We start from the raw sequence: 72,089 nt of genomic DNA, 5'->3' as shown, positions 1-72,089 counted from the left end.
TGTGAGTGAGACAGATGTTTTCATAGCGAACACAACAAGCACATATGAAGCGAATATTTTTAGCATAACCAGAACATGGTCGCAAGCATGACTTAGACACCAACATGTAGAAACTTGAATGAAATGAACAAGCAAGGTAGATGCAAGGACTCACACAAGCTCACGGAGTGAACTAGAGTGTGTGCATTCATCAAGTGAAACTCTCAAGGGAGGCTCCGAAATTGGGTGCAGGCCAAAATTTTGGAGGGTGGTTGTAGATGCTACAACAAACCCATACTTCCTTTGTACAAGTACAATTAGGCTCCCACGGGGTGAGGGACTTGTAGGATGAGCCCTTTTTATATAATTTCTTGGATCTTCTACTTGATTTCGTCTTCTAGAAGAGAGTTGTGGTATATTGGCTCATTGGGTAGAGGTGCACCAGGCATCAGATTGAATGAATTCTTAAACTGATACTGCAGAGGTACCCCCATGGGTGAGGAGAAGATGTATTTGTAGTCTTCCATGAACTTATCCACTTACCTCTACTGCATAGAGGATCCTTGCATGGATGCCATGGATATGGCCATAGTCTTCTCCTTAATTTGAGATTGAATAAAGAAGAAGATAAATTTCCTAGTCTTGGAATTGATCTCATTGCATTACTTAGCAAAGATCAAAGAAATGGTAGTAGGTGGGGCTACCTCTGGTATCTTATGTAGTTTCCCACCCAAAGTAATAATAACACTATGAGGTTTGGGCTCATACACAACATGACACTTCCACAAGTATGGTTGACCTAATAGAACATCACAAACTTCAAGTGGAGCAACATCACACAATACCTTGTTTATGGAAAGCTTGATGTTGTAAGACTGGTGACACTATTGGATGATGCAAAGATCTTGCCTGTGATAGCCCCACCCATGGTTCTCTCATAAAAATGCACTATAAATATTCTTACAAATATGTGAAATTTAAAAAGGGGACTGAGTCAAAGGGACACAAATTCCAGAGTTGAGGAGGAGGATTGCTTGCTTGGAATGTTGAGATTCTTGTGCAGAAAAATTTGAATTGTTTTGACAACCATTAAAGGCTCATTGGTGCATGAATTTAAGGGAATGTTTCTAAAACTAAATGAGTTGAAAATGAAGGTACATAGACCCATGCACTTGGGATTCACAAGGAAAAAGGGACAAGAAATTAATAGGGAACTACATAGTGCAAGAAAAGGAGGACAAAGTAGTAAATGTCATCTTAGGAAAAGAGGTGAAGGAAGAAAATGAAGGCTCATTCGAGTCCATGTAGGAAGTAGGAGAGAAGACACCCATTCAATTCCCTGCAGGAAGCAGGAGAGAAGACACCCATTCGAGCACTAGAAAAATAGAGAGAGAACTCTGGTTTGGTAATAAGGAAGCGCGGAAGAGAATAGAAGAGAAGGGGATTGGTTCTTAGGTTCCCTAGAGGTTATAGGTTGAGTTGTTGGTCTCTAGATCCCTGTAACAACTTAGGTTCCTTGGAGGTTGTGGGTTGAGATAGAATCCATGGAGCCTTGTAACATCTTGGGTCCCTGGAGGTTGTGGGTTGAGACAGAGTTTTTGGATCCCTATAACAGCTTGGGTCCTTGGAGGCTATGGGTTGGGATAGAATCTCTAGAGCCCTGTAACAACTTGGGTCCCCTAGAGGTTGTGGGTTGAGATAATAGTCTCTATAACCCTGAACAACTTAGGAAGAGGTCAATCATGGAGAATCTATAAAGGAAGACTTGACTGAAGACCCTTGGTTACTACATTACTATTACATTGTATTATGGACTCCTTGGAAGGGAGTGAAACACTGTTTATGCACTGGGGTGAGGCAGAGAGCCTCTAGACTCCCTGTTATGAAAACGATGGTCACAGCCAACTAGAGGGATTGAGGAAGGCATCCTCTAGAATTCCATGTTTCAATTGGAAACTAGTTTTTGATTCGCGTAAGCAAGCACTCCCCTCGAACTCAGGAAATGCGCTCGAGGGTGCCAACTACAAGTAAGTGTGGCTGAAACTATCTATGATTGGGTGGAGAGTCCTAGTCCCAGACTCAGTTACCCTATAGGTTTAAAAGATAAGTAATCTTTTTTACATGTTTACATGTTGATGAATTTATGATACATTCTAGTTGAAATGGCTTGGATTTTTGGGTCTATAGCATCATTTTTAATGTGATGAGCATATGGATACGTCTTTATGCAGAGATAAACCTTATGGTTATGATAAATAATTGTATACATAAATGCATGTGTCATACCTTTGAAATGGACAATGTTATTAAACAAGTTGAACCAGTGTATATGTCTGCATTGAAATTAATATGTCGAGTTTGATGCATATTGGTGTTTTTTCCAACATATAATAAGCATTAGAATGCGTCTTGTCTTTACATGATAACAAGGACCATGCGATGGCCACCAGCTAACTAATAATTTGTATGATGTTCCCTAACATTGTCAACAAAACATATGAAAAATGATACAAGTACGTTAAGAAATATGATAGGTAAAAGATCCATAAGGTTTTGGATTTAAAACCTGCAAACTTTGGGCTTAAGAACCCCTTCTATTAAGCTAAAATATTACATGTGAGACTGCCTTCTTAAGCAGGGTTTGAGTATACATATGAATGTCTGTTCTCTTAGTCATAACCTTATGAATCTATACAGGAGGCATTTCTACAGTATTAAATGAGTTATTCACTCTTTTAAGGGAAAGTAAAGTCTAAAACCCCTGCATCAAGGCTTATCCAACCATGAATTATCAATAGGTTGGATGCCTTCCACTAGCTTCCTCATGTCGCTAGTTAGGTGTTGGATGGTTTTGCACAGTGCCATAGAGCCGACTGCAGGCCATCTTTGAAGTTGGGAACTCTTAACATGTCATAGGAGAGGTGAAACTCTTTAGAAGGTCATTGTAGGCCCATAATAGGGTGTGGCTATAGGAGTGCCTATGTCGACATGTCGTTAAATCCCATGCTTCAATACAAGGAACATGAAATGGTTAGGAACTCGTTGGATAGGCCTTTACCCAAGCTCATTAGGGGTAGCACCATGGAATGCGTTAGCAAGCCACTTTCACCATCTATGTTGCTGAGTAACGATGCCATTTTTAATGGTTATTGAACTCTTGTGGCATAGATTTAGTCGGATTAACCAGTGAGGAGCGATTGATGAAGAGTTGATGCAAGATCTCGCAATGTCTTTTGGAATCCAGATCAAACTCATGGCTCATAAGTTGACAGGGTTTTCCTAGTTGAGCCATGACAATACCCATTTGTGAGCTTGATGTGGTGCAAGGAGACAAGGCCTCAAAATTATAATGCGATGTGGCTATCCTTATCCTTACTCTCATCAAAACCGTAGTTGCGTAGGCATTTCATTAGCATGACTTAATTTGTCCCCAATGCGATTGGTTGTGAGTGTGCCAACATGACCTGGAGGTGCAACCCGAAAGGTTCACCATGGGAAATTGTGTTGAGCAATAGAGGGACGAGGTGTTGGAATAATGCGACAAGATGATGTGCACCCAACAATTATTCCATTATCTGGAGGGGTGGCTCACTACCCACATAATCTTAGAAACATTTTCCCAAAAGGAAGGAAGGGAGAGCATGAGAAAGCATTGGGAAAAGCCTTACGGGATGATGTAATACGGGAGTGTGGTAGGACCCACACAATCATGGTGATGCTATTGGTCAGGGACTAGCCCAGTTGATCAATCAACCCGACATGTTCAACCCAGAAGTTTAAAGGGAAGAGTCAATTGTAAGTGTTGGGACACCACAGAGTGAGGTGACGTGTCCCTATAGGACCCATCAAACAGGTTAAGAGCCACGCAAGGGGACTAGGCTGTGAGTGTTGGGAAAGATCATCAAGATGACATGGTGTCATAGCCACGTGGGTCAATTGGAAGAGATGGTAGGTGAGAAGCGGGAGGCCCACAAATTCCAAGCAGACCTGGAGGTGAAAACGTTTCTTATAAAAGTATGCACTATGATAACATGGTCAGGATGACATGAGCAGGTAACACAACATTCAGTAAATGGGCTTCGAGCCAATGAGGAGGTGGTAGAGGGGCCCATTATCTAAGGAAACCAGGTATAGAGACCTTGGCAGTAACTAAGGTGTGCACTTTAGTAATCATCCGAAGAAGGTAAGTGGGCTAGCATGACTAGTGGCACCCACTTGGGAGGCATAAGAGTGTTATGATTAAAGGCGTGGGGTTGGTACAAAGAGAGGAGGTCCCTGCATTCAGTAAGGGCCGATAAAACGTATACAAGTTGGGAAGCCTAAGTAGGGTTTGGAGAGGAAAAAAGAAATAAAAATAATATATGCTTTACCCCATTCCTCTAACAATAATTAAGGGGTTGGGTATGTTACATCACTCTTGGTGGAGCCACCCAATGGTGTATAGCTACGAGTGTGGTGTTGTTAGTAGGCTTGACTAACAGTAATTGAGGGGTTGGGTATGTTACATTGCCCTTGGTGGAGCCACCCAATGGTGTATAACTGTGAGGGTAGTGTTGTTGGTAGGCTTGGCCGCTTAATGACCTCTGCTAAGATGAGGTTCTTTTAACTCCCACTATCAACAATGAAGTATAGTGAAGCACCCTTCACCCACATTTATGAGTGAAAGAAATGCTCACCTTTCTTCAAATCTTTGGACTCACTTTGTTGGACCTTGATGTTGGCAACGAAGGCACTAGGTTTTGTGTCAATGATCTATTTCCCCTTGTATCAATCTAGTTCAGAGTTGGAACGTGCTTATTCTTCTAAAACCTTTAAGTTTTCCACCAGTGACTTCTTTGCGCGACATTAATTTGTGTTATGAGAGGGGCTCTTGTGAAACTTGCACCACATTCCCTTGTCTTTCTTTGTCTTCCCATTAACATTCTTTACTTGTAGATTCAATTGGTTGTCCTGGGGTTGTCCATCCTAGCCTTGTCCTTCGTTTTTCAATTTAAGGACACCCTTGCCCCGCTTCTACTATGAAAGATTTGCATATCCAAAGTTTTATTTCTTCCAGTTAAATTTTTTCTTAATTTTATAATATATTAGTATGTTGCGCCAAGTAAGGAGATGCCTAGGAACTCCATTTATGTCTATATGTATCTATACAAACAACCACAATATTTAAGCACCAAATCTCACTCAGATTCCTTGATACCTAGCTTGGTGCGCAAGGTATCAAAAATGTTTGTGAACTATGGCACAGTGTGGTCCCTTTCTTGTCATACTATTGCCCATCTCATGTATTGGTCTTCCTAACTTTCAAGAGGGTAATATTGTTCCTTAACAACATCCCTAAAAGAGTTCCAAGTGGGGACAACTAAAAATAGTGTAGATTCCTCCATGGTCTTTTTCTCAAAGTAAGTTTCCCACTAGTCCTTGATATGAAGCCAGATCTTAAAGACTACAAAACTAATTTTTACTCAATTATAAAATATTATAGACCAAAAAATTAACCATTTACCTAGAAATTTAAACTAAATTTAAAATTAGATAGGAAGAATTTTTTTATCATTTTAATTATTTAATTATTTTATGTGAAAAGTAAGTTTTTATTTTCAATGTTCAAAAATTTAAATTTAAATCAATTTCATCACATTTTAAATAGTTTTATTATTTATAATATTAAATTTAAATTTATTTTTTAAAATAATAATTAAATATATAATACTTAATTAAATTTATTTTAGTGAGTTGTAAAAATTTTATTTCTACCCTCTTTTATCCCTAATATTTTTCAAAAATAATATATTAAATCTATATGGAATGTGATGTTTTGAAAGAAATCAAAGACATTTACTGCAATATATTAACATAATTGTTAGAAAATTAGTATTAGCTCAGTGAGAAAAAATTCAATTGAAAAAAATTAACGTCAAAATTTATTTCATTCGTTCATTCATATTGAATGTGTTGTTACCCTTTGTTGTTATACTTAATTTGAGTTTCAAAAAGACGATTTCTTCTTTATTTAAAAAAAATCCAATACAATTTAACTAAAATTTAAAACGCGGGGTTAAAACCAATGATAATAAAATTTAAAATAAAACCCAAAAAAATTAATAATTTGGTTCTTAAATCTTGCAAAGAAGTAGAAAGTTTAAATGTTCGAAAATGTTCTTTGACGACAAAGAGGACAAGTAGGGTTGAAAACCAGCAGGGTGTTATGCAGGCGGAATGGAAAATATGGTTGCACGGCAATTTCAACGATGGTGAAGAATCAGAGGAATTAGAGGCGCCTTCGCCTTCCTGTGCAAACTCTTTGTAACAGATAGGGCAGACCCGATCGTCCACTGCCAGTGGAATCGATGGCATTATTCCTACTCGTTGTGTAATATCTTCCAAGCTACCGTGACGATAGGGCAGAAAATGGAATACAGGGTCAGTCTCAGGCAATGGTCCTTGAAGCCTTTGGGTGCTCAGCTGCACAATATTATGTCGACCATTATCGTCCACGTAGAAGTTCAGTGAAATTCCCAGCTGTCTGAGAACAGGCCTAAGGCGCTCCTCACCATAAACGAACCTCCCCAAAATTATCAGATTCTGCACTTCAGGTAACCTGGCTGGATTGAACCGAAGCCCTAAGAATAAATCGCGCAGAAACGAAGCCCAATCTTCAAAGGTAGCTTCTCTTCTTGCCACGCGTACGTTAAATTCATGGCATAACACTGCCACGTGCTCCTCAGACTTGCCAATTTTGCGTGCTATATGCAGAGTCACCCACCGTTCTACTCGCTGTCTTTGCTGCCATGAGCGACGTCACTCTAACGTGGCGCTCTCATAAATTTCGCCTATACTCATCTTCCTCTTCCTCGTTTGTGCAGGTCTTACATGATTTTTCGTAATTGGGAAATCTGTTTGGTTCGAAATGGTCAACAAATGGTTTTCTACATGTGATTTACGACGAAACTTGTCTTATAAAAACTCAACTATTATTAATAATCTTATGAGAGTGATAGAGATGTATTATATTGATTTCCATGAAAGCTTGAACATAGGATAACATGTCGGTTTAAAAACAACTCAACTTATCTAATAGTCCTATGAAAGTGATTGAGATGTGCATTTATAGGATAACATGTCGCTCAACTGATCTAATAGTCATATGAAAGTGATTGAGATGTGCATTAATAACATAACATGTCAATTTAAAATCACGACGTAGCAAACAACTGATCTAATAGTCTTATGAAAGTGATTGATATGTGCATTTAGGCATTTAAGTATTTAGATTACTTGAATATCACCCATAGCTTAATATATCTAGATGTAAATAGATCACTTGAATATCACCCATAGCTTAAAATTAGATCTAGATGTAAATAGATTACTGGAATATCACCCATAGTTTAGTACTAGATCTAGATGTAAATAGATTACTTGAATATCACCCATAGTTTAGTACTAGATCTAGATGTAATTAGATTACTTGAATATCACCCATAGTTTAGTACTAGATCTAGATGTAATTAGATCACACCCATAACTTAATACTAGATCTAGATGTAAATAGATCACTTGAATATCACCCATAGCTTAATACTAGATCTAGATGTAAATAGATTACTTGAATATCACCCATAGCTTAATACTAGATCTAGATGTAAATAGATTACTTAAATACCACTCATAGCTTAATACTAGATCTAGATCTAAATATATTACTTGAATATCACCCATAGCTTAATACTAGATCTATATGTAAATAGATTACTTGAATATCACTCATAGCTTAATCAGGGAAAATTTTAAGAACCCCCTAAATTTATAAATATAATAAATGGGCGAATGTCCATGGTATATAGGAAAAATGGAAGGCGATTTTATCAATAATATAATATGTATATATAATTTTTTGGCGAATCTCTCACCAGGCATGGCGAATATTTTACTCAATTATAAAATCTTGTAAGATCTTGGCGAGTCTTTCACTAAATAATAAAACTTTGTAAAGTCCTAGTGAATCTTAGCATAGGCTACATGGTGGTTTAATTCCCCCATTTAAATAGGCTACATTCCAGGTGAATACCATGGGTCAATACCATGTGCCATTTTTCTTTTTATTAATTCTAATATTAGGGTTAATAATGGTTTTTTTGCATGGTATTAATAACAATCTAGTCTATGGTATTTGTCCCATAGTATTTTGGCCATAGGTTTCACCTAAATATAACCCATTTTTTGAGTGTTCGTAAATATAAGGTGACTTATGGAGTAAATATAAAAAAATGTTTTATTTGTTTACCATACCTCTCGTTTATTTATATTTTTATTAATTTACCATACCTCTTTTACAAATATGGTATTTGGCCCATAGGATTCACTTAAATAAAACCTCTTTCTTGAGCCTTCATAAATAGAATGAGGGTTATGGACTAAATATAAAAAGAGGTTTTATTTATTTACGATACTTCTAGTTTATTTATATTTTTATTTATTTACCATATCTCTTGAGTAAGTATAAAAAGACGTTTTATTTATTTACCATACCTCCACTTTACTTATATTTTTATTTGTTTACACCCTTACATGTATATAAGGTGACTTATGGAGTAAATATAAAAAATGTTTTATTTATTTACCATACCTCTCATTTAGTTATATTTTTATTAATTTACCATACCTCTTTTATAAATATGGTATTTGGCCCATAGGATTCACTTAAATAAAACCTATTCTTGAAAATGGGCGAATGGATTCACTCAAATAAAACCTATTCTTGAAAATGGGCAAATGGAAGGTTGTAAGTACTAATTTCAAGGGCTAAATTTACCTTTTTTACCCTCTCCCTTAAAATAAGGTGGGCTATTTGAGGTGATTTGTAAAAATTTACTATGATACAAAATATTCGCCCACTAAAAATTTAAAACCCCTTAATTTTGCCAAAGGGCGAACATTAGCCCCTAAAATTATCCTTGAGCTTAATACTAGATCCAAATGTGTTGGATATAAACACAAGTGAAAATTCATTTGGGGTATGAGAATTTGGAGTATATAGCTTAATACTAGATCCAGATGTGTTGGATCTAAACACAAGTGAAAACCCATTTGGGGTCTGAGCATTTGGAGTATTTAGATTAAACACAAGTGAAAACTCATTTGGGGTCTGAGCATTTGGAGTATTTAGATTACTTGAATCTCACTCATAGCTTAATACTAGATCTAGATGTAAAAACAAGCGAAAACTCATTTGGGGCATGAGCATTTGGAACGTTGAATTTTCATGCTATAATGATTCTTACTGAATTTGGATGCATTTTGGCTATCACCTATGAGTCACTGCATGCCATGTCTAATATCTAAATGCAATCAATTACTGTCAAATGGATCTGTCATATGGGAATCTTGAGTGTTAAGTAGTGTTTAACATAATGTTTACTCCAGATTCCATATATGTTGCTCATTAGTTCCACACCATTGATTCAACTCAACAACTACATCCACATGTTGGGTCCCTATAATACTAGTGATTACCCCATTACTATTGTAGTTATACCCCTTATTTATATTGTTGTGCCCCTATTACCCCCATATTGTTATTTCTGTGCCCCATAGAATCCCTCTATTGTTATTTTTGTGGCTTTATATTATTATTGTTAGGTCGGCTGGATTATATTGTGACTCCCTAGACTCCTATATATAGAAAGGAGGTTTTGTCATTTGTATCATGCAAGAATTGTTCATTTATGTAATGTAAAGGAGGTTGCCCCCTCGAAGAGGCTGAATTCTAAGGCGTGGATCTCTCTTTTCTATCTTTTTGTGAGCTGGTTTCATAACATTTGGTATCAGAGCTTTGGATTCTAGGGTTTCGCTGCTCCAAACAGGTCATCGTGGCATTTTCGCTATAACTTTTTTTCTGTGACGTTTCAGAAGTCTCAAAAAAAACCCATTTGAGAAGAATTGGCGCTGAACCTTGGGTCCAAATTTCAGAGCTTTTCTCGCCATATTTTCGGAGATATGATCTGAGGAAGTTGGTCTTTTTGCAGACTCCTGAATTACATTCAAAACAGGTGACCTGGGGAAAATCGTCATAACTCTCTCTCTGAGGATCGGATTGAAATTTCGTAAAAAGGTACAGAAAGAGAACGGACTTTAGTTTCTTGTGTGTGTGTTTCAGATTCAAAGGTTGAAACAGTGACTCGTGGCACGTCGTACAAGTTCGCTCTACTGAACTAGTCTAAAAGCAAGTCACTGTGGGAGATTTCACATAACTCTTCCTTGGAGAATCCAATTTGGCTCAGACTTGTGGAATTGGAAAGAGGACGTAGAAGGCTACTACAGGTAGCAATTTCAGAATTGGATGATCCGAAATTACAGAGATACATCAGATTCAATATCAGGCTTCTATAAAGTGAAAAAAGGTGTGTAGTTTTTTTTTTAATTTTTGTGTAAGCTTGTTTCAACGGATTCAAAGGGCATAGTAAAACTTTATTATCGGTAACTGATGCCCCGAGGAAAGAAAATGCAAACACCTAGTAAGGAACCTGAAAGCTCTAGCATGACTCATGAAGAAGAGGAAGAAATGCTACATGATATATCAAAATTACAAGAACAAGTGCAACAAATGTCACGCTCACAAAAGCTAACAGAAGCTAAGATAAGTGGCGTGGAATCTAAGGTAAATGGCGTGGAATCTAAGATAAAGGGAATGGAAGCTAAGATGGATGGCATGGAAGCTAAGATTGACGCTAAATTTGATGGCATGGATGATAAGATGGATGAATTGAAGAAGTTGCTACAAGAAAGGGTCACTAATGGTGAAAAGGTAGTAAAGGAAACTCATGATGAGAACAAAAGAAATGTTAATCATGATTCCATAGACTCTAATGTTGGATCGAAGACTCACCATGTTCCAAAAATCGATATGAGGAAGTTTGATGGCAAGGATCCCGCCACATGGATATTACAGATGGAGCAATTCTTCGATCTCAATAATGTGCAAAACACACAAAAGGTACGTATGGCAACTTTATATTTGGAACCAAATCAGTTTGTATGGTATCAATGGCTTTGTTCTCGTAAACAATTTATCACTTGGGCAATTTTTACGGAAGAATTGATAGCACATTATGAGGATACAAAAAGCAACACTTTTTTTAGCCAATTGATAAGTCTCAAACAAAAGGGTTCAATAATGGAGCACATTGAGGAGTTCCAAAAATTGAACATAAGGGTAAAAGATATTCCAGAGGAGCATAGGATTGATGTGTTCATAGGGTCTTTAAAGGATAATATCCAACATGATGTGCGCCTTTGGGAACCTGATTCATTAGAGAAGGCATTCAGGTTAGCAAGAAAAATGGAAAGCAAAATTATGGCAACTAGGAAGCATACCGTTCACAACTATAAAGACGGAAGTGTTGTTGCCCATAGTCTTCCACAACCTACAAGGTTGACACCACAACAATTGGAAGAAAAAAGAGCAAAAGGGCTTTGTTACAATTGTGATAGCAAATACACAAAAGGTCATAAGTGTGCTGAGAAGAAATTATTCTACATAGATTGTGAAGAGGAAGAAGAAAAGGAGCAAGAAAGGTCAAAAGAAGAGGATATATTCCAGGAACAAAGCCTAGATGAAGAACAAATAAATCCGACCATATCTTGTAATGCATTGGCGGGAATTACCACTCCTCAAACCATCAAGATAGAAGGACAAATCAAGAAGAAAAAGGTAATAGTGTTGATTGATTCAGGAAGCACCCACAATTTTATTCATTGTAGGGTAGCAAAAGAATTGAATTGCTTCCTATATCCAGCACCAGAGTGTCAAGTGATGATTGCAAATGGAGGAACAATAAATTGTTCTGGAAAGTGCCATAATATCAAGCTATCCATGGGAGAATATGTATTGACTAGCCCAATGCTTTCCATTCCAATGGGAGGTGCTGATGTTGTACTAGGAGTCCAATGGCTACAATCCTTGGGTACAATAGCTTTTAATTTTCAAGAACTTTTCATGAAATTTTCTATGGAAGGAAAGGAAGTTGAATTAAGGGGTATTGCAGGGAAACCAGGAAAGATAATCAGCTCTAATGGCATGACAAAGCTTCTAAAAAAGGAGCAAAGAGGTGTAATTGCACAATTATGTTCGCTAGATGTTTCCACATTGGAATCATCTATTTCTCCAGATCTCCAAAAAGTCCTGGACAATCATTCCAAGGTATTTGAGACTCCCAAAGGTCTCCCACCTATGCGTGATCATGATCATGCTATTCATCTGATTCCAGGAAGTGTTCCTCCAAACATCAGGCCGTACAGATATCCCTATGTCCAAAAAAGTGAAATTGAACGTATGGTTGCAGAAATGCTAGAGGCTGGTATAATTCAACCGAGTCAAAGTTCTTTCTCAGCTCCAGTAGTATTGGTGCACAAGAAGGATGGATCATGGCGCATGTGTCCGGATTATAGGGAGCTCAACAAGCTCACTATTAAAGATAAGTTCCCCATTCCTGTATTGATGAATTACTGGATGAATTGCATGGATCAATTTACTTCACCAAGTTGGATCTTCGTTCGGGATATCATCAAGTCAGAATGAAGATTGAAGACATTCCGAAAACGCATTTAGAACTAATGAGGGTCATTATGAATTTTTGGTCATGCCTTTTGGCCTTACCAATGCACCTTCAACATTTCAAGGTTTGATGAATTCAATTTTCAAACCATTCCTTAGAAAATTTGTGTTAGTATTTTTTGATGATATACTAATCTACAGCAAGTCTTGGAAGGATCATGTTGAACATGTTGACAGGGTGCTACAACTATTGGAGGAGAAACAATTATATGCAAAAAGATCCAAATGTTTCTTTGGAGTCCAGGAGGTGGAATATTTGGGTCATATTGTATCTCATGAAGGAGTTAAGGTAGACCCTAGCAAAATTAAAGCCATTAAGGAATGGAAAATCCCCACATCCATAAAGCATCTGCGAGGATTTCTTGGGTTGACAGGGTATTATCGCAAGTTTGTTAAGAATTATGGGAGAATAGCAGCACCTCTAACAACATTATTGAAGAAAGATTCATTTTCATGGACTCCGGAAGCAACAAAGGCCTTTGAACATCTTAAAGAGGCAATGTGCCAAGCACCGGTCTTAGCTACACCGGACTTCACAAAAACCTTTATTGTGGAATGTGATGCTTCAGGAAATGGAATTGGTGCTGTTCTAATGCAAGATGAAAGACCCATTGCTTTTGAAAGTCGTCCAATCAAGGGAAAGTTTTTAAGCAAAGCTATTTATGAGAAGGAAATGTTGGCAATACTCCATGCACTTAAGAAATGGCGACCCTACCTAATGGGAAGACACTTCAAGGTAAAAACGGATCATGATAGCCTTAAATACTTTTTAGAACAAAGATTATCCTCTGAAGAGCAACAAAAGTGGGTCACAAAGATGTTGGGTTATGACTTTGAAATCATCTACAAAAAAGGGAAGCAAAATGTGGTGGCAGATGCACTCTCAAGAAAGGATGAGGATGTGGAAGCATTGTTGTGTGCCATTTCTATTATCCAACCAGATTGGATAAACGAAGCAAGGGAGGAATGGAAGAATGACGAAGAAGTGTGGGCACTTATTCGAAAGCTACAACAAGATTCCAGTACTTCTGATACATTTAGCTGGCAAAATGATTCGTTATGGTACAAAGATCGCTTATACCTCTGTAAGAATTCCCAGCTAAAACAAAAGATTCTTATGGAATTGCACACTTCTCCCTTAGGAGGGCACTCAGGATTTTTAAAAACTTACCACAGGGTTAAAGGAATTTTTTTGGGATGGCCTTAAATCAGATATTCAAAAGTTTGTGGCGGAATGTTTGGTTTGCCAGCAAAATAAAGTTGAAACAATTAAGACACCGGGTCTATTACAACCTTTATCCATTCCAAGCCAACGTTGGGAGGAGGTTTCAATGGATTTTATCACAGGTTTACCCAAGTCTGAGGGAAAGAGTGTCATCATGGTGGTAGTTGACAGACTTACCAAGTATGCACACTTTTGTGCATTATCACATCCATTTAAAGCCAGTACAGTTTCTACTGCATTTATGGAAACAGTTCAAAAGCTACATGGAAACCCAAAGATTATTGTAAGTGACAGAGATCCCATTTTCACTGGAAATTTTTGGACAGAATTATTTTCTTGTCTTGGTACTCAGTTAGCTCATAGCTCATCTTATCATCCTCAATCTGATGGGCAAACTGAGATAGTAAACAAATGTTTGGAAGGATATCTTCGTTGCTTTGTATCTGATAAACAGACACAATGGGTCAAATGGTTGCCTCTGGCTGAATGGTGGTATAACACTTCCTTCCATACAGCAACAAAAATGACCCCATTTATGGCACTTTATGGGTATCAACCACCATCCATCACATCATATTTAAGAGAAAATTCTAAGGTTCAGGCAGTGGAACATCACATCGAACATCAACAACAAGTCCTCCAACTCTTAAAGGATAACCTCGTGTTGGCACAAAATAGAATGAAACAACAGGCAGATCAACATCGCAGTGAAAGAAGTTTTGATGTAGGTGATTGGGTATTCCTACGGCTACAACCATATAAGCAAATGTCCCTAAAGCAAGCTAAGAAGGATAATAAATTATCACCAAAGTATTATGGTCCGTACAAGGTGTTGCAAAAGATTGGTACTATGGCATACAAATTGGAGCTTCCTGCAGCTTCTCGATTGCACCCAGTTTTCCATGTTTCATGTTTAAAGAAGGTTATAGGTGACAAGCTCCCAATTCAAACAATATTGCCAGAACTTGACGAGGAAGGAAAAATTATATTGGAACCGGAAGCAGTCACAGAAACAAGAACTCGACAGCTACGAAATCGATCAATTTCAGAGTATCTTATCAAGTGGAAGAACTTATCCGCTGAAGATTCCACATGGGAGGATGAGAATTTTATGCAGAAGTATCCAGAACTACTCAAGCGTTGAGGACAACACTTTTTTGAAGGAGAGGGGCATGTTGGGTCCCTATAATACTAGTGATTACCCCATTACTATTGTAGTTATACCCCTTATTTATATTGTTGTGCCCCTATTACCCCCATATTGTTATTTCTGTGCCCCATAGAATCCCTCTATTGTTATTTTTGTGGCTTTATATTATTATTGTTAGGTCGGCTGGATTATATTGTGACTCCCTAGACTCCTATATATAGAAAGGAGGTTTTGTCATTTGTATCATCCAAGAATTGTTCATTTATGTAATGTAAAGGAGGTTGCCCCCTCGAAGAGGCTGAATTCTAAGGCGTGGATCTCTCTTTTCTATCTTTTTGTGAGCTGGTTTCATAACATTTGGTATCAGAGCTTTGGATTCTAGGGTTTCGCTGCTCCAAACAGGTCATCGTGGCATTTTCGCTATAACTTTTTTTCTGTGACGTTTCAGAAGTCTCAAAAAAAACCCATTTGAGAAGAATTGGCGCTGAACCTTGGGTCCAAATTTCAGAGCTTTTCTTGCGATATTTTCGGAGATATGATCTGAGGAAGTTGGTCTTTTTGCAGACTCCTGAATTACATTCAAAACAGGTGACCTGGGGAAAATCGTCATAACTCTCTCTCTGAGGATCGGATTGAAATTTCGTAAAAAGGTACAGAAAGAGGACGGACTTTAGTTTCTTAACACCACATGACTCAACAATTAATTCCAAGTGGAATGAGATGTCATTAGTTCCACATTAGTCCAACTCAGTAGCTTGATATGTTACTAATGGGTGATAAAATTCCAATTATTGGATATATAAAAAATGAAATCTTAAACGAGAAAAGGGACTTAGAATCAATATCTAACATCAAGAGGAAATAGAATGGAAATTTTGAGGTTTACATCTTGATCTAGACATAATAAATCCAACATTTTCCACTTATTAAAGGAATTGTTGGCAATTCATTTAGATCCCATGTAAATATCCCAAAGGGTGCTCAGGGACAACTTCAATGTGTATGAAGCAGCTCAATCATGAATTCACTCAAGTTCTATGCAAAACATATATATATGTATGGACAAGTGTTCACACGGAACATCAGTGCTTCAATCACCTATCGATTGCCAAGTCAGGTTCAACAATATCTCTTCATAACTTCTTGAAATCAGAGTGTCCAAGGATTTACATTTCCACTTTCCAAAAATTCTTCACTAGCTTCACGATGTAGATTTTATTTTCCAAACTTATGAAAGTGTTTCATCATGCCATGATTTGTCATTTCAAACTTCAGAGGCCAACTCCCTCTTACTTTGATCATCAGAGGCTCATTACCTGTCAAGACTAGACCAATAGCATATAAAACAAAAATCAAAGGCATATCTTGGACCACCTTTGAAGTAGAGGTTTTGATTGGAACATATTCTTTGCTTCACCGATAACTACCAATGCAGACATACCAGGCTTGGGAAACTTCTTTAATATATGTTTTCTGCAAACATAACATTTGACCAAACCAATATGCTCAACCTTACACAAATCAATATTGTGCAATCAAATCAACTAAGTCAGCTTATCAAGCCTTAGATTTCAGATCAAAACTAATATCAAAATCATAAAAGTTTCTGCCAATATCAATGTGACAAAATTCTTTGGACCAGGTGACAAGTATAGCTCAAATACCAAGCCATGATTTCATCTATTGTCATGTCAACAAATTGTTATTAAGAAATATCAAAATCCATCATGTCATCATAACATGAATTGTCACTAGATGCAAATGCAAATACCAAGGATAAGTCACAATTGTTTATACTTCAACCAATGTGCCAAAGCCAATGAAGCTAATACAAAATCAATGCCAACATCAATCACTGAAAGTCACTATGCCCACATAGCAATATTATCAATGAAAATCATCAGTTGTCAAGTACTAAATCAGATCAAAAATCTAACTTGTTATCACTGTGAATTCAAGCAATCCATAAGCCAAAAGTTCTAAAGCATCATCAATCATCCAAGCCAATATGTTCACTAAGTCAATCCAACAAGCCAAATCTTGTCGAACCCTTGCAATTTTTATCAAATACTATCATATACTAGCTTCAATGATCAAACCAAATGATAATATGCATACTTCAGTCCCCTGCAAACATAAGCCTATTCAACATGTTTACATTCTCTATAGTAAGTCAAACATTCAAACTTCCCTAATCATAGAACTTCTTGATGTCTACTTCATATCTATAGGACTGTCATACTCCAGGTGCACGTTTGATTTCATGGATGAGGCTTCAATTTTGTGACCTATAGGCATAACCGCTCCCATGGACCTTCTTCCATGTGGTTGGGGCTTAGACAAAAGGGAAACCCTATTTTCTTAGACTAGAACTAGCTATAGACTAACAACATTAGATATTTGTTTATTTATGTCAAAAAAAATCAGCAATAAAGAATCTTATATAAATCTAATGCCAATGATAATAGGTGCAGGGATCTTATGGATAGTTTCTCCCTCTGAAAGGGAAGATGATTCAATCATCATCATTTAAAACATCATCATGTATATCATAATACTGTCATGCATCAACAAAACTATTAGATCATGAAATCAAACTATATCAGGTTCTAATACATATATTCATCATGGACATAACATGTCAGCATCAACTACTTCATCATCACATATGAACATGACATCAATTTTTCATCAAGGTTTAGATTCATATGATTAGGGAAATTATCAAGTGCTTCATCATACTTTAAGGATCATAATCACTTCATCACTTCTTTTACATTTATTCAATCATCAAATCAGGGCATCCAATTTTACCATATGTCATAATTACTAAGCCAAGGTCAACAAGGAGATCTTGAGCAATAATATTATTGTTACACTTCCATCATCATGGTTATCATGTTTATCACAAACACTATCAATAGTATCAAGCTACCATATATAAGAATCAATGTGCTAGCCTTCTTTATGGGATCAGGAAATCCATCATGTCTAAAATGAAATATGCTTGCCAAATATCAAGAGCACCAATATATCAAAAATCAATGTTTCTATGTAGTTTTACCATGACTTAATAGAATGTAAGATACTTGTCCAATACTAAGTGCATCATCTCATCATAAGTACCATGAATCAAATTTTCATATGCATGAACCATTTATGGTGACATTCCCATCATACCTTAGGGCATACCTTTCCATCCAATATTGTAGTTGAAACATAACATTGAAATAAATCACCATAAATACCTTGTAGTATTCAAATACCTATGCACCTTCTTATTTGACATAGGAAATTGTAGAACTTTGTCAACTTTTCATGAGATGCCTCTTTTCCTTTTCCATCACTAGCTCTTCTCTTCCTGCAGTAGCCATATTTTCCTACGCCTCAGATGATCCTCAAGAAGGATCCACTTATCACATATCATCAGGAGGTTAGAAGTATCCCAATACTCAAATATACATGCAAGAAGTATAGTCAATGATCAAATCAATAAATCTAAACAAATTAAAGACATAAAGGAGTAACATGAATTGAAAAGTACTTATCTTAAATGATAGGTGATCATTTCCTTCTTGAACCAACCTTCAACAGTTATGATTGTCTATTGATCATATCACAGTGTTGCCTTCAGTATTTCAACCCACTTCATCAATAACCAATGCCTCACTGAGACTATCCCATCTATGGCTACATAAAACCTGTCACAAGTGCTAGAACATATTTACACTGATCATTCTAAGGTTTCTAGATTGCATATCTCAAACCTTTTTCATAATCTAGGGTTTCTTCCAAACCCTAAATTCATAATATCCATGAAACCCTAACAGTTAAATTGTCTAGGGTTTCCTTCAAACCCTAGTATCTTTTAGGTCTCCATTATCTTGTCTTGCTTCCAACAAAGGTGTCTTCATATGGATGATATTCAATGAATTGTCTTCATCCCAGCTCTCATACAATGCTAATTTTTCTTAGGGTTATATTATTTTTTGCTTTGATAATTTCATTTCAACATTTTCATATTAAATTCACATCATAGCAGCTTAACATTATTTAGATTTACAACATTATTCAACAACATATGCAATTTCATTTACATAGAGACACCAGGATTGGTTGAAGACCAGGGAAAAACCCACTATGGGGAAAACCCTTTCAAATTCTTCTCCTTATTAGATTGTCATTGAATGATTCAACAAAAGAGAGTGCAATGATCCATATCAGTAACCATAAATCTATCTAGCAAAATCAACTAAATAATATCCATGAGATGAAACCAACAATACTAATATGCAAAACCTTGCTTTAGAAGCATGTGATCAACTTTCATTTTATGTGGTCAACTATTGAACCCTGTGGGCAATGAGCAAAATCTACGATCAACTAAAAAACCAAACCCTAGGTCCCAACCACAGGGATGACATGATGTGCATGCAGTTGAAAGGATTCAACTGCACAAATGAGTCTTCCTATATGCGGTTGCAGCTGAAAATTACCTGTTACAAGCCTATTGTTGTGACCCAAAACCCTAGACATGTGTGAGTTTCGTACCATGCAATCTCAGATCTGTGTGAGTTAACTTCCACAAACCATCTCAGACATGTGCAAGCCAAAACCAAAGAAAGAAGAATAGAAGAATGCTTCATGATGATGTCCAAATGAGGGTCACTTGACTTGTATTTATATCCATCCATGGGTGTCCAATTTATCTTTTGGGCCGACCTAATCAAATATGCACATGTGAGGCTTAATTCAAAAACATACTTTCCCTTCTCCAAATTGAGCACTTTAGTAGTCAAAATTGGTCCTCTCGAAAACAGGAATCTCATCCCATGGTTGGAATTTTTCACTAAGATGCAAAATTAACACAAATTGGACAATTGTTTGACCATCACATAGATACAATCATGCTCCTGTGCAACTGGAAGATCGGTGATGAAATCCATGGGGACACTCTCCCACATCCTCTAAGGAATCCGAAGAGGTTGTAGTAGGCCACCCAGATGTGTCTGCTACCCTTTATTCCTATGGAAAACACCACACTCTCGTACATTCCTTAGAACGTCCCCCTTGAGGCCTCTCTAAGTGAAGTGCTCTCTGATAGTCCTATATGTTTTTGAAAAACCCATGATGGCCTGCCATGGGTGAGATATGGGTTACATGAAATATTTTCTCTCTCAACCATGAGACTGGAACTAAATATATGTTTTTCTTATAGTATATAACCTTGTCCATCACTTGATATTTATCAAACCCTAAAGTATCATCCAATATCTTGCACGCCTATTGATTCTTGGAGTACTCTACCAGGAACTGTGCCTTCTAATATTGAGTGATATCCATAAGCGAGAGTGTCACGGTGTTAGAGCCTAGATTTGCCTCAGGCTGAAAAGACAAGGTTCTAGGTCCACATCAAACCATGCTCAGCCTTGTAGCTAGCCCTACGAGGACAGGAGAGGGCTCTCTCCTGGTCAATCTCGGCAAAAGACAAGCGATGGGGCTCGAGATGACTGAAATAAAAGCTAATTTTAGGCTAGGTATGAAGTACAAGGGTTTGATTTGAGTTTTTTTTTGGGGTTTTGTGCTAGAATAGGGAAAGGCAAAATGGGGTCAGGGATGAGGCACAGTTTCTGCAGAGTTCTGATTGGGGCAAGGAAGACAATCGTTTTGATGCTTTTAAGTGAGTGAATGGATAGATCAGAATGGTGAGGAGCTAAGGAGATCAAGAGAGTCTCAAGAATTCTTCTTAAACAGATGAAAACATGGGAATTTAAACAAATTCAAAGACAGAGCATAGCAGTTAATGGATTCTACCTTAATCACTCATTTGTTCAAATTCAGAAGAAGAGACAGGAAATGACACAAATAACACTAATGAACTTACAATTACTTAGAGAATAACACCATCAAAACATAAAGCCACATGGATCCCAAACAGTGCTGCAAAACCCTGGTCTTTCCTTAGCCAAAAATGCAGAGATAGAATGTACAATGATATGCCAAAGCAATCCCTAGTGTCCAACCATGAAAATGACTTAGAAATTACATAATATAGACAAGCCAAACCTATTCCCTTGCCTCTAGGGGTCGAGCTCATCATTCTAGGAGCTGTTTGAACTAATTCTAAACAAGGAACTGAAATCTAGGTAGTCAAACAACTTACCCCTATATGCTAGGAAACTGATTCATTCATTAAATTTTCACTTTTTAGTGAATGAATCCTCTAGAACAAGTAAAAATGTCCCAATATTACATCATGGTTATCAAATTACATCATGAAAAGTTAGGAGTAACATCAAGAAGCAAAACTGGTCAAAACTAGGCGAATTTCTAAGCTGAACAGTGAAAAAGAGGCCAAAATTCTCTATGCGCCACGCCCAAATTCTCTATGCATCGCGCCATTTTGAAGCTGATTTTGAGGAACTTCCCAAATTCCAAATTGAGGCCAAGTGTGCTTGTTGGAAATCCCTACCTGTCTACTTTCTAACCCAAGTGGAATTTCTGAATTTGGATGTCATTTGCCCCTCCAAAACCTCAATCTCCCAAGACTGCTTCTTGTGTGTCAAAATAGGGGCAGTGAGGTCATTTTTAGGGTGTTTTTGACCCTTTAGGCAACCCAGAACTTGATGAAATTCTCGGCCATTCCTGAGCATGCATAACTTTTCATGACAAATCCAAAAATATCAAGTTTTCCTCCACAAGATGTCCCAATCATAAGCGCGCGCCAAGTGGCGCGACGCATTGGGCAGAAAAGCCTGTCTTTGCTCAAAAATGTCTAGGTCTACACTTTCTCTCAATATTTCCTGTGGTCCCGCACCCATTGGTCATGTACCTAGTGGACCCGACCGCACTTTCTCTGTGGTAAAGGTGCCAACCAATGAGTGCGCCGCGCCACTACTCAGGTGCGTCGTGCCTTTTTGCAGATGACTTTTGGAGGCCTTCCTGGTGTCCAAATTGGGCGCAGGATAGCTCGTTGGAAATTTATTCGAGTCTAATTTCCAACCCAACTAGAATTTTTCAATTTGGAGTTCATTTGACCTATCAAAAATCAAATCTCCCAAGACTGGTCAAAATGTGCCAAATGAGGCTACCTAAAGGCAGAGTGCTGTTGCAGTCAACTTTTGAAGGTCTTCCTCAACTCCAAATTGAGCTCATGATAGCTCATTGGAAATATATTTGTGTCTAATTATCATTTGACTCATCAAGAAATTAATTTGGCCAACCAAGCTAGGATAAAACGTAATTTTTCCAAGGTAACTTCAGAGGTGCATCAATTCTCCCGAGGCAACTGTATTTTTGACATTTATCTAGAACCATGACACCTGTGTAAAAAGTGAAGGAGGTTTTTCTTCCTTGGCCTAGTTTGGACAAAAACCTCTCTCAGTTTTCCCAAATTCATCTTTAATTTCTCAGAAACATCATTGGAGTAAAACCTATCCCGATGTGTGGAACAAGGGATTTGTCGAAATGAAGCGAAATGAAGGGGATAAGGAGCTTGTAAATTATTGGGAAAATTCTTGGAAGTAGGGAGGAATGTTAGGAATTAGGGGAAAGTGTAATTTCAAAAATTGAGTGAGGGGAAGGGGTCAAAAAAGGAAAAACACATGCCTAGCCTTGAAAATTGTGAAGTTGTAGCAAGAAACTAGGGTTTGTGCAAAATTGAGGAATTTGGGGGACCTCAGTGATGGAAAGTGTTTAATAAGGTACATTAAGGATAGGGGAAGGTGTATGAACATCAGGATACAAGTTTTGCTAATGATTTGAGCATCCAAGAGAAATTGTCTTCAAAACCCTAGGATAGGGAAATGAACCTTACCTAGGTGCAACTGAAGCATGAACAAGGTGTAAAATGACCCATTAGACCCTGACATGATGATGACAACCCTCTGAATGATGGTACAGTCAGCTGAATGGTGACATGGACCGACATTTAGACAACTTTGAAAGGAGTGAAAACAAACCCTAGACCTAATACCTAATGACCAAATTTTGCTTGAAGACTCACTAAAATGACAAAATTTGATCTTGACACCTTAAAATCACTTTGTAAGAGCATGTTTGATCACTGGAGGAAGGCTGCAAAGACTGACACTAACATTGGCTCCAATGGGGATGGTAGCTCCTTGTAGGTGCCAAGAACGGTAGATCTTTGGGAGAGTAGACAGTGCCTTCATCCATTGGGCAATGGAGTCAAAAACTCAAGCTGAAATGCATGACTGAAAACTGACGACTTGACGACACAAACTGACTTTCACTCAACTAAAAATTGACTCGATACTTAAACACAACCGACAAACTGGAAAATATGCTCAAAATGGAGCTTATTCATCAAAACCTACTCTAACTATTCTATTTCACTACCAGATCAAGTGAAATGAAACAACCAATGCAACCAAGTAAGTATTCCGGCTGCTGTTTGAATTCTCTGCAAGTGCTCGCTTATGAACAACAAGAGAGAACTACTGAAAGGAAACTCCCATGAAAACTTGCAAACAGATCCATTGAATACTATGGATTCTCTATCCGCCTCCAAAAACACTGCATAAGGATCTCGAAATTCATGCACACTGGGACTTAGCTCATCCAATGGATTACTTCTCTTTTCCTCATACCATAAATGCAAACTTTCATTTCTGCTCTGTGACAAGACTCCTGCTGAAAATGACAAAGAAACCAGCTGCCAGATCAAGTTTATATCAGCACACGTTTCAAGCTCACAAGTAGTCAATGGAGAAGAATTTTCATTGCAGACCTCATCCAACACATCAGCTATTGGATCATGAAAACTTGAAAAGACTGCTGCAACCCATTTTCTATTGGTTCCGATGAGATTACATGATTTCCTACAGGCTGCTCATTTGAAGATATACTATGCAATTTACCCTTCAAAAACTGAAATGATTCAAAACAAAATGGTACAGAATCATCTTTCATCATTTGATCATATGGTTCAGCTTCCAAATCTTCATCTGCAACTTGAAATTCAATGGCATTTGGGGGCTGCAAATCTAGATATGAGAAGTCCTGAACAAGGTTTTCATCGCCCTCAAGAGGGTCCAAATCAAGACTTGTTGACAGCTGATTTCTGATTGCATGAATGTTGTCTCTGATGAACTGAAACGAAGCAAAAAAAAAAGGCAAATATCCTTCACTTACTTCAAAATTTGCTGCACTTTCCTCGTCACTGTCATAGCTGATATGCATCGACTGAACATTGTATTCGAGCTGCTGTAAGTGAACTTCATCCTCCCACAAACTAGCTGTTGTTTCATCTGCAAGATTAGCTTCTGTTTGGAGAACATAATCATCGTCATATTGATCAAACTAAGTAAAATCATCAGTATAAAACACGTCATCAAGCATACATGTCATATCAACAGATCTCTCTTCTCCCAGATGATCTACAAAACAATCATTATCAGATCTATGACAATTGGAATAAGAAAGAAAATGTTTTGGATCAGCAACTTGTTCTTCTTCAATCAACAAGCCATGGGTTTGAACATCATAATCATTCCTTGTGGTGATCTTTTGCATCATCTCTTCCACTGCACTTACCAAAACGTCAAGCTTTACCTCTAGAGATGTTGATTCCTCCGGATCTATGTTTTTCGTCTCTTCTTCTTTCAACCTTGCCCTTCGGATCAGCAGATGAGCCTCTACATTTACTACACTGTTCTGCATCTCTTCAAGTGTTGTGACATTCCTTTCTCTCAGTTGAAACTCCATTTCCGGATCAAAGGCACCTGGATAGTGCAAGAGAGCAGATCTAGGAGGAGGCCTTATATCAGCTGGCATTGAATAATAAACTTGGTTAAATCTGGCAGAAAATTGTTGTACTGTCTCCCCTAGCAGTATTTTCAGCTGGTTATACTCTTCTATAATCAAGAAAAGGTTTTGTCTTACCACCCACCTGTCGAGGAAAACTTTGAAAAACTGCTGGAAATCTAAGATGCTTGCATCAGGCAGGGTTTTGAACCAACTCTTCACTTTGCCTTGCAAAGAAAGAGCAAAAAGCCTTATACTGACATCTTCTTCATCAACTTCAAAAAGGTCAAGGAAAGACTCAAAATTCAGTACATGTCTCTTAGCACTGATATTGTCGCGTTCACCATCAAATCTTGGTAGATATAAATCATGATTTTTAGGGAAAGCATGGGATATAGGAGGTAAAATCAGAGGCTTGTATCGATCTAGAATTTTACAAGGTGTAGGAGTATGTACAAAAGGTATAGAATCAGTCTTGGTCTCTTGAAGCTCATCATTTTGAAGACGATCATCACAAGATTCAGAAGAAGGGTCTTGATCAAGCTCAAAGGCATGAAAATCTTTGGTATTTACCATCTTCAAAGGGAAGGAATCAAATGCAGGCTTGAGATCTTTTCTCAAGCATAGTATACTTTGCAAAGCCTTGTTAACATTCTTGGGAAAAGAGAAGAAATAATTAACAACAAAGAACAAAATGTCTTAGATGAAATTCCAACTTGAATACCTGATCTGTCCATATTGTCCTTTCATGTTTCTGCTGGTAAGGTTCATCCTCCAATGAAGTCCTTGGATCTGATCTTGAAATTGATTTGGAATCGCTAGGTGAATGATTTCAGCCTTGCTGGTGTCTGATCATTGTCCACCATCAACAATCAGATCTGAAATTGATTCATGTACTGGGGCAATTTGCAAGTCAGATGTTCAGCTTATAAGACTAGACCGGAGATTGACTGAAGCAGCTTTTATCTACTTGCGCTAATGCAAAGAAAAGCGTTTCGAAGGCTACCTGGCTAATCTTCAGGCTCCGTCTGTAGTCTACAAAGCCAAACAATGAAAATAAAATTTCGTCCCCAGTACGGTCGCCACTATGTTAGAGCCTAGATTTGCCTCAAGCTGAAAAGACAAGGTTCTAGGTCCACATCAAACCACGCTCAGCCTCGTAGCTAGCCCTACGAGGACAGGAGAGGGCTCTCTCCAGGTCAATCTCGGCAAAAGACAAGCGATGGGGCTCGAGATGGCTGAAATAAAAGCTAATTTTAAGCTAGGTATGAAGTACAAGGGTTTGATTTGAGTTTTTTTTTTTTGGGTTTTGTGCTGGAACAGGGAAAGGCAAAATGGGCTCGAGGATGAGGCACAGTTTCTGCAGAGTTCTGATGAGGGCAAGGAAGGCAATCGTTTTGATGCTTTTAAGTGAGTGAATGGATAGATCAAACTGGTGAGGAGCTAAGGAGAGAAAGAGTCTCAAGAATTCTCCGTAAACAGATGAAAACATGGAAATTTAAACAAATTCAAAGGCAGAGCATAACAGTTAATGGATTCTATCTTAATCACTCATTTGTTCAAATTCAGAAGAAGAGACATGAAATGATACACATAACACTAATGAACTTACAATTACTTAGAAAAGAACACCATCAAAACATAAAGCCACATGGATCCCAAACAGTGCTGCAAAACCCTGGTCTTTCCTTAGCCAAAAATGCAGAGATAGAATGTACAATGATATGCCAAAGCAATTCCTAGTGTCCAACCATGAAAATGACTTAGAAATTACATAATATAGACAAGCCAAACCTATTCCCTTGCCTCTAGGGGTCGAGCTCATCATTCTAGGAGCTGTTTGAACTAATTATAAACAAGGAACTAAAATCTAGGTAGTCAAACAACTTACCCCTATATGCAAGGAAACTGATTCATTCATTAAATTTTCACTTTTTAGTGAATGAATCCTCTAGAACAAGTAAAAATGTGCCAATATTACATCATGGTTATCAAATTACATCATGAAAAGTCAAGAGTAACATCAAGAAGCAAAACTGGTCAAAACTAGGCGAATTTCTGAGCTGAACAGTGAAAAACAGGCCAAAATTCTCTATGCGTTGTGCCCAAATTCTCTATGCATCGTGCCACTTTGGAGCTGATTTTGAGGCACTTCCCAAAGTCCAAATTGAGCCCAAGTGTGCTTGTTGGAAAGCCCCGCCTGTCTACTTTCTAACCCAAGTAGAATTTCTGAATTTGGATGTCATTTGCCCCTCCAAAACCTCAATCTCCCAAGACTGCTTCCTGTGTGTCAAAATAGGGGCAGTGAGGTCATTTTTAGGGTGTTTTTGACCCTTTAGGCAACCCAGAACTTGATGAAATCTCTCGGCCATTCCTGAGCATGCATAACTTTTCATGACAAATCCAAAAATATCAAGTTTTCCTCCAGAAGATGTCCCAATCATAAGCGCGCGCCAAGTGGCGCGGCACATTGGGCAGAAAAGCCTGTTTTTGCTCAAAAATGTCTAGGTCCACACTTTTTCTCAGTATTTCCTGCGGTCCCGCACCCATTGGTCATGTGCCCAGTGGACCTGACTGCACTTTCTCTGTGGTAAAGGTGCGGACCACTGAGTGTGCCACGCCACTACTCAAGTGCACTGCGCCTTTTTGTATATGACTTTTGGAGGCCTTCCTGATGTCCAAATTTGGTGCAGGATAGCGCGTTGGAAAGGTGTTCGTGTCTACTTTCCAACCCAACTATAATTTTTTAATTTGGATTTCATTGTAGTTTAAAAAATCAAATCTCCCAAGACTGGTCAAAATGTGCCAAATGAGGCTGCCTAAAGGCAGAGTGCTGTTGCAGTCAACTTTTGAAGGTCTTCCTCAACTCCAAATTGAGCTCATGATAGCTCATGGGAAAGCTATTTGTGTCTAATTATCATTTGACTCATCAAGAAATTCATTTGGCCAACCAAGCTAGGAGAAAACGTGATTTTCCCAAGGTCACTTCAGAGGTGCATCAATTCTCCCGAGGCAACAATATTTTTGACATTTCTCTAAAACCATGACACTTGTGTAAAAAGTGAAGGAGGTTTTTCTTCCTTGGCCTATTTTGGACAAAAATTTCTCTCAGTTTTACCAAATTCATCTTTAATTGCTCAGAAACATCATTGGAGTAAAACCTATCCCGATGTTTGGAACAGGGGATTTGTCGAAATGAAGCGAAATGAAGGGGATAAGGGGCTTCTAAATTCTTGGGAAAACTCTTGGAAGTAGGGAGGGATGTTAGGAAGTAGGGGAAAGTGGAATTTCAAATATTGAGTGAGGGGAAGGGGTCAAAAAAGGAAAAACACAGGCCTAGCCTTGAAAATTGTGAAGTTGTAGCAAGAAACTAGGGTTTGTGCAAAAATGAGGAATTTGGGGGATCTCAGTGATGGGAAGTGTTTAATAAGGTACATTAAGGATAGGGTAAAGTGTATGAATATCAAGATACAATTTTTGTTGATGATTTGAGCATCCAAGAGAAATTGCCTTCAAAACCTAGGAGAGGGAAATGAACCTTACCTAGGCGCAACTGAAGCATGAACAAGGTGTAAAATGACCCATTGGACCCTGACATGATGATGAAAACCCTCTAAATGATGGTACACTCAGCTGAATGGTGACATGGACCGACATTTGGACAACTCTGAAAGGAGTGAAAACAAACCCTAGACCTAATACCTAGTGACCAAATTTTGCTTGAAGACTCACTAAAATGACAAAATTTGACCTTGACACCTTAAAATAAATTTGTAAGAGCATGTTTGATCACTGGAGGAAGGCTCCAAAGATTGACACTAACATTGGCTCCAATGGGGATGGTAGCTCCTTGGAGGTGCCAAGAACGACAGATCTTTGGGAGAGCAGACTGTGCCTTCATCCATTGGGCAATGGAGTCAAAAACTCAAGCTGAAATGCATGATTGAAAACTGACGACTTGATGACACAAATTGAATCTCACTCAACTAAAAAATGACTCGATACTTAAACACAACCGACAAACTGGAAAATATGCTCAAAATGGAGCGTATTCATCAAAGCCTACTCTAACTGTTCTATTTCACTGCCAGATCAAGTGAAATGAAACAACCAATGCAACCAAGTAAGTATTTCGGCTGTTGTTTGAATTCTCCACAAGTGCTCACGTATGAACAACAAGAGAGAACTACTGAAAGGCAACTCCCATGAAAACTTGCAAACAGATCCATTGAATACTATGGATTCTCTATCCGCCTCCAAAAACACTGCATAAGGATCTCGAAATTCATGCACACTGGGACTTAGCTCATCCAATGGATTACTTCTCTTTTCCTCATACCATAAATGCAAACTTTCATCTGTGCTTTGTGACAAGACTCCTGCTGAAAATGACAAAGAAACCAGCTGCCGGATCAAGTTTATATCAGCACACGTTTCAAGCTCACATGTAGTCAATGGAGAAGAATTTTCACTGCAGACCTCATCCAACACATCAGCTATTGGATCATGAAAACTTGAAAATACTGCTGCAACCCATTTTCTATTGGTTCCGATGAGATTACATGATTTCCTATAGGCTTCTCATTTGAAGATATAATATGCAATTTACCCTTCAAAAATTGAAATGATTCAAAACAAAATGGTACAGAATCATCTTGCATCATTTGATCATATGGTTCAGCTTCCAAATCTTCATCTGCCACCTGACATTCAATGGAATTCGGGGGCTGCAAATCTGGATATGAGAAGTCTTGAACAAGGTTTTCATCGCCCTCAAGAGGGTCCAAATCAAGACTTGTTGACAGCTGATTTCTGATTGCATGAATGTTGTCTCTGATGAACTGAAATGAAGCAAAACAAAAAGGCAAAGATCCTTCACTTACTTCAAAATTTGTTGCACTTTCCTCGTCACTGTCATAGCTGATATGCATCGGCTGAACATTGTATTCAAGCTACTGTAAGTGAACTTCCTCCTCCCACAAACTAGCTATTGTTTCGTCTGCAAGATTAGCTTCTGTTTGGAGAACATAATCATCATCATACTGATCAAACTGAGGCAAATCATCATTATAAAACACATCATCAAGCATAAATGTCATATCAACAGATCTCTCTTCTCCCAGATGATTTACGAAACAATCATTATTACATCTATGAAAACTGGAATAAGAAAGAAAATGTTTTGGATCAGCAACTTGTTCTTCTTCAATCAGCAAGCCATGGGTTTGAACATCATAATCATTCCTTGCGGTGATCTTTTGCATCATCTCTTCCACTGCACTTACCAAAACGTCAAGCTTTACTAGAGATGTTGATTCCTCCGGATCTATGTTTTTCGTCTCTTCTTCTTTCAACCTTGCCCTTCGGATTAGCAAATGAGCCTCTACATTTACTGCACTGTTCTGCATCTCTTCAAGTGTTGTGACATTCCTTTCTCTCATTTGAAACTCCATTTCCGGATCAAAGGCACCCGGATAGTGCAAGAGAGTAGATCTAGCAGGAGGCCTTATATCAGCTAGCATTGAATAATAAACTTGGTTAAATCTGGTAGAAAACTGTTGTACTGTCTCCCCTAGCAGTCTTTTCAGCTGGTTATACTCTTCTATAATCAAGAAAAGGTTTTGTCTTACCACCCACCTATCGAGGAAAACTTTGACGAACTGCTGGAAATCTAAGATGCTTGCATCAGGCAGGGTTTTGAACCAACTCTTCACTTTGCCTTGCAAAGAAAGAGCAAAAAGCCTTATACTGACATCTTCTTCATCAACTTCAAAAAGGTCAAGGAAAGACTCAAAATTCAGTACATGTCTCTTAGCAGTGATATTGTCGCGTTCACCATCAAATCTTGATAGATATAGATCATGATTTTTAGGGAAAGCATGGGATATAGGAGGTAAAATCAGAGGCTTGTATCGATCTAGAATTTTACAAGGTGTAGGAGTATGTACAAAAGGTATAGAATCAGTCTTGGTCTCTTGAAGCTCATCATTTTGAAGACGATCATCACAAGATTCAGAAGAAGGGTCTTGATCAAGCTTAAAGGCATGCAAATCTTTGGTATTTACCATCTTCAAAGGGAAGGAATCAAATGCAGGCCTGGGATCTTTTCTCGAGCATAGTATACTTTGCAAAGCCTTGTTAACATTCTCGGGAAAAGAGAAGAAATAATTAACAACAAAGAACAAAATGTCTTGGATGAAATTCCAACTTGAATACCTGACCTGTCCATATTGTCCTTTCATGTTTCTGCTGGTCAAGTTCATCCTCCAATGGAGTCCTTGGATCTGATCTTGAAATTGATTTGGAATCTCCAGGTGAATGATTTCAGCCTTGTTGGTGTCTGATCATTGTCCACCATCAACAATCAGATCTGAACTTGATTCATGTACTAGGGCAATTTGCAAGTCAGATGTTCAACTTATAAGACTAGACTGGGGATTGACTGAAGCAGCTTCTATCTACTTGCGCTAATGCAAAGCAAAATCATTTCGAAGGCTACCTGGCTAATCTTCAGGCTCTGTCTGTAGTCTACAAAGCCAAACAATGAAAATAAACTTTCGTCCCCAGTACGGTCGCCACTATGTTAGAGCCTAGATTTTCCTCAGGCTGAAAAGACAAGGTTCTAGGTCCACATCAAACCACGCTCAGCCTCGTAGCTAGCCCTACGAGGACAGGAGAGGGCTCTCTCCGGGTCGATCTCGGCAAAAGACAAGCGATGGGGCTCGAGATGACTGAAATAAAACCTAATTTCAGGCTAGGTATAAAGTACAAGGGTTTGATTTGAGTTTTTTTGGGGGGTTTTGTGGTGGAACAGGTAAAGGCAAAATGGGCTCAGGGATGAGGCATAGTTTCTGCAGAGTTCTGATTAGGGCAAGGAAGGCAATCATTTTGATGCTTTTAAGTGAGTGAATGGATAGATCAGATTGGTGAAGAGCTAAGGAGAGCAAGAGAGTCTCAAGAATTCTCCTTAAACAAATGAAAACATGGAAATTTAAACAAATTCAAAGGCAGAGCATAGCAATTAATGGATTCTACCTTAATCACTCATTTGTTCAAATTCAGAAGAAGAGACAGGAAATGATACACATAACACTAATGAACTAACAATTACTTAGACAATAACACCATCAAAACATAAAGCCACATGGATCCCAAATAGTGCTGCAAAACCCTAGTCTTTCCTTAGCCAAAAATGCAGAGATAGAATGTAAAATGATATGCCAAAGCAATCCCTAGTGTCCAACCATGAAAATGACTTAGAAATTACATAATATAGACAAGCCAAACCTATTCCCTTGCCTCTAGGGGTCGAGATCATCATTCTAGGAGCTGTTTGAACTAATTCTAAACAAGGAACTGAAATCTAGGTAGTCAAACAACTTACCCCTATATGCTAGGAAACTGATTCATTCATTAAATTTTCACTTTTTAGTGAATGAATCCTCTAGAACAAGTAAAAATGTGCCAATATTACATCATGTTTATCAAATTACATTATGAAAAGTCAAGAGTAACATCAAGAAGCAAAACTAGTCAAAACTGGGCGAATTTCTGAGTTGAATAGTGATAAACGGGCCAAAATTCTCTATGCGCCGTGCCCAAATTCTCTATGCGTCGCGCCACTTTGGAGCTGATTTTTAGGCACTTCTTGAAGTCCAAATTGAGCCCAAGTGTGCTTGTTGGAAAGCCCTACTTGTCTACTTTCTAACACAAGTGGAATTTCTGAATTTGGATGTCATTTACCCTTCCAAAACCTCAATCTCCCAAGACTGCTTCCTGTGTGTCAAAATAGGGGTAGTGAGGTCATTTTTAGGGTGTTTTTGACCCTTTAGGCAACCTAGAACTTGATGAAATCTCTCGGACATTCTTTAGCATGCATAACTTTTCATGACAAATCCAAAAATATCAAGTTTTCCTCCAGAAGATGTCCCAATCATAAGCGGGCGCCAAGTGGCGCGGTGCATTGGGCAGGAAGCCTGTCTTTTGCTCAAAAATGTATAGGTCCACACTTTCTCTCAGTATTTCCTATGGTCCCGCACCCATTGGTCATGTACCCAGTGGACCTGACCGCACTTTCTCTTTGGTAAAGGTGCGGACCACTGAGTGCGCCGCGCCACTACTCAGGTGCGCCGCGCCTTTTTGCAGATGACTTTTGGAGGCCTTTCTGGTGTCCAAATTGGGTGCAGGATAGCTTGTTGGAAAGGTATTCGAGTCTAATTTCCAACCAAACTAGAATTTTTCAATTTGGAATTCATTTTCCCTATCAAAAATCAAATCTCCCAAGACTGGTCAAAATGTGCCAAATGAGGCTGCCTAAAGGTAGAGTGTTGTTGCAGTCAACTTTTGAAGGTCTTCCTCAACTCCAAATTGAGCTCATGATAGCTCATTGGAAATATATTTTTGTCTACTTATCATTTGACTCATCAAGAAATTCATTTTTCCAACCAAGCTAGGAGAAAACTTGATTTTCCCAAGGTCACTTCAGAGGTGCATCAATTCTCCCGAGGCAACTGTATTTTTGACATTTCTCTAAAACCATGACACCTGTGTAAAAAGTGAAGGATTTGTTTCTTCCTTGGCCTATTGTGGACAAAACCCTCTTTCATTTTTCCCAAATTCATCTTTAATTGCTCAGAAACATCATTGGAGTAAAACCTATCCCGATGTGTGGAACAGGGTATTTGTCGAAATGAAGCGAAATGAAGGGGATAAGGGGCTTCTAAATTCTTGGAAAAATTCTTGGAAGTAGGGAGGGATGCTAAGAAGTAGGGGAAAGTAGAATTTCAAATATTGAGTGAGGGGAAGGGGTCAAAAAAGGCAAAACACAGGCCTAGCCTTGAAAATTGTCAAGTTGTAGCAAGAAACTAGGGTTTGTGCAAAAATGAGGAATTTGGGGGATCTCAGTGATGGGAAGTGTTTAATAAGGTACATTAAGGATAGGGGAAGGTGTATGAACATCAGGATGAAATTTTTGCTGATTATTTGAGCATCCAAGAGAAATTGCCTTCAAAACCCTAGGAGAGGGAAATGAACCTTACCTAGGTGCAACTGAAGCATGAACAAGGTGTAAAATGACCCATTGGACCCTGACATGATGATGACAACCCTCTAAATGATGGTACACTCAACTGAGTGGTGACATGGACCGACATTTGGAAAACTTTGAAAGGAGTGAAAGCAAACCCTAGACCTAATACCTAGTGACCAAATTTTGCTTGAAGACTCACTGAAATGACAAAATTTGACCTTGACACCTTAAAATCACTTTGTAAGAGCATGTTTGATCACTGGAGGAAGGCTGCAAAGATTGACACTAACATTGGCTCCAATGGGGATGGTAGCTCCTTGGAGGTGCCAAGAATGGTAGATCTTTGGGAGAGCAGACAATGCCTTCATCCATTGGGCAATGGAGTCAAAAACTCAAGCTAAATTGCATGACTAAAAACTGACGACTTGATGACACAAAATGACTCTCACTCAACTAAAAACTGACTCGATACTTAAACACAACCGACAAACTGGAAAATATGCTCAAAATGGAGCTTATTCATCAAAACCTACTCTAACTGTTCTATTTCTCTGCCAGATCAAGTTAAATGAAACAACCAATGCAACCAAGTAAGTATTCGAGCTGTTGTTTGAATTCTCCGCAAGTGCTCGCTTATGAACAATAAGAGAGAACTACTGAAAGGCAACTTCCATGAAAACTTGCAAACAGATCCATTGAATACTATGGATTCTCTATCCGCCTCCAAAAACACTGCATAAGGATCTTGAAATTCATGCACACGGGACTCCTAGAGAGTGCATCTTCCACTATGTTTTGTTTTCCCTTGACATAATCTATCTCGAAATCATAAGCCCGGATCTTGCTGACGCACTTTTGTTGCCTCTTCTGAAGTTCCTTTGCTCCAAAAAGAATCGAAGATTGTTGTGATCAATCTTCACCTTGAACCTATTTCCCACCAAGTATTGTTAGAACTTGGCCAAAGCATGCATAATGTCCAACATCTCCTTATGTTATATAGAATATAGCCTCTCATGGCTATGTAGCTTCTGGCTCGCAAATGAAATCGAATGACCTCCCTGCATCAAATCCACCCCAATTCCCTCTCCAGATGCATCACACTCTAACACAAAGGGATACAAACTGAGAAAATACCTTCACAAATTGCATGTAGTAGGTACACATACCCAAGAACCTCCGCAACTCCGTCAAATTCATGGGCGTAGGCCAATCCAAAATGGCCTTGATCTTCTCTTGATGAACACTAACTCCATCCTCCCCAATTATATGTCCTATATACAACATATATGTCAACCCAAACTCATACTTAGACATCTTGGCGTAGAACCAATGTTCATCCAAGATGCACAAAACATCCTCCAAGTGTTGTAGGTGCTCCTCCCAAGTCATGTTGTATAGCAAAATGTCATCAAAGAACACCAACACAAATTTTCATAGTTTCTTGTAGAACACATAGTTCATGCAATATTGGAAGGTCGTTGGTGCATTGGTTAGCCCAAATGGTATTGCCAAGAACTCAAAGTCCCTATAGTGGCACCAAAATGTAGTCTTCCATATATCTTGCTCCCTCACTCGAATTTGATGGTATCCTGAATGTAATTCTATCTTAAAGAAGTATTTTTCCCCTCTAAGTTCATCCATCAACTCATCTATATGTGGAATCAAGTATCGGTTCTTCAGTGTCTTCTTATTCAGGGCCCTATAATAAATGTACATGTGAAGTGTCCCATCCTTTTTCTTAACCAGCACAACTGAAGAAGCAAAGGGACTGGAATTGGTCCTAATGTGCCCCAATTCCAACAAATCCTTAATAGCCCTCTCAATCTCATCCTAGTATACCATAGGATGCCTTTAGGGAGTGGTGATGACTGCATGTACCTCCTCCTCCAGCTCTATGGTGTGCTCAAAGCCTCTATCTGGTGGATGACCAAGAGGAATGTCTTCGAAAATGTCTTGATTCTTCTCTAATAGTGCCAAAATTTTTGGGTGTGGCTACTGCCGCTATTTCCCCAACTCTGAAATACACAATTATACTACCCATGTTATTTCTCCATGTCTCAAATCAACCTCCATCCTATGAGCTAACATGGTCTATGGCAAGTATGAATGCATACCTCAAAGTATTACCAGCTTCCCATTTGGCCCTATGAACTCCATCTCTAGTTTCTTCCAATCAGTACTGACACGCCCTATAGAATAAAACCACTGGAAACCCATCACCACATTCGTGTCTGGTACATCCAACTACAAAGAAACAATCCATCACTGAATAGTCCCTCATGGTGGGGGTGGCCCTACTGTCCACCAATACTAATACATGTTGGCCCTACATTGTGCCCCTAATCCTCAATTTCAAGTACTTCGAAATTCCCCGAAGTGAAGTATTGACTCCTCTAGTAGGTAGAGGTGGGCCTCCTCCAGGTGGTGGTGGTGGTCATCCTCCCATAGTATGTGGCTCGCAATCAACTCCATATGTCTTCGTCTCATCCACATCCTCCAGATAATTTTCTAAAAACACCTCTATGTAATGGGCCTTGCCCTTGGTGCATCGATTCCCTGGTGCCCATGGCTCTTGACATGTAAAGCATAACTTCCTTTTCTAGAGGTCTCTCCTAGTCTCGTCATCCAATTGTCCTCACCTATTCCACTTATTCTGAGGAGGTCTAATGTCCTTACCTTTTTATAGAAAGGCAAGCCTAGGAGGTGTCAGTGTCCTTGTCTTTAGAATTGCGTTAAGCATGTCCCTGATTTAGTAAATGGCATCCTACAATGACACCGACCTGTAAGATCTCACCCAACCACATAGTGGCTCTGCCAACCCCTCAATGAATAACATGATCAATCTCGTCTTTAAGATGTCAGAGACCATAGCAACTAGCCTCTCAAACTCTACCATGTATGCCTTGGTGCTATTTATCTACTCCAGGTTGGCCAACTCCTCGAAGTGTAACTCAGGGTCCTTCCTATCAAATCTCTCCACCAGCCTCCTCGTGAACTCAGTGTACGATGCAATAGATGCATTCCACAGTGTGACAAATCTAGGATACCATCACTCTTGTGCATCTCCCTCCAAATGTAGAGTGGAAAATAGGATCGCATTTGTCTCCCTCATCGGATTCAAGTGGAATTATGTGTCTAACTTTTGAATCCACACCTTGGTTGAACTCTTAGTTGATCCATCAAAATAGGGCAGTGTCAGTTTTCCTGCCTACTTTTGAGTATCCTGGTTTTTTTTGTATTGTCATCCTATGAAAGATGCTCCTACCCTAAATTTGCACTTCTTTATGTGGCAATAATCCCCAAAGGACAAAACCTTCTAGACCTTGGAATCCAATGCCTCATACTCACCATCTCAGCAAATGCATCTGGTTCCCTCTCCCTCTTTTTCTCCTCCAGGAAGTGAGGCATCATGGGTATCATATTCTGGCCATAAGTATGGGTACTCACTTGCTGGTTTGCGCATCCGTGCACATGACTCCCCTCTCCTGTTTGGGACCCACCTTCTCCATCATTTCCCCCTCCTTATACCCCTCCTTATATGCTCTGTAATTGTGTCCCCAACATTTGTTGCATCATGTCTATAACCTATTGATTTTGCACCATCATCTATTTGTTTGACCTCACCAACTCCTCCAACAATGGATCTCACCCATTTTTCTTAGGTTTTTAATTTCCTTCTTGATTCTTCATACGCTCTTTAGTTTGATCAAGCTCTATGTCTAAGAAGTGGTTAGGTTCTTCTTCTCTACCACCACCCCTGCCTCTACCTCTTCCTCTCCCTCGATGGAACATTACTCCTTGGTACCTGGGTGGCATCACCTACTATTCAGCCCCATAGCTAGCCAAGAACATGCTCTGATACCACTGTAATATTCCTAACTAGGAAATACAGTGAATATCAAATACATGCATTAACATACAACAAATACAAATTTCGAAACACAACCACAAGTCAGTAAACACAGTAAATGCAGCCAAAAGTTTGAGCCATGGTATAAATATGGAAATATATGTACGTCAAATGATAGGAATGGAACCTGGGCTTGCTACTGCAAACTATGGTAAAACCCAGGTGTCAATACAATAGCTCCAAGTATTGGAAGGGCTCCCCAGAAAAATTACACACAACCTGGTAAAAACTTTTGTTGTTAGCTAGAATCGACCCTATGTTTGGGCCCTCAAATGTGGTAAGAAAATTCGTATTAAGTAGAGCCTCCTCTCAATAAACCCACAAAAATCCAAAAAGGGTTTGGGCTATTTCCACAAGTCACCAGTGACCCAAAACTTGTGTGTTGCTTCCACTAGTTTGCCAGTGAAGTTGTGGAAAGCAAACTACTGCAAAAATTCCAAAATCACCCTCAATGGAACCCTCTCCAACTCCTGTAAAATTTCTGACCCAACCTCTAAGTGATTTCCAGCTCCAAAAGTCTCCTAAACACCTGGTCTCAATGAGTGCATAGAAATTGCTAGTAAACCCCTACACAGGCCCTAGAATAGACAAATTCAGCCCTCCAAATGGAAGCGCTTTCAAACCTGCAAATCTCTAAGAGAAAATCCATCCTCCTTGAGGGAAAATCTCTACAAAATCTTCAACAAAGCTCCATTGTTTGCTAGCCTCTCTCAGCCCCACGAATTTTATTATGTGCAGCATGGGAAGATCGCACTAGCAAAAAGAATCCTGTGAAATAGCTCCTTAATTCCCTAGAATAAACTCACCAAATTATCTTCTAGGGTGACACTCGAAGTTCACCGAAGGGAGAGATGGAAGTTCCGCTTGGAAATCCCTTATGCTTAACAACATTGGTCAACTTGGCTAAACAAATCAAGCAACTCAAGTTTAGATGTCAAATTTCCAGAATATGTAAAAGTGAGGCCCGTCTCTTCATTTTATAATTGTTGTTCCCTTCTCTCCTTTTGGCCTCCCTTCTTTCTCCGTTTCTCTCTAGCTTGATTTTTCCTAAGTGGTTTGATTTCCCCCTTTTGTTGGCCCCCACATCCCACTACCAAATTAATTTACCTTTTCTCATATGTTTTTAGTCTCTTTTTTCTCCAAAAATTAAGTGGGGACTCCATAGCCCACTTTTCCTAAGTTTTATATGCCAAAATATTCTCAACACCAAAATTGCAAAAATGAGGATTTTACTTAGCAAAATTATTTATTAGGGACATGACATAAATAAAAGTACATAGAGGAAGTTGTATAATATTAGGGATAATTATACTAGCTATAAGTACATAATAAATAGAGCTAATGACAAGATTGGATATAATAATAAATGCAATTGACTTAGCCACATGATCTTAGGGACATGTCAATCCCTCTTAATTTTACTGGAAAGTGTCCATGTTTTATTCCCAGTTTACAAAATCACACTATCCAAGTGAACTAAACTAGAAATAATAGTATGTTAACTCACATACACATGGGTACACACTTGAGCATTTATAACTCTGTGTTGATGATCAATAAGAAGATAGATTGAACCACCATCATTTCTTTCTTTTCATGAAGAAGATGGGTCGTGATTTTGCACAAACTAGCAATCCTTGTAAATAGGAAAAAGATAGAGGGCACAACAACACCTTGGGGCAAAGGCCCACTGACACCACAACCTAATTCCTTCTCCTTTCATATTTTCACCGACGGGAGGAGTCCCAGTGTCCCCCACTTGTGATAGATGTATCTAGGATATATTTGAAGTGAGGAAAAGTGACTCATTCAATGGAAAGGTTCGATGAAAGTACGAGCTCCTAGAGAAGCTAGGAAGACTGTCTAAGAATAGCCCCTTGAAAGGAAGACTACATGAGACCTAGGATTGAGATATTTAGTGAGATAAGATTTCATCCAAAGTTAAGGTGGCCAATAGAAAACGTTATGAATGATATACTTCAATAGGTACTAAAGCACAAACCTTTAAAGAATCCCTAGGTTGAAGGATTAGCTTCTAGAGTTCCCACTTGGTGTGAAGGCTAGGGCATCAATTTTAAGGATATTCCATCGTTGAAACTCATTCAAAACTTGTGGATGCCTGGGGGAAACACTAAGGAGGAGTCTTGTCTAAATGGAATTCAAAATTATCTTCTCTATTGGAATTTTCACCAAGCCCTAAAGAGGCCTCCTTATCCATAAACGGATGAGGAAAAGGGGGAAAGAAAGAGGTAAAAGGAAAGATGATTCATTGAGTTAAGATTTATCACCAAGGATTTAAGACCAGTGTCTAGCAATTGGGAGAAATAGAGTCAAAGATGACCTTGATTTGGGAACTTGCTCTTCAAGGAGACCTAGAATCAGCTTCACTAGCCCTAATGAAACAACTACACAACACTTCTAGATTTTTATATTTTGACGGCAATTATTAGTAGAGTTTCAAGGATACAAAATGCAACATAAGCTCTAGTAACATTCATTCATTCATTATCCACGAATAAACATCCAAAATTTCCAATAAATTCAATGTTCTAACAAAATTTCATTAGTTAGGGCACATTAAAGACCATGAGGCAATATTCCATGCATTAGAAATTCATTAAATCATAAATATAGCATCAAATAACACTTACAAGACAATGAAGAATATATCCATCCACAAAAATATAAAAGAGAAGCTCCAAGAGAGATAGCGAAAATTTCCAAACATCAAAATGTATCAAATTCGTCCAAATTCATCGTGTAATTATAGATCTGAAATTATTTAATGAGAGACCAAAAATCCCAAGTGTGAAGGATAGAATGAGGCTAGGCCTCATCTATTTATAAATGAACTAAGAGTTCCAAAATGAAAATAAAAAACCCCTCCAATACCTAAAATGCCTAGTAACCCACCCATGGTTACAAGCCAATCATGATAGCTCATAAAACAAATGGAATAAACATTCTCGAGGCCATGATAGGCTGACGTGGAGGCCTATAAGGGCAACATTGGGGCCTCATGTGCTAAGGATGAGAGTTAGGACCTTAAAAATAATAAATAAGAATGCTGCAAAACATCTCCAAACCCCAATTTGGGCTTTGTGGGATACAAATGGATCTCATGGGTCTCCAAATGGATCAAGACCAAGTCGATGCTTCATAAATGAGGGCTAGAAGATAAAACATGCCCTCCCATGTCTCGCTAGGAAAGACAAAACCTCCTTTGGGCCTTGGGTCAACTACCAAGTGTCAGGTGCAATGTATAGCGAGTTGGGCAATGTGGTCCAAGTGCATCATCAGCTCTGTTTAACTGGGGCATGTGTAACAGCCCTGGTGAAAATTTCATGTAATAAAAGTTAATAAAGGCAAAATAAGACCATGATTAAGGGACATTTATTCCAAACTGAATGTTGGGCAAATATATCCTAGTGGGCATCATTGGATGTGTGTTTTGGCTAAGGAAAATTGGCAAAGGCATTAAAAGGAAGAAAGGCATTTTTGGCACATTTATTTATGAAAATAAAGGAAAATAGGAGAAAAGTAAGGTGAAAGGTCACAGTTTGCATGTGAGGAGGAAATTGAAGGGAAATAATGGAAAATGAAGAAAATAGAGGCCTCATTAATAAAAAGGCTTTTGAGAATCAGTTGGTAACCTTCTGTCAGTTCAAGTTTGGAGCTCTCTCATTATTCTCTCTTCTCTCTCTTGGTCACTTAGAGTTTTCTTGGAGCACTCTAGTTTGGAGCAAGGAAAGGAAAAGTAAGCAAAGGAAAGGAAAAGAAATCAAGGATCAAGGAAAGGAAAGCAGGATCAAGCAACTTCAGCAGGAATACTTTCAAGTAACCTTTTGCATGTGTGATTTCCTAGTTGTTTTGGACATGCATGGCTTTGCATGTTCATGTATGGTTCTCTTGTTGTCGGTGGCATGGCTTTGTCGGGTTATGACAGTGGATTTCAACCTAGCCTAGCCTTTTTCCAAATGCTATAGTATGTTGGTATGTTTATTGCAGGTTTTGAGCTTTGAAATTTCCAGATGGATTTCAGAATCTGGGGCAAAGGTGGTCTCAAGGTTCATTCCCAAAGGCCTAGGAAACCCTTGACCGATTTTTGCGGGATACACGATAAAGTATGAGGGAGCAGTCTCAGTTTAGGACCTAGTGATCTGGGTTTGGATTATGGTAAAGCCTGAGAGACAAGGAGACAAAAAATTCCTCAAATATAGTGATGGATTCCATATGGCATTCCAAGTTCTGTTTGATTGTGATTGAAGCACCGGTTTTGGTGGGATCACGGTTTGATGAGGGTGGAGGTGATTTAACCTCTGGATTCCCTTTGTTGTTCTTGGATTGGTTGTTCTGTTATATCCCACATTCATGATTGGAATATGGCACGGGGGTGACTGGATAAAAGAGAGATTTGGTTCAACCATGTCTGTGATTGGGTGGTACGTGGAAGCCCCGAACCTGGTTGGATTTTCCTATGACTAATAAAGCTAAGTTCTCTTACTTTTGCACTAATTTATATGTGGATTTAATGGCTATCATATCTATGATATTTATATGGTTCTATTTTGGTTATAAGCATCGTTGAATGACTAGTTTATGTCATGGTTATTTCATATATTTACTTGTAACTATTAAATGGATGGATGTAAGACCTAATTGATGATGTAGTAGTTCAATGGAGAAGGAGGTGATCCTTTTGGTTATGTTTCATAAGTTGTTTCAGTCGTTTATGCTTTGTCTTATATCCTAGACCTGTAGGTTGCATTGATGCCAAGTGTTTGACAGAATGCCAGTCCTGGTTGGGGATGCTCAGGTCTAGTCATGAGGATGATTTTTGATTGATCGACATTGTTATCATATTTTTAATGAATTCTAGAAGTTACGACAAGTTATGGGCAAAGGCCAGGATTCTAGGCTAGAAAAGTGGCTCAAATCCTAGGGTCATTGGCACAGAACTAGCAATTTTGGTCCACAGTCGCTGGCAGGCAAGCCTATGAGAGTGACTATAGGTTTCTGCTCGCTCCCTTTCCCATAGCATGAGACCAACTATGGCCTAAGAGCTGCAAAATAGTAGTGGGACCTGGGGACAGACTTTCTGAGTGGCTGACTTGTCTCCTAAGGGTTCTGTTAATAATGTTGGATGGTTGTATGTGATGTTCCATTGATTCCACTTCCTTAAGGTGACATAAGAAGTCGAATCTGATTGTAGTAGCATCTCTCCTCATGTTTACCTTGGTTGGCGTGGTTACTTTGGGTAGATCTAGGAGAGGATGTTACAGATTGGTATCAGAGCATGGTTTCACTCTATTTGGGTCATATCTAGTGCTACAAATATGGGTGAATGTGTTGATCATGCATGCGTGTTAGTTTCATGTGTGGCTCTTACACTTGCGTTCCATGTGCTTGTTGCACTGCATCATATTGATCATGGTAGTAGTAAGGTTATCATGAGGAACTTGATGTCGGTTTTATGGAATGCATCGTCATGAGTATATGACTGGTTATACAATTATATGCAGCTTGATTACATCCTTGTACGTTGGGTTGCATTCTTGGTTATTTGATTACATGCATCAGTCTTGTAGGTTGATTACAAGAATTGATTGCTTATGCTCAACTACATGTGGTTATGCGTATGTGTAGTTGATTAGGCATTGCTTATGTAGGTGGATAGTTGCATGAGGCAATGTGTATACTATAGTAATGGTTATTGTCATGCATGAGGTCATAGCATGCATTGTTGATATGGCCTTGCATTGATGACTAGACCCTAGTTAGTATGATGGTTATGCGTTGATGCACTTATTGATATATGTCTATATGTTATTATGGTTATGTTATACATGCATCACGTTGATTTGATGGTCTTGTAGACAAAGTATCCTCCCCGAGTTATGCTAAGGTACATTGATTTATGGTGATTTGGTTTAGATCACAGTATGCCTTGTAGGAAAGAGATCGATTGGCTAGCATGGTGTGGGGCACTCTTGTGACTTGGTCGACACATTGAGAATCCTGAAGGAAGAAATAAGTATTTGCAAAGTAGACAATGACAAAATCACACAGGCACAAGAGAAGAGGTGAATGTGGTATTACTTCAGAGTTTGTCAGATTTGCAGTGACAGGGACCTCCTTAGATTAGAGGGGACATATGGAAGCAGGGCTTATAGTAGACATAGGTCACATAGATCTGACACTATTAGAGATGGCAGGATGTTGGACACTCCAGATAGGAGGGGTGACAGACACATGTACTACTCTAGTTCTGGTTCTGATAGACGTCGTGATCGTCATCATTATCATCTGTACAAGAGGAATGATAGGGGGTACTTGTTGAATGAGTTCAAAAAGGAAAAGACACCTACCTTTGATGGAGAGATGAAGAAATCACAAGATGCGGAGGCTTGGTTTCTTGGCATGGGGAAATTCTTTAGATTGCATGATTACTAAAAAAATGAAAGAAAGGATATCCCTTTTCAACTTCAAAGGTAAAGCAAATATTTTGTGGGAATACATGAAGAATGCGAAGGACATACATGAGGATGATTTGACTTGGCATGTGTTTGAAAGGATCTTCAAGAAGTACTTGTCTAAGAGGTATCATGATGACAAAGATAAGGAGTTTTATGAGTTGCGGATGGGTTCTATGACAAATGAGGAGTATACTAGTAGATTTTTGGAGTTGTTGAGATATGTGCCTTACCTTAGAGAGGAGAAGGCCAAGGTTGAGAGATTCATCAATGGATTTAGAGTTGTGTACAGACACTGGATTGAGTTCAATGAGCCTATATCATTGGAGGAGGCTATCTGAAAGTTGAAGCATCATTATGAGAAGTCGAAGTGCAGAGTTGAGCCTAAGCATGTGTTGGGTCCCTATAATACTAGTGATTACCCCATTACTATTTTAGTTATACCCCTTATTTATATTGTTGTGCCCCTATTACCCCCATGTTGTTATTTCTGTGCCCCATAGAATCCCTCTATTGTTATTTTTGTGGCTTTATATTATTATTGTTAGGTCGGCTGGATTATATTGTGACTCCTTAGACTCCTATATATAGAAAGGAGGTTTTGTCATTTGTATCATCCAAGAATTGTTCATTTATGTAATGTAAAGGAGGTTTCCCCCTCGAAGAGGCTGAATTCTAAGGTGTTGATCTATCTTTTCTATCTTTTCTTGAGCTGGTTTCATAACATTTTGTATCAGAGCTTTGGATTCTAGGGTTTCGCTGCTCCAAACAGGTCATCGTGGCATTTTCGCTATAACTTTTTTCTGTGATGTTTCAGAAGTCGCAAAAAAAACCCATTTGAGAAGAAATCGTGCTGAACCTTGGGTCCGAATTTCAGAGCTTTTCGCGCGATATTTGCGGAGATATGATCTGAGGAAGTTGGTCTTTTTGCAGACTCCTGAATTACATTCAAAACAGGTGACCTGGGGAAAATCGTCATAACTTTCTCTCTGGGGATTGGATTGAAATTTCGTAAGAAGGTACAGAAATAGGATGGACTGTAGTTTCTTATGTGTGTTTTAGATCCAAAGGTTGAAACAATGACTCGTGGCACGTCGTACAAGTTCGCTCTATTGAACTAGTCTAAAAGCAAGTCACTGTGGAAGATTTCACATAACTCTTCCTTGGAGAATCCAATTTGGGTCAGACTTGTGGCATTGGAAAGAGGAAGCAGAAGGCTACTACAGGTTGCAATTTCAGAATTGGATGATCCAAAATTACAGAGATACATCAGATTCAATATCAGGCTTCTATAAAGTGAAAAAAGGTGTGTAGTTTTATTTTTATTTTTTTGTAAGCTTGGTTTAACGGAATTCAAAGGGCATAGTAAAACATTATTATCGGTAACTGATGCCCCGAGGAAAGAAAATGAAAACACCTAGTAAGGAACCTGAAAGCTCTAGCATGACTCATGAAGAAGAGGAAGAAATGCTACATGATATATCAAAATTACAAGAACAAGTGCAACAAATGTCACGCTCACAAAAGCTAACAGAAGCTAAGATAAATGGCGTGGAATCTAAGATAAATGGTGTGGAAGCTAAGATGGATGATTTGAAGATAGATTTGAAGAGAGACATGGAAAATTTGAAGACAGATTTGAAGACAGACATGGCAGATTTGAAGACAGATTTGACAAATTTTCTACAAGAAATACTTACTAATGGTGAAAAGGTTGTAAAGGAAACTCATGATGTGAACAAAAGAAATGTTAATCATGATTCCATAGACTCTAATGTTGGATCGAAGACCCACCATATTCCAAAAATCGATATGAGGAAGTTTGATGGCAAGGATCCCGCCACATGGATATTACAGATGGAGCAGTTCTTCGATCTCAATAATGTGCAAAACACACAAAAGGTACGTATGGAAACTGTATATTTGGAACCAAATCAGTTTGTATGGTATCAATGGCTTTGCTCTCGTAAACAATTTATCACTTGGGCAATTTTTACGAAAGAATTGATAGCACATTATGAAGATACAAAAAGCAACACTTTTTTTAGCCAATTGATAAGTCTCAAACAAAAGGGTTCAGTAATGGAGCACATTGAGGAGTTCCAAAAATTGAACATAAGGGTAAAAGATATTCCAGAGGAGCATAGGATTGATGTGTTCATAGGGTCTTTAAAGGATAATATCCAACATGATGTTCGCCTTTGGGAACCTGATTCATTAGAGAAGGCATTCAGGTTAGCAAGAAAAATGGAAAGCAAAATTATGGCAACCAGGAAGCATACCACTCACAACTATAAAGACGGAAGTGTTGTTGCCCCTAGTCTTCCACAACCTATAAGGTTGACACCACAACAATTGGAAGAAAAAAGAGCAAAAGGGCTTTGTTACAGTTGTGATAGCAAATACACTAAAGGTCATAAGTGTGCTGAGAAGAAATTATTCTACATAGATTGTGAAGAGGAAGAAGAAAAGGAGCAAGAAAGGTCAAAAGAAGAAGATATACTCCAGGAACAAAGCCTAGATGAAGAACAAATAAATCCGACCATATCTTGTAATGCATTGGCGGGAATTACCACTCCTCAAACCATCAAGATAGAAGGACAAATCAAGAAGAAAAAGGTAATAGTGTTGATTGATTCAGGAAGCACCCACAATTTTATTCATTGTAGGGTAGCAAAAGAATTGAATTGCTTCCTATATCCAGCACCAGAGTGTCAAGTGATGATTGCAAATGGAGGAACAATAAATTGCTCTGGAAAGTGCCATAATATCAAGCTATCCATGGGAGAATATGTATTGACTAGCCCAATGCTTTCCATTCCAATGGGAGGTGCTGATGTTGTACTAGGAGTCCAATGGCTACAATCCTTGGGTACAATAGCTTTTAATTTTCAAGAACTTTTCATCAAATTTTCTACGGAAGGAAAGGAAGTTGAATTAAGGGGTATTGCAGGGAAACCAGGAAAGATAATCAGCTCTAATGGTATGACAAAGCTTCTAAAAAAGGAGCAAAGAGGTGTAATTGCACAATTATGTTCGCTAGATGTTTCCACATCAGAATCATCTATTTCTCCAGATCTCCAAAAAGTCTTGGACAATCATTCCAAGGTATTTGAGACTCCCAAAGGTCTCCCACCTATGCGTGATCATGATCATGCTATTCATCTGATTCCAGGAAGTGTTCCTCCAAACATCAGGCCGTACAGATATCCCTATGTCCAAAAAAGTGAAATTGAACGTATGGTTGCAGAAATGCTAGAGGCTGGTATAATTCAACCAAGTCAAAGTTCTTTCTCTGCTCCAGTAGTATTGGTGCACAAGAAGGATGGATCATGGCGCATGTGTCCAGATTATAGGGAGCTCAACAAGCTCACTATTAAAGATAAGTTCCCCATTCCTGTCATTGATGAATTACTGGATGAATTGCATGGATCAATTTACTTCACCAAGTTGGATCTTCGTTCGGGATATCATCAAATCAGAATGAAGATTGAAGACATTCCGAAAATGGCATTTAGAACTCATGAGGGTCATTATGAATTTTTGGTCATGCCTTTTGGCCTTACCAATGCACCTTCAACATTTCAAGGTTTGATGAATTCAATTTTCAAACCATTCCTTAGAAAATTTGTGTTAGTATTTTTTGATGATATACTAATCTACAGCAAGTCTTGGAAGGATCATGTTGAACATGTTGACAGGGTGCTACAACTATTGGAGGAGAAACAATTATATGCAAAAAGATCCAAATGTTTCTTTGGAGTCCAGGAGGTGGAATATTTGGGTCATATTGTATCTCATGAAGGAGTTAAGGTAGACCCTAGCAAAATTAAAGCCATTAAGGAATGGAAAATTCCCACATCCATAAAGCATCTGCGAGGATTTCTTGGGTTGACAGGGTATTATCGCAAGTTTGTTAAGAATTATGGGAGAATAGCAGCACCTCTAACAACATTATTGAAGAAAGATGCATTTTCATGGACTCCGGAAGCAACAAAGGCCTTTGAACATCTTAAAGAGGCAATGTGCCAAGCACCAGTCTTAGCTACACCGGACTTCACAAAAACCTTTATTGTGGAATGTGATGCTTCAGGAAATGGAATTGGTGCTGTTCTAATGCAAGATGAAAGACCCATTTCTTTTGAAAGTCGTCCAATCAAGGGAAAGTTTTTAAGCAAAGCTATTTATGAGAAGGAAATGTTGGCAATACTCCATGCACTTAAGAAATGGCGACCCTACCTAATGGGAAGACACTTCAAGGTAAAAACGGATCATGATAGCCTTAAATACTTTTTAGAACAAAGATTATCCTCTGAAGAGCAAAAAAAGTGGGTCACAAAGATGTTGGGTTATGACTTTGAAATCATCTACAAAAAAGGGAAGCAAAATGTGGTGGCAGATGCACTCTCAAGAAAGGATGAGGATGTGGAAGCATTGTTGTGCGCCATTTCTATTATCCAACCAGATTGGATAAACGAAGCAAGGGAGGAATGGAAGAATGATGAAGAAGTGTGGGCACTTATTCGAAAGCTACAACAAGATTCCAGTACGTCTGATACATTTAGCTGGCAAAATGATTCATTATGGTACAAAGATCGCTTATACCTCTGTAAGAATTCCCAGCTAAAACAAAAGATTCTTATGGAATTGCACACTTCTCCCTTAGGAGGGCACTCAGGATTTTTAAAAACTTACCACAGGGTTAAGAAGGAATTTTTTTGGGATGGCCTTAAATCAGATATTCAAAAGTTTGTGGCGGGATGTTTGGTTTGCCAACAAAATAAAGTTGAAACAATTAAGACACCGGGTCTATTACAACCTTTATCCATTCCAAGCCAATGTTGGGAGGAGGTTTCAATGGATTTTATCACAGGTTTACCCAAGTCTGAGGGAAAGAGTGTCATCATGGTGGTAGTTGACAGACTTACCAAGTATGCACACTTTTGTGCATTATCACATCCATTTAAAGCCAATACAGTTTCTACTGCATTTATGGAAACAATTCAAAAGCTACATGGAAACCCAAAGATTATTGTAAGTGACAGAGATCCCATTTTCACTGGAAATTTTTGGACAGAATTATTTTCTTGTCTTGGTACTCAGTTAGCTCATAGCTCATCTTATCATCCTCAATTTGATGGGCAAACTGAGATAGTAAACAAATGTTTGGAAGGATATCTTCGTTGCTTTGTATCTGATAAACAGACACAATGGGTCAAATGGTTGCCTCTGGCTGAATGGTGGTATAACACTTCCTTCCATACAGCAACAAAAATGACCCCATTTATGGCACTTTATGGGTATCAACCACCATCCATCACATCATATTTAAGAGAAAATTCTAAGGTTCAGGCAGTGGAACATCACATCGAACATCAACAACAAGTCCTCCAACTCTTAAAGGATAACCTCGTGTTGGCACAAAATAGAATGAAACAACAGGCAGATCAACATCGTAGTGAAAGAAGTTTTGATGTAGGTGATTGGGTATTCCTACGGCTACAACCATATAAGCAAATGTCCCTAAAGCAAGCTAAGAAGGATAATAAATTATCACCAAAGTATTATGGTCCGTACAAGGTGTTGCAAAAGATTGGTACTATGGCATACAAATTGGAGCTTCCTGCAGCTTCTCGATTGCACCCAGTTTTCCATGTTTCATGTTTAAAGAAGGTTATAGGCGACAAGCTCCCAGTTCAAACAATATTGCCAGAACTTGATGAGGAAGGAAAAATTATATTGGAACCGGAAGCAGTCACAGAAACAAGAACTCGACAGCTACGAAATCGATCAATTTCAGAGTATCTTATCAAGTGGAAGAACTTATCCGCTGAAGATTCCACATGGGAGGATGAGAATTTTATGCAGAAGTATCCAGAACTACTCAAGCGTTGAGGAAACACTTTTTTGAAGGAGAGGGGCATGTTGGGTCCCTATAATACTAGTGATTACCCCATTACTATTGTAGTTATACCCCTTATTTATATTGTTGTGCCCCTATTACCCCCATGTTGTTATTTATGTGCCCCATAGAATCCCTCTATTGTTATTTTTGTGGCTTTATATTATTATTGTTAGGTTGGCTGGATTATATTGTGACTCCTTAGACTGCTATATATAGAAAGGAGGTTTTGTCATTTGTATCATCCAAGAATTGTTCATTTATGTAATGTAAAGGAGGTTGCCCCCTTGAAGAGGATGAATTCTAAGGCATTGATCTATCTTTTCTATCTTTTCTTGAGTTGGTTTCATAACAGCATCACTTGAAAAGAAACAAAAAAGCTAAAGGAAAATGGACACCAAAGTGAGGAGTACCTCAAGCTGCAACTGAGAAAGATAATGCAGTTCCTTACAAGAGATTCAATACAGATGAGAAGGGACATGGAGAGCAGTATGCTAGAGGCAATGGTAGGGAGCCATTGCAATGTTGGATATGTGGTAAGGATCATCGTAAGAAGGATTCTGGATTTAAGACCTCTGTGGTACATTATTTTTGAATTAGTCACCGGAGAATCCACAGTAAGAACTTTTTTCTGCCAACGTTTCAAATCCCAACCAGGATCCATCATCAGGACAACTTGAATGCTTGATAGAAGAAGAGCAGTTTTTAGGGTTTAAATAGAAATGAGGAGACAAAAGAGGGAAGGTCGGCTCTCAATTTTTGAGAAGTCAGCTGCCTCTGATTTAATTAATTAATTAATTAATTAATTTTTTTTTTAAATAATTGAAATGGTTACTATTACTTTAATTATTATTATCAATATAATAATTAGTAATTAGTAATATTAATTAATATATATTATTAATGAAATGATTATAATTATTTTTATTATCAAATATTATTATTAAAACAATAATTAGTAATTAGAAATATTAATAATCAAAATTAATGATTATTATTACTTTAATTACTATTATTAATATAATAATTAGTAATTAGTAATATTAATTATAGTATCAAATCAATAATATATATTATTATTAAAAATTAATTGAAATGATTATAATTATTTTAATTATTATTAATATAATTATTAGTAATAATTATAATGATCAAAATTAATGATTATTATTATTTATTTTATTTATTTATTTATTTATTATTATTACTTTTTTTTTAATTTTTTTAGTTATAGCTTATTGTTATTAATAATTATTATTAATTAATCTAATAATAATAAAAAGAAATAATTATTAATAGAAATATTATTGTTTATTAATAATAATTATTAATTCATTTAATAAAAATAATAATTAGAATTAATAATATTAAATAATGCTTAAATAAAAATTATTAATCCTAGCCTATACAAATTAGAATTTAATATTTAATATTTATTATAATATATTATTTATTTATTTATTTATTATTTTTTTTAAGTACAATGATAATTATATTCTTAATTAAAATAATTATAAAATTAAAATGGTTAAATTTTATAATTATTTTGAAAGAATAAATATTTAATGATTATTATTATTATATTAAAATAGATATTTTTAATAATAGGAAATTAATAAGGGTGATTAAATTAAATACTTAATTAATTAATATTGTAAATGTTTAATTGAGAGTTATTATTATTATTATTATTATTATTATTATTATTATTATTATACTGTTATTGGGTTAATTTTTCTGATTAGGGGAAACCAGCTTCCACTAATCTCCATACCATTGTCTCTGTTGAGATTATGCGGGTGTTTGATAATTTCAAGAGCTTCTCTGATCTTTCGCTTATGGTGTTGCTCTTCCTTAGCGATAATGGAGGCGTTTTCCAAGAGGACATGGTGCTTAGTTTTTGACGAATGTTCTGCGAGGGCGGAAGAACGAGACCTTTCATTTTTAATATCAGCTCCATGTTCCTTGAGTCTGGTCTGTAGGGAGCGACCTGTTTCACCAATGTAGCTTTTCCCACATGAGCAATCAATTTTATAGACCCCTTTAAGTTGATGTTTATCAATATTGTCCTTAACCGATCTCATACTTTGCCTAATTGTTCCAGGGGCTGAGAATTGCGTGCTTATGTTTTTCCTTCTTAGGACTTTCGCAATCTTATCTGTAACTCCATGAATGTAAGGAAGAAAAACTCTACCACCCTCAGGTTGATCTCGGGTTTTAGGTTCATGAGATAACATCCTTTTCTCGGCTTTCTGAATTGCTCTTTTAATCTCATTTTTTCTTTGTAGCCTAAACCTTTAAAGTTTGAGACTAAATGCTTCTTTTCTTCATCCAGATGATCAGTGTCAGAAATTCGAAGGGCCCTGATGGCAAGAGTGTTTAGAACACCAAGTTTCTGGGCTGGATGATGGTGGGAGTCAGCGTGGAGGTAGTTCTCTGTATGGGTAGACTTTCTGAAGACTTTGTGCCCTATGGAGCCATCATCTTTTCTCATGATGAGGATGTCTAGAAAAGGGATGCTCATGTTTTCTTCGAGTTCCATAGTGAATTTTATTTCTGGGGAGATGGAATTTAGGTGAATAAAGAACTTGTCAAGCTCTGCTTTACCATGAGTCCATTTTATATTAGTATCATCGACGAATCGCTTCCACCATGTTGGTTTCAAAGGGTAAGAATCCAGGGCCTTCTTTTCAAAATATATGATGTATAGGTTGGCTACGATCGGTGAAAGGGGGGATCCCATTGCCACACCGGATGTTTGCTCATAATATGTTCCTTGGAAGGTGAAAACTGTTGATCGCAAGTAGATTTCGGCCAATCTTGCAGTCCCTGGATCAGTAACCTCTTTTATAACCTGAATGGCTTCTTCAAGAGGAATCTTGGTGAATAGGGACACTACGTCAAAGCTAACAAGGAGGTCCTCACGCTCTAATTTCTCATTCTTAATGAGATTCACAAAGTCATGGGAGTCCTTGATGAAAGAATCAGTGTTTCCGACAAGGGGCCTGAGGATTCTTGCAACGTATTTAGCGAGCTCATAGGTTGGGGATCCAATTGTATTGACAATTGGTCTGAGAGGGACTCCTTCTTTATGGATCTTGGGTAGCCCATAAATCCTAGGGATGCATTCACTAGAGGGAATTAATCTCTTTTTTAATTTATCATCAAGGTTGGATTCCAAAATTGCCTTTTTCACTTCTTTCATAATCCTGGGGATCGGGTTCTTGCTCAGCTTCTTATAACTACCACAATTGAGGTGTTCATTCATTTTGCATATATAATCTTCTTTATCCAAGATCACTGCTGCTCCTCCTTTATCTGCCTTGAGAACCACAATTTTTTCATTGTTACGCAGGGATTTGAAGGCCTTTTGTTCTGTTTTACTCAAATTACTTTTGGGAGCTTTGGCCTTTCTCATAATAAGGGAGCACTCTTGTCTTAATGCTTCCTTATCTTCCAAGGGAAGGTTGTTAATCCCATCTTCTATGCTACAAATCATTTTCTCAATAGGAAGGTTTTTCGGGGCAACAACAAATCCAAGACCTTTTCTGAGGACATTAATGACCTCGGGTTCTAAACCTTGGGAAGACAAATTTACGACTTTTCTTTTTAGTTTTGATTCGGATGTGTTGACCGAAGAATCTTTGTTGTTAATTTTGTTTTCAATAGGGCTATTTGTATTATAATAGTCAAACTGAAAGGGCGCCATTAAATTTCGATCCATACCATCTATCGCAACATGAGAGTTTCTGCCCACCGATTCGAAGTCGACTTGATTATTGTTTACAAGCGGGTGCTGAAAGGCCGCATTGCTTACAGAGTCAAACTGAATGGGCGCAATTAAATCACGTTCCATGGCAGTGTCGTTCTTGTCCCCAACAGCTACAGGCGAGTATCTATCCAACGAGTCGAAGTCAACGTGCTCCAACTGAAGGGGCGCATTGTTAACCGGGTTACTTAGACAGTTTTCATGCGCAGTTTCCAGGTTACATTCCATACGTTTCTGCGCAGGCAACACAGCGTTTTGGCCAAGATCCTGTGTATTATCCGCTTCGACAATTGATAACTGAAAGGGCGCCATTAAATTTCGATCCAAACCATCTTTATTCGTGTATCCAGCCGCAACATGAAAGTTTCTGCCCACCGAATCGTTTACAACCGGGTGCTCAACGTGCTCCAACTGAAGGGGCGCATTGTTAACCGGGTTACTTAGACTTTTCGGGTTACTTAGACAGTTTTCATGCGCAGTTTTCAGGTTACATTCCATACGTTTCTGCGCAGGCAACACAGCATTATGGCCAAGATCCTGTGTATTATCCGCTTCGACAATTGATTTAGTTCCAATAATCGCTGTTTCTTGAGACCTGTCTGCGTTATTTTTGATTTTTACATTGACCCGGTTCATTAGATCAGGTAAGTCCGAAGGCTTGATGCTGCTGTCACAGTTACCCTCGTTCCGCGTTTCAATCGCACCGTGACTGTTGGTAAAACCGCTATTCTCTGTTAGCTTATCTGAGTCTGTGACCGAGCCTGAATCAAATCTTCTTGATACAACTGCGCTTGCTGAATAAATGCCCATTTTCTTATCATTATACTGCGATTTTTGTAGCAAGTTGGACAATTTTCTGTGTTGACGTTTTTCAGTGATCTGACCTTCATTAATGCTTTTCAGAGCGGCCCTAGCATCGATAACGGACCAGAGATTCTTGCTAATGATGCTGGATAGCCTTAAGTGAGCTGAGAGCGCGGAGCGACCAAGATTATCCAGAGAAGCTCTAACCCTTTTAATTTTTGTCCTTATTAGAGACATGCTGAGATGAAAAAATGCCTTGTTATTATATCTGTTATGAAATCTATGATTAATCTGAGCAAATGGGGGAATAATATTATTGTCACGACAGTTCTTAAGAAAATGCAGGTTAGTAGCTCTTCTTGCTATCTTAGCTCTAGTTTTTTCGAGTAAAATGATTTCACTCCAAGTATCCCCTCCGTATAGGGAAATGATTCTAGATTTAAGACCTCTGTGGTACATTATTTTTGAAATCCACAGTAAGGAAGGATTGTCTGCAGTATCAGAGTGGTGGTAGATCCCATATCTATAGTTCTCGAGAGGTGCATACAACTGGTGATGTTGGTCATAGAATTCCTCTTATTTATGCAGTTGTGGAAAACAGTAGTCAGATCATCAAGGATCGATCATTGAAAGGGACGGTAAGCTTTGTGATCAAGTTGTTTCTATTTTGATTGATCCTAGATCCAACTATAGTTATATTAGTTTTGACCTGGTGGATAAGTGTGGTTTGAGAAAAGAAGTGCATGCAGAATCTTGGTTGGTACAGTTCGCTACAAGTACAAATAAGCGAGTTCACCATTGGGTAAGAGCTTGTGCATTTGAGGTAAATGGTATGCCTACATTAGCTCATTTGAATGTATTGCCATTAGGATCATATAGTATTCTTTTGGGTATGGATTGGTTATATATTCATAGAACCAAAGTGGATTGCTTCAACAAGGCCATTGAGTCTATGGATGACAGTGGGGAAAAGAGGACCTTGCAGGGAAAGAAGAAGCCTACATAAATGCATTTGAATGTATTGCAATTGGGATCATATAGTATTCTTTTGGGTATGGATTGGTTATACCTTCACAAAACCAAAGTAGATTGCTTCAACAAGGCCGTTGATTGTGTGGATGATAGTGGGGAAAAGAGGACCTTGTAGGGAAAGAAGAAGCCTACATCAGTGAGGATGGTTACCGCTACGTAGGCTAAGCGTAGTTGCAAAAAAGGTTGTGTGATGTTTGTAGTACAAATTTCCAGTGAAAATGGTAAGGAGGTTGCGGATGCAAACGTGTTAAGTAGGTGCCCAGTTTTGCAGCAGTTTCAAGATGTATTCCCTGAGGACATTATAGAGTTGCCACCTCATAGTGAGGTAGAATTTTCTATTGAGTTAGTTCCAAGGGAAACTCCAGTATCGAAAGCACCTTACAGGATGAGCACACCTAAGTCGGTAGAGTTGAAGTTGCAGCTAAAGGAAATGTTGGACAAAAGATACATCAGACCTGACGTATCACCTTGGGGCGCACCAATATTGTTCGTAAAGAAGAAAGATGGTACTCTTAGATTGTGCATTGATTACAGGAAGCTGAATAAGGTAAAGATCAAGAACATGTACCCATGCCAAGGATTGATGATTTGTTTGATCAACTAAAGGGAGCAACAATGTTCTCTAAGACCGACTTGAGATCGGGATACCATCAGGTGCGCATCAAGGAAGAGGATATATTCAAGATTCTGTTTAGGACCAGGTATGGGCATGATGAGTTTGTTGTTGTTCCATTCGATTTGACTAATGCTCCAGCTACTCTTGTGTTTGATGAATAGTATGTTGCTTCCTTATTGGGACAAGTTTTTTATTGTATTCATTGATGACATACTGGTATATTCTAAGAATGAGAAAGAACATGTAGAACATTTAGCAACAGTGTTGATATTTCTAAGAGAGCATCAGTTGTATGCTAAGCTTAGCAAGTGTAGCTTCTTTCAGACTAAGGTACACTACTTGGGACATGTTGTCGCCAAGGAAGCCATAACAATAGATCTAGAAACGATAAGGTCCATCATGGAATGGGAAACTCCTAAGAATGTATATGCGGTGAGATCATTCATGGGATTGGCAGGTTACTACAGGAGGATCATTAGGAACTTCTCACGCATTGCATATCCTATCAAATCATTGTAGTGGAAAGGTAAGAAGTTTGAATGGATGGCAGAATGTGAAGATAGTTTTGATCAACTTAAGCAGTTGTTGACACATGCACCAATGCTAAAGATTGTGGATCCATACAAGGAATTTGTAGTGTGTACAAATTCTTGCAAGAGGGGACATGGTGGAGTTCTCATGCAAGAAGGAGTTTGCTATGAGTCACGGATATTGAATGATCACGAGCAAAACTATCCAACGCATGATCTTGAGCTGGCAGTGATTATACATGCATTGAAGATGTGGGGACATTATCTTTTGGGAAGGAGGTTTACATTGATGAGAGATCACAATGGGTTGAGGTATTTGTTTGACCAACAGAATCGAAATTCTAAGAAAGCTAGATGGCTGGATACCCTTAGTGAGTTTGACTTCGAGATTAGATACATCAAAGGGAAGGAGAACCAGGTTGTAGATGCTCTTAGCAGGAAGCTACAGGTAAACCATATAGTAACTATAAGATCCTATGGGTCAAAGTTATATGATAGGATCTTGTTGGCAGGACAGCGAGATGAAAAATACATGGAGATCGTGCATAGGTTACAATAGAGTACATGCACAAGTACAAGTTTAGGTGTAGGTACAGGAGATCAAATTGCAAACTATTGTCTCACGACAGATGGCTTGGTGAGGTTTCGGGACAGGATCTATGTGCTGAATTACAATGAGCTCAAGAACATTATGTTGAGGGAGTTTCATGTGAAACGGTATTTAGGTCATCCAGGATATCAGAAGGCATTGACGACGGTGAAGAAGTTTTACTACTGGCCGAATCTGAAGAAGGAAGTGGCAAAGTTCGTGGCTAGATGTTTAGATCGTCAATAGGTAAAGGCAGAATGCAAGCATCCAGGTGGTGTACTACAGCCTATTGTGATTCCGAAATGGAAATGGGAGGTTATTTCCATGGATTTCATCACAGGTCTTCTAAGGATAGTGAGGCAGCATGATTATATTATGGTTGTGGTTGACAGGTTGAGAAAGGTAGCTCACTTCATTCCGATGAAGAATGCATATTCATCCAGTGAGGTAGCACAGGTGTTCATCAAATAGTGAGACTACATGGTGTTCTAAAGAAGATTTTGTCGGATAGGGATGGAAAGTTCACTTCCAAGTTTTGGAGGGAGCTATTTGTAGGCTTGGGTAAAAAATTGGTCTTCAGTATATCTTATCATCCGCAGATAGATGGTCAGACAGAGAGGGTCAATAAGATCTTGGAATCTATGTTGAGGATGTACGTGATGCACCAGTAGAGGAAATGGGAGGAGTATCTTCCTTTGGTTGAGTTCGCATACAATAATGGTTATCAGGAGTCCTTGAGGATGAGTCCTTTCAAGGCATTGTATGGAAAAAGTTGTAACACTCCCATCAACTGGAGTGATTCAGTGAACAAGGTACTTGCTGGACTGGACCTGTTGACGGACATGGAGAAAGAAATGTAGGTTATAAAGAAGAATCTAAAGGCAACACACGATAGACATAAGAGTTATGCATATCAACACAGGGTGTTTAAAGAGTTTTAGGTTGGGGAGCATGTGTATTTGTGCATCAAGCCCAAGAAAATCTCTTTGAGGATTGGTTCATGTGCCAAGTTGGAACCATGGTATTGCGGGCCTTTAGAAATCCTTGAGAATATTGAACTAGTGGCATATCAACTTGCACTGCTTCCAACAGTGAAATTCCATGATGTTTTCCATATTTCATTGCTTAAGAAGAACATAAAGGATGTTGATTATGTTATTGCTTGGTATGTATTGTAGGTGGATCAAGAAGGAGAGTTCCAGTCGGAGCCTCGGTGCATATTGCAATGGAATCATCTCATGCTCATGAATAGAACCATAGAGAAAGTTAACGTGCACTGGAAGAACTTTGGGCCTAAAGAATTTACATGGGAGATGGTAGATCATATGCGGGCCCTGTATCCTTCATTGTTTTTCAGTTGAGGCAAAGCAGTTTTGGTTTGATGTTGGTTTATGTTTGGCATATGTTTTGTTGATGTTTGGATATTTGTATATGTATATGTATATAGATGTAAATATCGCCATGAGATAAGTTATAAATCTCTAATAAGTGGTATGGTTATTAGCTTGTCATGTTGTCATGATGTTTTGCTTTTGAGCATGTCCTTCATTGTAAATATTGCAACGAGCTAAGTTATAATGCTCCATATGTAGTATGTTTTCTTTTCAGTGGTTTTGCTAAGATCTTAGTGTGGTTTAACACCGAGGATGATGTTCCCCAAGGGGGAGGGTTCTGTAACAACCCTGGTGAAAATTTCATGTAATAAAAGTTAATAAAGGAAAAATAAGGCCATGGTTAAGGGACACTTATTCCAAGTTGAATGTTGGGCAAATACATCCTAGTGGGCATCATTGGATGTGTATTTGGCTAAGGAGAATCGGAGAAGGCTAAGGCTAAGGCAGTAAAGGAAAAAAGGCATTTTTGACACATTTATTTATGAAAATAAAGGAAATTAGGAGAAAAGTAAGGTGAAAGGTCACAGGTTGCATGTGAGGAGGAAATTAAAGGAAAATAATGGAAAATGAAGAAAATAGAGGCCTCATTAATAAAAAGCTTCTGAGGATTAGTTGGTAACCTTATGTTAATTCAAGTTTGGAGCTCTCTCATTATTCTCTTTCTCTCTCTATGTGTGTGTGTCTCTCTCTCTCTCTCTCTCTCACTCTTGGTCACTTAGAGTTTTCTTGGAGCACTCTAGTTTGCAGCAAGGAAAGGGAAAGTAAGCAAAGGAAATGGAAAGAAAGCAAGGATCAAGGAAAGGAAGGCATGATCAAGCAGCTTCAGCAGGAATACTTGCAGGTGACCTTTTGCATGTGTGATTTCCTAGCTGGTTTGGACATGCATGTCTTTGCATGTTGGTTATGGTTCTCTTATTGTTGATGTTATCATTTTATCGGGTTATAACAGTGGATTTCAACCTAGCCTAGCCTTTTTTTAGATGCCATGGTATGTTGGGATGTTTATTTCAGGTTTTGAGCTTTGGAATTTCCAGATGGATTTTAGAATCCAAGGCATAGGTGGTCTCAAGGTTTATTTCCAAAGGCCAAGGAATCCCTTGACTGGTTTTGGCGGGATACATGATAAAGCCTGAGGGAGAAGTATTAGTTTAGGGCCTAGTGATCCGGGTTTGGATTGCAGTAAAGCCTGAGAGACAAGGAGATGAAAAATTCCTTATGGATAGTGATGGATTCTGGATGGAATTCCAAGTTCTGTTCGGTTGTGATCGAAGCACTGGTTTTGGTGTGATCACAGTTTGATGAGGGTGGAGGTGGTTTAACCTTTGGATTTGCTTGGTTGTTCTTGGATTGGTTGTTCTATTAGATCCCATATTCATGCTTAGAATATAGCACGGGGCTGACTCGCTGAAAGAGAGATTTGGTTCAGCCATGTCTATGGTCGGGTGGTACGTGGAAGTCTTGAACCTGGTCGGATTTTCGTATGATTAATAAAATCTAAGTTCTCTTACTTTTCCATTGATTTATATGTGGATTTAATGGCTTTCATAACTTTAATATTTATATGGTTCTATTCTTGTTATAAGCATGGTTGAATGATTGATTTATGTCATGGTTATTTCATATATTTACTTGTAACTGTTAAATGGATGGATGCAAGACCTAATTGATGATATAGTAGTTCAATGGAGGAGGAGGTGATCCTTCTGGTTATGTTTCATAAGTTGTTTCAGTCGTTAACGCTCTATCTTGTATCCTAGACCTATAGGTTGCATTGATGCCAAGTGTTTGACAGGATGTCAGTCCTGGTTGGGGATTCTCAGGCCTAGTCCCGAGGGTGATTTTTTATTGATCAATGTTGTTATCATGTTTTTAATGAATTATGGAAGTTAAAACAAGTTCTGGGCAGAGGCCATGATTTTGGGCTAGAAAATTGGCTCAAATCTTGGGGTTTCTGGCACAAAACTAGCAATTTTGGTCCACAGGCATTGGCAAGTAGGCCCGTGAGAGAAACTTTGGGTTTCTGGTTGCTCCCTTGCCCATAAAATGAGAGTGACTATGGCCTAAGAGCTACAGAATAATAGTGGGACCCAGGGACAGGATGTTTGAGTGGCTGACTTGTCTCCTAAGGGTTTTGTTAATGATGTTGGATGATTGTATGTGATGTTTCGTCGATTCCACTTTGTTAAGGTGACATAGGAGGTTGAATCTGATTGTAGTAGCATCTCTCCTCATGTTTACCTCAGTTGGCATGGTTACTTTGGGTATACCGGGGAGGGGGTGTTACAGCATGAACAAACAATGTGGTGGTGTTGAAGAAGCCCATGGTGTGGAAATCAATGCTTTGCATGGCTGGAGGCCCATGGTTCTCGACACTCACTCTAAAAGTGTCATTATGAACCTATAGGGGGTTTGGATCCCATATAGGGAGGCCAAGTCTAAGTTGAAAACCCACCTGCAATCATGTATAAGATTCAATGTGTCTCCTCACATTCCAATACAATAATCCATTAATGCGGTTGAGTAAATAATCTTGCTAATCAGGGGAAAAATTGGACACTATAGTGGCTTTCCCTTCCAAATGGGATTTGAACATGTATTGGTGTTTCCTTCCTTGACAAAAAAGGCTAATGAAGGACCCAATTAGGTGGTTTCAATCCCTAAGGGAGTGAAAAATCCATGGTACATCCCCGAAATGGTAGGTGTCATGTGTAATGGTGATGGAACAGAGTGGGGGAAAGATGGAGAGGCTCTAAGAAACATGCCATGGTACAAGGCTAACTATGATGAGGGAGGCCCACACCTTGTGTGTATGAATGTTGGAGGAAACAATCATGGTACATGAGTTACAGTGGCCTTTTTTTTCCACCATTCTTAATAAGTCTTTTTCCTTTTATTAATTTTTGTTCATTTTATTGCTCGAGGCTCAAGGGGATGAGAGCATGATGTGTAAAATGTAGCAGTGATTATCCCCTTATGGTGGGGCAGTTCATTTCCCACTAAGGTTTGGGACAATCATGGGTTCCTTAACGATTAAAGGGGCAGTCATAAGGTCCCTAAGAATTATAGTGATGACCATAATGACAAGGGGTAGAGCTCATGCTTGGATTTTTACCATGTGCAAAGTTTTATTATATTGACCATATTTTACATTTTGTGGTACGTTTCCCATTGTATGTGGCCATATTATGCTTATATATATATATATATATTAGCTGCATCAACCTTCAAGGCATCATTCCAGGCTCAAACCATGGTGTGGTCAAGGGGAAGGGGAGGCTAACACCTTGTGGACCCAAGCGACAAATGTGGATTTAGATGGGGAAAATGTGAAAAGGGATTGTAATGAGAAATGGGGAGTGAAGTATATAGTATCAGGAAGCGGGACCACACAACCAATATCAAGGTTTTTCCATGCAGTGCCACTCCTAAATCTAGTAGCCAATAAGGGAAATCCCATGGGACTACAATACATGATTAACATCCCCCCCTAGTTGAGGTAAGGGAATAAGAGTATAGCCAAAGCCCTTTATTTCTACCAAATTCCCCCACTAATCCATGCCCAAATGTACCCAGGAAAATTAGGCATAAACACCTAATTACATAATAAAAAATTACACCTTCTAGGCTGGATGGCCCACCTTCAAACATATAATCATAATAGATGAGCGAGGGGACACAATGGCTAGCTCAGGTGGCAGATAAAGGTAGCACATCGATCTATCAGGTGGTTGTTGGTTGAAGACAAATATAAGATAAATATATCCTATAGGGGTCACCCACTAGTAGTGGGTAAAATCTGGCTCCAACTGGGACATGAGCTCTCAGTAGAGTGCACGAACCATGTACTTGATCGGGGAGGTCATGAGAACACCAAAAATATCCTGGGATTGTAGACCTGTTATTTGCACTTCACAGACAAAGCAAATAAGGTAGCATGTTTTGATGGTGTCCTTTAATCGCCCAAGCTTTTGTCAGTCCATAAAATCATCAGGAAATAAAATTTACTCTATTATGAAAATCTAATATAAATGCACCTAATCAAGCATGATAACATAATATGATATTAAATTATAATGCATAGTCCATATGCAATGCATCCTACTCTAACATGAATATGATACAATGTCAAGTGTCAAGGAAAGGGGTGATGCAACTTATTTTGACCTGCTCCGGCCAAAGTTCGTCATCAAGTCTAGCAATATAGTAATATCCCTCACCAACCTTACCATGAATCTTGACAGGGATAGGGTTTTTATCTACCAACACTACATCCCCAACCTTGAGTTCCTTCCTAGGCCTTTGCACCCACTTCTTACTTTGTTTTTTAGTAGGTATTTTAAGGATGCAAACTTCCTATGAGGGAAGAATAGGGGTGGGGTCCTTAGTCTTAAGCATATCATAATACAAGATGGAACCAAGTTTACCACATGAGTTGGATATAAAGGCTCTCTATAAGTAATTAACAGGGTGCCATGAGACTGTGGGTTAGTGGCATAAGATAGGTCCATTTAGACTTGACCTCCCACAATAGCACCTCATTTCCTAGAAAATAACATTCCCTACACATTAGGTATATCAATAACCACAACATCCATGAGTAATGATATGCCCTTATTAATGGCTAAATACACTTTAATATCTTTGATAAGTCCTTCAACATTAATAGATCTAGAATCAAAGCCACATACATTTTTTTATTTACGAGTAATACTTAGATTGAGTTACTTCATGACCTTTAATGGCATGATATTTGTGGATGCCCTAGAATCTAACATGCAATTATGAAGAAGGAGGTCATTAATGGCTAAGGTAAAAAAAATGGCTTGTTACACAGTAATTTGTCACCATTGGTCACCGTCCCTATCGCCCTGTTTCCATACATTGGAGGACGCATTCCGGGACCTGTGAGTAGTGACATAACCCAAAAACACTTGCATTATGTTCCCCTGAGTATGTACTTCATGTTCCCTGAAGACACCTTCTGCAAATTCTCCCTGAAAAGTACTCTTTTTCCATTGGCGCAGGTCCACAGTATCTTACCCGTGCCAATCACTGAGATCCTCAAAAGAGGGCGCGACCATTGGCGCTCTGTCACAGAACAACACCCGCGCCAGCCCAGTTTGGTAATGATTTTTGACAAACGCACGCCCATCTGTTTTTTCCCTTCAGATCACGAAGTCTTTTGAGGGTAAAATCCATCTGATAGAGGTCGAGAGTCATCATCTATCCTTGACATCTATCCACAGTGGCTTTTCAGAGATAATGCCAATCCACAATGGGTGTCCAGGTTCATCGAATCTTTCTCCCTTCTCCATCTATAAATATCTGTCCTCATGCATTAGACAAGCTAGTTTTTGGAGGAATGCTAGTTGTAATTACGCTTGTCGTGAGTGATAGTGAAGCATAGAGAGGTTATGCTGCCGGAGAGGAGGTACATTGCAAGACACATATAGTTGCTCGCCCAGCCAGAGGAGAGGTTCAACGTCAGAACCTTGGTTGTAACTTTTCCTGTCTATTATTCATTAATGAACGACTGCTATTATAGTTCCAATCTCATTGTCTATTATAGTGATGTTTGATTTATTTCCTTTCTGACTGAAATATAGTTGTGCCTTGGTGGATTTTATTCTTGTATTTGTTTCTTCCTTTGCATGTGCAGGTGTCTGTTTGCAAGGATCGCAAGGATTGTGACCTGCTGGAGCGAGGGAGCGGGAATACCAACTCTGCCTCGACTATAGCGTTGGATTCCAGGTTGGTCTTCTTAATTCACCTTTAATGTACAACTAGGAACTTGCGTGGCAGCGTGAATTGATTGTGGCTAGTTCTATTTTAGGCTAGTGGGATCGCCTCTGTCCGCAGAGGGGATTTACCTATCCAACAATTTGGCGACTCCACTGGGGAGAAGCTATTTGGAACTTGTCTTGCATGTTCATTTTCTCTTGCTTGCTTGAGTGAATGAGCTTTCTGGGTCAGTTTTGAGATTGTTCTTTACTGTTTGATCCATCTGAACACTGTCAGCCCGACCTAGGGTCGTGTTATTTATTTTTTAAGCCGGCAAGTTTTGTTGGCGCGGTTTTTATTCTAACAGTCGCGCCAGTTGGCGCATGTTGCCCAACAGCAACCTGCGCCAATCTTTTGGTAGCGCAAGTTGCAGGCTGACAGTCGCGCCAGCCCTGTGAATTTTGCCTGTGAGTGGTTGGAAGCTCTTTCAACTCAGATTTTTATCTTTTTATATCTTTTACAGCCTCTGGAAGTGTGTTGAACCTCTGTTTGACTAGTTTTGCCTTTATCCTTCAGTTGTTTGCTTATTTCTATTGATTTTCGTCCTAGCCCTAGAACATCTAGTGGCTTCGCGTGTCTAGCCTTCTGTGGGAAGTTTCAGTCTTTTGATTTTCCAGTCAACTTGTTGGTTGTGTTCCGCACCTATCTAGTAGTTTGTTAAAGCTTGGTCTTCTATGCTTTGGGTGATTCACTTCTAGCTTCTCTGGATTTTGCTCGACTTCATTTGAATTTAGATTACATGGTTCATTGAAAGTCTTTGTGTTTCTCCTTGCTTGGATAGTTCATCTTGGTGTTTCAGAATTGGTTCCATTTCATCGAGTGAACTTGGTATGTTTATACTTGTGAATATCTCTTAAGATTTGTTTAAATGCATCATGCCATCTTAAAGGAAAGAAAAACAAAAGATCTTTTGCATCATATTAGTTAGTGTTTATTGTTATTTGTTGCTATTAAAAAGAAAAAGAAAAAATTTTCATTTCTTGTTATTAGCTGCATTAGGATCTTTGTTGTTTGCTGAGTGATCATTTCGTTTAGATCTCAACCTTCCTGTAGATAGAATTCATTGAATGAAATGATATAGTTTTGGCATGTAGTTCGCATTTAAGAAGTTTTTGAGATATCACATACGGTAGGACAAAAAAACTGAGACATAATTGAAGATAAACTTTAAAATAAACTCAATGAACATAACAACGCATTGGAATCTAACGCAAACATTCTAGAGGTCTAGGTTAGAGACGTGTTTCGGTGTCTTTAAACCTGGTAGATTATCGTCGAGTGGTTGGGTGATTCCTCCACGGTGAAACGATAGGTGCCAATACGGACTGTGCTCCCACGTACCGTCGCGTATATATTGGGGGACCCCTATAGGATTAAAACCTTTTATCCATAGGAAGCCGAGTCTTCCGCCTTACAAGCCGTAATGCACTGAACACAGCATTCAGGAAGATTGACTGCAGTACGGGAAGTCCTTGGTTTTCATCTGATTGCCGAGGTGTATAAGCAGTTTTACGGATTGTTTGGTAAACCTTTTTGCCTAGAGTCTCCAGAGTAGTCACTTTTGATCCTTTTCGGACTCCTTAAAAGAAAAGGTGCCTGTGAGCTTCTTTTCACTTCGTGCTCATTAAACATTCGAAGGAGACTAGAGTCATCTTTTGTCCTTTTCTCGACTCTTAAAACATGAAAAGGTAAAGTTGTGTCTTTGCATCCTAAAATTTATTAGCCACGATAACATTTACCCAATTAGATTTTGTTTGCGTTAGCTTGAGTAGGATTCTTTCTCGCTCAATGGCATCCTTCCCTGAGTCCACCGGCCAAGGTGTTCCCCCTGGTGGAAACCCTAGTCCATTTCCTTCTGTTGGAAATGTCGGTGTTCAGTATATCGCAACTTTGTCTTTGCCTGGGTTAACCATCGGTTTGCCCGTATGGTTTTTTTCAAACTCGGTGGTCTCGAGTGTGATAACTCCTGTTCCACCACCACCTCCTCCACCCAAACAACATCATGTTGATTCCAAGGTGGACCCCTCCCCTTCTTCGCCTATTGTTGCGTCCTCATCTTCTACTTCGCCTGGTGAAACTCTGGATTTAAGTAACCAAGTGGCTAAGAAGAAGAAGAAGAAGACCAAAAAGAAGAAGTCTCCCAAGGGAAAGGTCGCATCTACCCCGAGTATACCTCAAGTAGAGCCACCTTCTGCTCCTCCGCGGAAGGCTAAGTTTCCTTGTCAATTATGCAAGGAGGACCATTTTCTTACTGATTGTCCTGGTATTCCCAGGGTCCTAGATATATGGTCCCGTGACCCGACGCGCCCCTCGTCGTCGCCGATTGACGATACCTTATCAGCTGGTAAGGGAAAAGGGAAGGTTCGTTTCCCTTGTCGACTTTGTGAAGGTAATCATCTCCTTCGCCTTTGTCCACTTATGGATGAAGCCTCCCGCCTTTTGGAAAGTCTGTCAGCTCCCTTACCTCAACTACCCGCTGGATATCAGCGTCTTTTTGCAACTGCAGATCATCTCTCCGCTAACCAAGAGATCAAGCATGATTCTTCTTTGGTCCAGCCTTCTCTTCCCGAACTTGGCTGTGCTCAGCCTGTTCCAGACCAGTCCCTAGTCGGAAAGAGTGTTGATTTACGTTCATCGTCTATGCACCACTTTGTTCCGGGAGTGTTTATCATCAAGGATGAACCATCTGAATCCAAACCAGACGAAAGTCCAAAGGTCCAGATGACAGTTGACCCGGTTTTGCCTTCAGAAGTTCCATCCTCAGATGATATTATCGCTGTAAAGAATGAAGACCACACCGTCCAAATTCTATTCATAAACACAGACTCTAATGATCAAGTGAGCATCCCTCTCATTCCTTCGCAGCAGGAAGGAAGTTCATCAGAGTCATATCCGGCCATTTATCCGGTCCCACCTCCAAGCAACCTAGTTGTTTCCTTCAATTGGGATCAACTAGGCAATCCTCGGTTACCAGCTTCCATACCATTTCGAATTATAGTCCAAGTCTACCGAATGATTATGGCCGGTACCATTATTGATGAGGGATCTCCTGTGAGCATCCTTTCTTCAACAGCTTGGGAAGCACTTGGTTTGCCACTGCTTCTGCCTGAGATGAGAAACCTTACAGGTTTTCATCGAGAAACCAGTCGACCTTTAGGAATTCTTCCCAATCTACCTATCACATTAGAAGGGAAGACCATTCAAATGGGCGTCATGGTAGTCCAAGGTCCGTTAGATTACAATTTACTCCTTGGGCGAGACTATATTTATCGCATACGTGCAATTGTGTCCTCACTCTTCAGAGTGATGTGTTTTCCGCATGAAGGAAGGATGATCAAGATCGTAGACCAACTTTCGTTCCCCGATTCACACTTCACATATAGTCATCTACCATTCCTAAATGGTCTTATTTCCACAGGAAATGCCTCAACATCCAGTCCGTCATCCTGATGACGGCAGCTGACCCGGGCGCGTGACTGAAGCCCGGGGGGCATGCATCCTCCTTTTCAAAATCGAGTCTTTCCAAGTGAACCTTCATTCCATCCACTCCGTGAATGCCATGAAGCTTGGGGGGCATGTACCTCGATTTGCATTATCATGCTGGGGGCATGCAAATTTATAGCAAGCATAGTTTTTCATTTCAAGCTTGTGTAAACATGAAACCAATCCAAGCAAAGTTCTCCATGGTTCAAGCTTGTGTAAAAATGAACCCATACCTGATTCACATCTTGTGATTGCCGCCTATCCGCTAAATTTTGTTAGATGAGCCTTGGTTGTTTTCATTCCATCGCCACCATCTCTTTGGCCGATCATACGCTTTCACTTGGTTGTTTTTCCTTTCCTGAGGAACTGCAGCGATGAGTGGTTTTATTAGCCAGCCTCTTGACCATTACATGTTTTGAGTAGTTCCACCATTATCGGAACCAGTTGCTACCTTTTATACCACTCGTTCCCACAGGACGAGTCGCCTTTACGCTCTTTTCTGACTCGTAAAATATGAAAAGATTGCCGAGTATTTTTTCCTTTTTGACTCGTTAAAGAGAATAAAAATGGAGGTCCGCTTTTAGCTCTTCTTCTGACCATTTAAAGAAGAAAAGATTGCCGAGTCGCTCCTCTTGACTCGTTAAACGTTAATAAGGGGCGGTCGTTTTTAAGTTCTTTTTGTCGACCGTTAAAACATAAAAAGATTACCGGGTTTTGTCGTTTCAAACTCGTTAATGGTCATGAAACGACGTGATTTTGATCACTTTTTTACTTTTTCAGGTCGAAATCACTATTTATGAAAAGTACTCCTCGATCGTAATGGTCGGGCGGTTCTTTCGGGCATTATTTTATGCTTTTTCAGGCCCGAAAGACACAACTTTACGAAAAAGGACACCCCTGGAGTTTCCTTTTCTGTTGTCTTTTCAAACTCTCTAAACATGAAAAGACGCCGAGTTCTTCCTTTGTCAGACTCGTTAAAACCTGATGACATCGGATTTTGTCGAAATGACGTACCACAAGCATATGCTATCCCCATCAAGCTTGTTAAAAATAATTGGGGTACTCGCCAGAAATGGCGGGGGAAAAAAGGAACCATAATTACCGTCGTGTCGGCAGTATGTCGCTCTTGAACATGGCACTTCTCTGCTTTCGTGTCCAGGGTGGGGATATCTCATCTCATATTTTTCACTTGCTTCCATGGACTTGGGTACCCTATTTGACCTCTCATCTACTCCTTGCCTCGTCATCATGACCTTTGATCCATCGATGTCAAATACTGCCAATTCCACTATCGTGCCGCCGATATGTTCAAGAGAAGTTGACCTCTGAAAAGAAACAACCTCCATCTGATAGTTCACATGATCTCGATTCACAACATTATCTCTCTGTCTCGTGTTGATGATGTGGGAAACATTATGGCCCACCTTCGATCAAGGTCACTTCCTGTCAACTTCAGCTCATTATCCAGGAAGTTGATCTAGAGACTCCCTTCCGGTGCCTTGGAGCCTGCATGCCTCAATGGCAGGTTCTTCGTGTTCGACGTGAGGTTTTCATCATTGGCCTCCGATCGAATGATTCTACGGGTGTTCGACGCCAGCTCATTAATTCACACGCCGTAGATTGTACCTATAGTACCTTGAGGGCCATTGTCATTATTGGTGGTACCTCTCGCGTCTGTTAACAGTTTCCACTATTGACTGGTAATCAGACGATGTTCATGCATGTTCGACTTCAGCTCATATATTTGCATGCTTGAACTTGTACTCTTGTTCGGGTCGAGATGGAGCGCAAGACCCTGGATTGTGTCTGTTGTAATCCAGGCGTGATTCTTGATACATGACTCATTCACTGGATGGCTGCGACCATGCCTGAGTCTATTCATTGATCCTAACCAGATGGCTGCGTCCATACTATGGATCTAGATTATTTATGTACTCTCTTATGGATGGCTGCGACCATACCACGTACATCATGTAATTGAACTATCAGTCGTGTCTCTCAATGCAGATCCTCGGCGGCAACTATATGTGTTCTTGTGTGTTCCTATAAAGCATTTCACCCCTCTCTCTCCCTCTCAGACTTCATGCTTTAGGGGGCATCTGTTACACAGTAATTTGTCACCATTGGTCACCGTCCCTATCGCCCTGTTTCCATACATTGGAGGACGCATTCCGGGACCTGTGAGCAGTGACATAACCCAAAAACACTTGCATTATGTTCCCCTGAGTATGTACTTCATGTTCCCTGAAGACACCTTCTGCAAATTCTCCCTAAAAAGTACTCTTTTTCCATTGGCGCAGGTCCACAGTATCTTACCCGCGCCAATCACTGAGATCCTCAAAAGAGGGCGCGACCATTGGCGCTCTGTCACAGAACAACACCCGCGCCAGCCCAGTTTGGTAATGATTTTTGACAAACGCACGCCCATCTATTTTTTCCCTTCAGATCACGAATTCTTTTGAGGGTAAAATCCATCTGATAGAGGTCGAGAGTCATCATCTATCCTTGACATCTATCCACAGTGGCTTTTCAGAGATAATGCCAATCCACAATGGGTGTCCAGGTTCATTGAATCTTTCTCCCTTCTCCATCTATAAATATCTGTCCTCATGCATTAGACAAGCTAGTTTTTGGAGGAATGCTAGTTGTGATTACGCTTGTCGTGAGTGATAGTGAAGCATAGAGAGGTTATGCTGCCGGAGAGGAGGTACATTGCAAGACACATATAGTTTCTCGCCCAGCCAGAGGAGAGGTTCAACGTCAGAACCTTGGTTGTAACTTTTCCTGTCTATTATTCATTAATGAACGACTGCTATTATAGTTCCAATCTCATTGTCTATTATAGTGATGTTTGATTTATTTCCTTTCTGACTGAAATATAGTTGTGCCTTGGTGGATTTTATGCTTGTATTTGTTTCTTCCTTTGCATGTGCAGGTGTCCGTTTGCAAGGATCGCAAGGATTGTGACCTGCTGGAGCGAGGGAGCGGGAATACCAACTCTGCCTCGACTATAGCGTTGGATTCCAGGTTGGTCTTCTTAATTCACCTTTAATGTACAACTAGGAACTTGCGTGGCAGCGTGAATTGATTGTGGCTAGTTCTGTTTTAGGCTAGTGGGATCGCCTCTGTCCGCAGAGGGGATTTACCTATCCAACATGGCTCATGACCAACATTGGTGTTAGAGAGGTGTATAGTTTGCAACATGATAGGTGGGTCATATTCCTCAAACCCAAAAGCTCTCTTTACCTGCTACCTTTGGGATGCAATCTTAGCTATCTCCTTTATAGGAACCCGCATAGTCATTTTTCCTATAGTAGCATCCACATCAATATCAAGCTCAACTTACTTGTATTTGGTTTTTTGTTTGGGTTCCCCTTTGGGAGATTTTTGGGTGTTATCTTTATTAGGAGGATTCTGATTTGGGGGTTCCTTAGGAGGAGGCTCCTTCCCTTTTGATGCGTCAGATCTTGTGGAGAAGTCTTTGTCATTTTTCCTTGAGTATGGGACCCCTTTAAATTTCCCACTATCATCATCATTAAGAGTAGGTTCGTCCTTTTCATCTTTAGGTTTCAATCAACTAATTAGAGGATCGGTATATGTGTCACCTAACATAATGTTGAAGGCTTAGCTTTCACCAACTATATTCATTTGTTGGGCCACCCTCCTCATCTTAACTCTTGTCATTATCACTTTTCTCATCCTCAGAATGTGATTCCTCTTGTTCCACAACATTGGTTAGAGCCAAAGTATTGGGAACTTGGGGTGGACCCTGCATTCCTTCTTCATTAGGTTTCTTGACAAAAGACTTATTCTTTTGGGCATAACTTGACTTTTGAGTTTTTTAAAGAGTGGTGAATTTGTTCATATATATCTTATCCCTAGTATTCATGTCCTCAGATAATTTGTCAATTTTATTAAAGGCCATAACTAGGGCTTCCTCAACCTAATCCTTAGTTTTTCTCTTTTTAGTTTCTACCTTAGCCTTAGGATGTTCAAACATTTCAATTTTAGCAGCATTTAGATTTTGTTAGACCTTAATGACA

The sequence above is a fragment of the Pinus tabuliformis genome, chromosome X (genome assembly GCF_031772625.1).
Source record: "Pinus tabuliformis cultivar Carrire ecotype Pingquan chromosome X, CPIR1, whole genome shotgun sequence".
NCBI lineage: Eukaryota > Viridiplantae > Streptophyta > Pinopsida > Pinales > Pinaceae > Pinus > Pinus tabuliformis.
The sequence above is the reverse complement of the archived record's forward strand: the minus strand, read 5'-3'. Positions refer to the sequence as shown.